This window comes from Saccoglossus kowalevskii, chromosome 5 (assembly GCF_978046115.1).
Source record: "Saccoglossus kowalevskii chromosome 5, keSacKowa6.1, whole genome shotgun sequence".
NCBI classification, from domain to species: domain Eukaryota; kingdom Metazoa; phylum Hemichordata; class Enteropneusta; family Harrimaniidae; genus Saccoglossus; species Saccoglossus kowalevskii.
Window position 1 is genome coordinate 30,715,828 of NC_140645.1, and position 71,810 is coordinate 30,787,637.

A 71,810-nucleotide genomic window follows, 5' to 3' on the forward strand; every position below is an offset into this window, starting at 1 on the left:
GGTCCTTTGATTGATGCACCTCCTTCCCACCCAGACACGATACTTACATCCCTGACATACATGGTGGGGTCGCTGGTCAACATATGAATGACGTATGTCCATCTCACTATGGACATGCAGCTGTTTGTTGTAACAAAGCAGGTATGCTGGAACCAGCCAGTGCAGTTCTATAATGTAATCGCTCATCCTGTTGGAATGCATATTATACAGTCATTCATCAACAGCATTGGAAAACTAATGCAAGGTTCAGCACTGGAAGTTTATGTGGCTGCAGCATATGGAGGGCTGACAGGCATATTTAATGGCAAATCCTGAGTGAAAGCAATGAGAGCCTTCCGTGGTGTATCAGCATCAATCTTGAAGCGTTTTCTATCAACTGGGCCAAAGACATTTGGACACATAGAGAGTACTTGGGCAATGCTCGCCTCCATCCCACTGGCTGGCACTGGGTAGACAACTTTATTCTTCCTACACTACTCATCCACCAGTTTGAACGTGCAGCGAGAGAAGGTAATATTTACTTGAAGCAGCAGTCCTTGGAGTGAATAATGAATTACTTCTTCCTTGCTGGCCATGTGCAATATGCTCGATATTTGACCCAGTACCTGCTGGAGATGCGCAGACATCATGCCAGACCTTGTCTGCCGGCACCATGATGGATATTGGAATGCTGTCTCTGCTGACCAGTTTGGTGAGCAGACTGCTATTAAGATGGGAAAAGGAGCTCTCAAGGGAATGACACTGTCTGCTGAGCTTGTGTGTGAGTGGATTGATGCATTCCCTATCACTGTACATCAGACTGTGTGGATCGTATGTACTCTGCTTCTACACCAGGAAAAAATGCACAGAGACAGCACAAAGAAGAGTTAAAGCATCAACGTGTCTTGGATGCAAAAGATAGAAGTCTCATTGATGCAGAGGTTGAGAAGTATCCTCACCCACTAGAAGATCATCGACCTTATCTGTGCAATCCAGTCACTGGCTAAATTGCCTCCTCTGTTGTGAATGTTGCTGACTCGACTGCGATTGCAGAAAAAATGGAGAGAAAATACATTGCCAGTCTTCCTAATGGTTTTTACAACCTTGAAAGCATTTTTCTTCGGCTATTGGTGATTGGTCAGCGAAGACAGATTAAGCTTGAGCCACTGTTTGCCCATGAACTGTGTGCTGTGCCTGCATCAATCATCAATGAGTATGGTTGTCTTCGCAAAGGTAGCAAGTCAGAGCTGGTTAAACGACTAGCTGTGCTTAAGGCTTTGCCAACATCAGCTGATTTTGTCATCGTGGATGTTTCACAGTTGTTCTACCATATTGTATGGCCACATAGGGGTAGTCCTTCAGATCTTATCACATCCATTCACAGACGTTTGAGTCATTACCCAGCTGCTACTGTGAAAATCATTGTCTTCGACAAGTACCAAGATGCCTCTGCAAAGGATCACGAGAGAATGCGTCGGGCTGGGGATATTATTACCGACTATGAACCTTCTATCACAAGTCCTTTACCCAAACGAGATGTCATTCTGAAAAGCAAAAACAACAAGCAGAGACTTGTGAGTATGTTGCACAGCTTCAGTGTTGACGACAATGTGACAATGGATAATCATATTGACAGTGCATTTGGTCATGATGAGGCAGATATAACTATGGTTTCCCATGTCCCCGTGGCAGCTAACTCTGGAAAGGCTGTGATACGTGTGCTTAGTGATGACACTGATGTGTTTGTTCTGTTAATGTATTGGTTGTATCGAATGGACCTACAGTGCAAAGTACAGATAGAGCGTTGGGATGGAACAGTCCCGAATATTAATGCAACCTGTGCTAACCTAGGCCCAAAATGTCTGCAACTCCTGGGAATGCATGCTATCAGTGGGTGCGACACGACCTCATATCTGTATGTCAAAGGCAAGATTGGTGCACTGAAAACTTTGCTAGCAGGGAACTTCCCAGGTTTAGCTGATGTGCTGGGTGAGGTGGCTGCCACAGATGATGATTTGCTAGAGGCAGTAAAACCCTTCCTTCTGGCTCTTTATGGCCAGCTGCCAGGAACTACGATGGAATCTGCCCGCTTTACATTGTTCACCAAAAAGAAGAAATATCCTAAAGTGATGGCCCTTCCTCCAACAACACCCAACCTCTTGCAGCATGTTTTAAGGGCTCATTTACAAGTGATGTTGTGGAAAGCAGCAGACGATCAAGTTTCACCTGTTGCGTCATCTGATATCACAAAATTTGGATGGGAGATCCAGGATAGTACCCCAGTTTCTGTCAGTGCTAAGGGTGACCCAGTACCGCCAGAACTAATTGATGTGATTCGGTGTCAATGCAAAGCACAAGGTAAAAAATGTATCACTGAGGCATGTGGCTACCACAAAGAACATCTTTCGTGCACGTCATACTGTAATTGCTCTGGTTAATATGGCTGCTGCAATCCATACACGAACAGACGAGATGTTGAAGTTACAGACGAAGTGGGCGAGGACATGGAGGATGCTGTGGAGACTTTTCAGGATAATGTAGACCAGGATGCTGAGGAAGATTTTGATGATGATGCGGAACAGGAAGATTTGGAGAGTAGTCTTTCTGACCCTGATAATGAGTGGGAACATACAGATATTTAATTTCAGATATAAAAGATTAAGAATATCTACTTATTGTATTATTTTACACTTATTATGAATACCATTTTTGTGTCATGTAATTACAGATTTCACAGAAAGAAAACATGAATAAAGTTAATTATGAGTGTTGATAAATTTGTTATTTTTATTTTGTATTCTAATCTAAGCTTCGCCCTGGGCTTTCACACATGAGATTAACCAGCAAAATAACACCAGGAATAAATTGTATACACAAAAAAAACCATTAAAAAGAGGTATTGCACATTATTCTAGGACAAATGGGTCAAAAGTTGGATTTTCCAGATGACGTTTGATGGCCATCTTGGATTATGCAAATTAGCAGAGTTGCCCAATGTTGCAATTTTGGAAACCAAGCAGAAATTGTTCTTTGGTTCCATATGAATGTAAATCAATAAAAAAACTTCATAGGAAACAACATTTCTTGGTTTAGTATTGGACAGATAGAAATGTCAAACCGACTACTACTCAACTTCCGAAACACTTCAGTAGACACAGTAAATAAATCGCCAGCACAACTACTGCAAAGTCGTAGATTAGCATCAAAACTGCCTGTCACTGAAGAGTTGCTCAAACCAAAAGCCGTTGAAAATGCACATGCAAAGCTCAGACAACGCCAGATGACTCAGAAGTATTATTACGATATGCGTGCAAGTACAACTAAACATGCATTCTAGCCAGGCCATAATGTGAGATTCTGTACATTGAAGGGAGAATGGAAGTACGGTAAAATCCAGAATAAATGTCAAAATGTACCACGCTGTTACATAATAGAAACCCCTGAGGGCAAATTATTCAGACGTAACCGTCGCTATGCATTCAACACCCGCGAAGCTACACCAACTACTTCACGTGATCAGAATACGCGCATTGATATTAACTCTAGTGACAATAATATGAGTGATCAAAGCAAACCTTATATTCATGTTGAGAATTCTTTTAGCACAAATATGAATGAAAATGTTCATGACACAAAATAGCCTGATAACTATGATAATTCAGAGTTGAATCCTAACCTATCGCTAACACAACGGAAACTAAACAAGTTTTCACTAGATCGGTAGACTCAGCAAACCACCTCGTAAGCTAGATTTGTAGAAATGGTACCAGTTGATTTGAGTTGTGTTGTTCGATATTTGATGCCGTCAAAATGTTGATATGATTACAGTTTTGTATATTGTTACTTAAATATTGTTTATAGTTTTGTTATTTAATAATGTTTTGTGAAACGATTTTGATAACTATGTTGACACTAAGAACTGAATGGAAATCATTTCTAAACAAAACTGTACTACTACTGTAATGAAAAAAAAACAAGCACAGAAGGGAAGGTGTAATGCATGTGTTCATGCTTGTACCGATGGTCATTTGTTAATCTATATTACGTCATTGATAAGTCTTGAATAAATAACATCAGTCTTCAACATGGCGTCATAGTAGTCACGACCAGTCAATTTTACACTATTCATGGCAGTTCATGGCAGTCGTGGCACACACTGGCACTGGCACATATCGTCCCACAGTTTGCGTATAGTTCACGACCCGGTCACTAAATTTTGTTCCTCGAGTCGTGTCAATGCGTGCCACAGAATCATGCAAGTGTCAGCCTAGCTTGAGATGAGAATGGTGGAATTACTTTCTATTGTATATTCAATAACACTGGCATTGTGACAAGTAACACATAACACGTACTAATAATTTATATATGGAATTTCGATAATATCGAATTGAGTATTTCATTGATAAACAGTGCTTATTATTACAACACGTTTAAAAGTGATTTTACTAGAGACTCATTTTGAAAAGTGCTTTTACGCAAAACATGAACTGAATATTGACAAGCGATTCTAACAGAGACACATTCCATTTAAGCATGATCAAGCACTTTGCATTATTGTACAGTAATCATATGGCATATACACCATAATCCCCATACGTTTCACTCAATTATGTTTAAACTGCTTGTATAAAGTTAATACATCTTAGATAGCTGTTTTTTTTCAATAAACATTCTTAATGACATATTAATGTCCCCGTAAAACACTCAGTGAGTCAGTGTTATATTTCGAAAAGTTGTATTTTTGTGTGTGATTACAATGTGCTGATTTTCATCAAAAGTGTTTTATTAACTCCCAAAAGCACTTTTCTAACAATTATATAACACAACTGTTTTGATAGAAAATACACTTGTTTTATAATATAATAAACATGATTTAATTGCAATAGCGTGCTTTTCATTAAAACGGTGTGTTTTAATGAAAAAAATGAAAGTACTCCTAAGATTCACAGTGCAATGATATTAACATGGGTACCTGATACTTTATTTCAAATAATAAATTATTTAAAAGAGAAATATCTGTTTTTATATAATTAAATCCTTTTGAGTATGTCCCACTTGTACAAGTACACCGGGGACATTGAACATGCAATTATGAATTATTGCTTTTTTGCATTTGTATTTTTGAGATATCGTTTGTAGACAATACCCGGTGAAAAGTGGGTCATTTATAGACAAAATCTGTTCAGACAGAAGTTTTAGTCAGGCAATTCAGTATGGGGCTATATGAGGAAAATGTTTTGTTTTTTTTATTCATAAATTAGGATAGAATAAGAAAGTCGTTTATCGTATGCTGACATATGCTGAACAGGACCGGAGACGGGTGGCTGTGTGTGCTACTCTGACCATGTCGGAAACTATTTTCGTGCTTAATGGTACTTTCGGATTCTGAACAGAAACAGTTATCCAATCGCAGACAGTTAATTTCGGCCTATCATGTAAATCCTTGTTATCATAACTGTCCTATCATGATAAGATTTTATCTACCAATCGCATTCTGGTAACATAAAACTTTCCCGCCTGAATTTGGGCTATTTAAGTGACTCTCATTAGCCTTGTACTAGATGTAGCAGTAAAGTGATGATGATCAGCCCAGTTGTTGTCTCCAGACTGTTTAGCCATATCGAATCTTAACCCCACATACCGTTATGTTAACTATGTTAGCGAGTTAGGGACGCATGTTTATGATCGAAAGTGCACTTTCTAATATAAATCATGTACTGTCGACAGTTGAAAAACACCTTCACCATCTTTATGTTGTTAAAACTGAGTAAAATTGATAAATTAACTTAAATTTATTTGCCCTACATATTCTTTATATTTTTCTACCACGTATGATATACCAGTGGTACATAAAGGCCATTCCATATTCTAATATTATACTGTCGTCTCTCAGACATAGCAAGTAATAACTATTTAGTATAAAAATCAATATTTGATACTGTAAATACTGTTTCAAACCCAGAAACAAATTCTGTATTTTTTGTGTGTAAATTTCAATGTTATAATTTAAATTCTGTGTTATAAACAGTTGAGGGCGCAGTATGATTTAAATGTTATTGTGAAGTAGGTTATTCAAAAAATATGTATATAAAGAAAGTATAATACCAATAAAACAGACGTGATTTTGTTTTACAGATCAATGATGTTTTCGATTAATATTCAATTCAGTCGTCACAGAAAATTTAGTATTGAGCCTAGCGCGAGTTTGACCTTTGTTGTAATCACGTGATGATTCGCACCCGGAAACTAGTTTTCCCAACAATGCCCGTTGTTAACGCAATCGTCGTTTTTCTGTGCCTACTGTCTGCGGTAAAACAAGGTAATGTGAAATTCATAAATTGTATTATATAACCATATTCAGGTTGTGACTCGATCTGTGTTTTGTTACCGATATTTGAACAAGAAGAATGCTTCGTCAATGTTACACGCGGTGGAAGTGAACCATTCTAAAGCAATCTCAATTGACCAGCATATCTTTCTGACATTATACATGTTTCATATTATTATAATATATACGTTTTTGACACACCTTGCAAACACATTAAGGTATATTTAACCGTACAAAAACAATAACAACAACCTATGATTAGAACAATTACCACCACTGCATGAAAATTCGAATTTCCGTCGTAGCCGCTTGCCGGATTAGCAACGTGTTTTGCAGTAAATCCGTTGTTTATATTTGGGTGCGTAAACGTTCGAATTTCCTTCGCGTAACCTTCGAAACTGAAACGACGTAAATGTAGAAATTGCGCGTTTGATACGCCCAATGTAAACAGCGGAAATTCCCAAATTTGCTGTCGTTTTACGCTGAACTTAAAGAACTGATATACTACGTTGCCCGTTGTATATTTTCAACGTAAATTGACGGGCAACTCTGAGTTTGTCGTTGTTTTACGTTCAACTTATTAAGCGGAAATCACGCAGCTTGAACTGCTGCACTACTGGCTTGACATGGTAGAAATCATTCACTTTTCATATAAACCTGCTTAGGTGGCCAGGTCTAAAGACTATAGAAATATATTTCTAACTAATCCGTTTATAATTTACTAATGTATCGTCAACTATATATTTTTTGTTTTACAATGGTATTGTTTGAACTAATACTCAATGATTCGATTGTGACGAAGTGCTTAACTAGCGACTGTAACTGTACATTACATAAATATGCTATTATAGCGACATATAATAATTTATTACATACGAATCCGCAGTGACTAATAATAATATTACTTCTGTTATTGCGCCCTCGCCGATCTCAAATCCAGTTGAACTTTACAATTCATGCGAAGCAAAATAGCTCCTCTACGAGCACGAAATGTGTTTTGAGGTTAACCTAAATTTGAGATTTACTGGATTCCGGCAGAGCAAGATCCCGGCGGACATTATCTCAGAAAACATGTGTTTAGATAATGTAATTTTTAAGTTACTGCCAACACATTACCGTGAATAGAACAGGGTCGACGATGAACGTTGATGTACTGTGAAATACTTTATTTTAGCTGGAATTATTGTTTGCTGAAAAGTGTTTTTGAGTGTTTTGCATGGATTTTTTTTACTGATTTCTGACGAGTTGAATGTGACATACAGGAAAAAGGTATATTCGCGAAAATAAAGTATTTCACAGTAGATCTAAAAGGTCACCAATTTCAATCTTTATTTTAAAATACAAATAGTCCTATTGTTGCTTTATAAATCATAATATATAATATACAGCTAAAAATAGGTGGTTTAACAATTAACGGATTATGGTACGCTCACATTAAATGCCATTGTCTCCATGCGATGTACTGTCTGGGAGTTTGTTCTATCCTGATTGTGTCTACAGGGAATGTTTTCTATATCATCACTTATATTACAATTTTTAAACAAAATTCTATATTACTATGTAGTGTATTCCAATACTTGATGACCATGTAATTTTCAGGGAAAATGTTATGATCTTTTTTTATGAAGATGATGTCTACTCATGAGTTACTGTAGCACAATAATCTCCAGGAGTGTTTTTTGTGAACGGCAGATCGGCCCTGGGATTCTGGTCCTGATTCACGCGACTAATTGACGTAATTTTAAAACATACGACAATTCGTTCCACGCAACCCACTCTGTAAAATAGCGTTATTTCAAACAACACCGCTTAGCATTAAGTAGTAATTAACGAGGCGTTATATTCGGACAACTTGAAGCGGGTGAGCCAACAACCAACAGCCAACACAGCGACAGGCGTATTTATAACTGTTGTGACGTTGCTTCTCTTTCAAGGGCTAAAAATCGTTCATGTCATCATTTTGCATTTAAAAATCCAAATTTGTTGCAAATGCTGCATCTAACTCGGTTTTTCCATGGCCTGGCATACGTACAGACGCGAATAGAGGAGAATATGGTTTGTGTGTTTTTCAGGGGATGGGTGGGTTTGTAAATGGGATTAATCATTCCACGCGACCGGTGTTCCTTCAATCAGCTCGTCGTATTAGAAGATGAGAGATGACAAGCGGTTTAATTGTGTATGGGTGTTTTTAATAACGTAACGTATTTGTATTTCATGACTTATCATTCGTTATTTTGAAGCTTGCTGTCTAGATGTTATTGGACCAACAAATGTAGGCATTTTAAATGGAGAAGATGCCACTCTGGAATGTGTGCTTACAAACTTTAACAGTGGTGAAAGTGGAAAGTGGTCTGTAGTTGATGATGCTGATAGTATTATGTCATTAACCTCATCAACATGGTTCTATGCCAATGGTTACAATGAAGCAAAGCATTTAGGATGGTACGTGGATAGGACTGAACCAAACCACTATGATCTAAATATACCTAGTGTTGATATCAATGATAAAGGATGTTATTTTTGTGGAATTACTACAGCAGGGACGACACAAATGGAAAATAATTGTGCAACACTGACAGTAATAGGTATGAATATAAAACAGTTGTGATATGATTAAATAAAAAGGCATAATACTTAAATACACATGATACACACATTTATTAACATTGTGTGATAACATAAAATATGAACTCGACATAATGTAGTCTGAGATTACTGTGGCTTCACTGATTGATTAGTTCAGATGTAACCGAAGTACGCCCACTGTGCCCTCCACCGTTGCTGCATGATCGTCAGCCATCCTATTCCAACCCTTTTTACTTGGACCGTTTCCGTTTTCACACTGATGTAGTTGTTCATGAAAAAAGTTGATACATTTTTCCCTCCGCTGTCGACTTTGCCAAGCGGAGCTTATTCAATTAGTTATTGTTCATCTTCATCATCTCAAGATCACATGTAATAATAACTGAATAATGTGAATATTGCTGCCACTGCCATCTGCACTTATCAATTACAGCAGAGCTTCACCGACCGCATGGTCACTTGGTAAAATATAAGGCAACATGATTGTCTTTTGTTTAAAATACTTTATCTATACGCATTGCAAAATTATTTTTATGTACAATGGGACCATATTATGTCTGAATTGTGGTAAAATGGTGTTTGATATTTCATCATATAGTACTAATACTTTGGTCTATATGTAAATGATAATACACAGTATCTCCAGCATTAGCCTTGAATAAGTGCTAATTATGTATATAATATTCCATAATGCAATATTTTCAGTTCCACTAGAAACTCAACCATCATTAACAGACTATGAAGATGGTGATACAGCTGAAGTAACTTCTAGTTTTACAACCCCATTTACCTGCACGGTGGTGAATACTAAGCCGGCAGCGACAATAGATTGGTCTATTGGGAGTATTCCGATACAAAGTGGTATAACTACGACATCAACACCACGTAATAATGGTTTATATGACACTACAAGTACATTACAGTACATACCAGTATGGAATAGTGACCAAGATAAAGATATTAAATGTGAAGCCTATGTATTTACCACACATACACACTACAGTACATATGTGACATTGGATGTAGTAGGTAAGTAATGGTTTATATGACACTGCAAGTACATTACAGTACATACCAGTATGGAATAATGACCAAGATAAAGATATTAAATGTGAAGCTAATAATAATAATAATAATAATAATAATAATAATAATAATAATAATAATAAAGCAATAAAGCAATAAGAAAAGTTAGTTGTAAATGGGATAAAGCAAGTGTTACATATCAAATGGCATTTTCATTTCTTGATTGAAATGAGTTATGAATATAGTTGCCAATCTTTTTTATTATTACATCATCTTTTGAAGTCATCAAGAAATTAAATTTCTGGAGATCATCCTGTGTTTCTTGTGGAATTGTAATGTCTTGTATGATTTGTTGGCGTATTACTTTATATTGTGGACATATCATAACAAAGTGCAGTTCATCTTCTATTTCATTCTGTGTACATTGTTTGCAAATTCTATTTTCAGTAGGTATTTTTGGTTGCACATGCTTCCTTTTTTGTCCCCGTTCGGACGAAGTCCGAAAACGGGGACTTATAATTCGGTCTCCGTCCGTGCGTCCGTGTGTCCGTATGGAGTCATATCTCGGAATCCCTTGGACCAATTCCGTTCATTCTTTGCATGTGCCTAGTACTTTATGTGAGACATATGCACATGCAGTGGTTTAGCGATGATTCGATTCAAAATTGCCGACTGGCAGCCATCTTGTTTTTTGAAAATGTTGTATTTTGGACATGCTTTGTCAGTTTTCATTCAAACTTGGTACATAGATTATACATGTTAGGATACATGTCCATGACGATTTATTTCGCAATTGGATCAAAGATGGTCGACTGGCAGGCATCTTGTTTTTTTATGCGGTATCTTGGACGTGCTCTGTCAGTTTTCATTCAAATTTGGCACATACATGTACTTTATACATGTTAAGATGCATGTCCATGACAATTTGTTTCAAAATCTGGTCAAGGATAGCCGATTGACAGCCATCTGACTTTTTGGTCTTACTACTATATTTCCACAATTTATGTACCATTTTTATTCGTATTTGGCACATACATCATGCATATCAGTGTGTTTCATAATCAGATCAAAGATGGCCGAATAACGGCTGTTTTTATTTTTGGCCATATTACTACTACACGGAACATGTGTTTTGATGTAAATAAACAATCTGTTGTATACGCCACTTGGAACTCAAGTTTCAAGGACACACTGGCGACAACCCCGAGCACAAAGAGAACTTTCAAAAATTCAACTGGGACTGTGTCATTTTCAATGACTTGTTCTATTGTTAAATTGTTTACTAGTCCGAAATTTTGTCATTGAAATTCTTTGTTTCAAATTCAACACATCCAAGTATTTTTCAAAATTATAATCATTCTGTTGTTCTCGTGAAAAATTCATGTTGTTCATTATTTTTTGTATTGAAGAGTACCATTGTAAATTGGATTTCTTTTGTTCAAGGTATGTTTGTTTTGTGATACTATTGCCTGGTAATTTATTGATACGAGTCCAGTATTTTATTAAATTGATCTGAATATCTACTAAGAGTGGGAATTCTCCTACTTCGGCTCTGCATGCAATGTTTGCCACACATTTGTTCAATCCTAGTAGTTGTTTGTAAAAATTCCAATTGTGTTCTTTCTGTTATTGTTTCGTCCCATTTGTTGTAATCTTGAATTTTATGTCCCCAGATTTCAGACCCATACAATAATATTGGTTGAATACACCTTTTAAAACGATGGGTTCTACAATTTGTTTCTGGTGATAGGAACTGTTTCAATGCATACATTGCTCGGGCTGCTTTATCCGCTAAATTTTGTTTGGCTTCAGTGTAGCAGCCATTTGACTTTATGTTTATACCCAGTTAGTTGTACATATTTACACATGTAATATTTTGTTCATTATAATAGAATTTTTCTGTCTTTTTCAGTGTTCCTCATTTGAAAATAACAACTTTGTTTTGCCTGTAGTTTCCATTTATGACAATAAACCTCTAAACTATTTAGTGCATTTTGTAGACCGTTTTTTGCTTCAGATATTAACACTAGATCATCTGCATAGAGTAGGGAACTAATTTTACAGTTATTCAATGTATTACACTGGATCTAATGATTCACCTTCTAGTGAATTATTTAAGTCATTAACAAACACATTAAAAAGCATTGGGCTAATGACACAACCCTGCCTAACACCCTTGGTCGTTTCAAATATGGGTGTAATTTTATTTTTGAAACGAATGCATGAGATCTGGATAAATACCTGAGTCCAGGATTATATTAAATAATTTATGTAGTGGCTGAATTAGGAAATCTGAACTGTATTTAAGCAATTCTGGGCAATAAACGTCATATCCTGATGATTTTTTTCTCTTTAGTTTTTTAATGGCTAGCCTAATTTCTTTTTCAGATATCTCATTATTTAAATTATAATTGTTAAAATGTTCTTTTACTTCCATAGCTGAGATGTTAGAGATAATCTGTTTTTGAAAAACAGTATTATTATTATCAGTAGCATTATTATTTAATTGTTCATATAATTCTTTCCATTTTCCTGGTGAAATTGAATTAGATTGATCATTTCTTGAGCCTTTTAGTTCATTGATTATTTTCCAAAATTGTTGGGGATTATTTTTTTTTTATGTCAGTTAATTTATTAACAATTTTATTTTGTTCTTCTTTTTGTTTTGATCTAATTAACTTTTTGTATTTCTTTTTCTTGGCAAAGAACACATTTCGTAAGTTCGCATCAAAAGGATGTTTGCTGATTATACGTGCAGTATTACGCAGATCTGTTTTAAGAATATTACATTCTTTGTCAAACCACATTTTCTTTGATTTACGTTTAACATTTCCACTATTACTTTTTCGTTTATGTTTAAAAATCTGACTGGCTGCATTATTAATAATTAAATTAAAATCTTCTACAGCAGTATTAATTCCTTTCTTATCTATGCTATAAATTTTATCAATAAATGACTTTACAATAGCTTGAACCCTCTCAGATGCTAGGTTATCCTGGTAATCGAAGACTGACAATTTATTCCAAACCCAACTCTTTGGTAAATTATTTAAAGTACCTGCGTTATTTATCGGTATATCAAGTGCAACATTCTGATCTAATCGTAGTAAGCATGATATCTGGCAGTGGTCTGATGTACATGTAAAATCATGAACTTTAAAATATTCAATGCTGTCAAATAGGCTTAGAGAGGTTATGGCATAATCAACAGTGCTTATTCCATTGTAATGGTAACATGTAAAATTGCCACTGGAATCTCCGGGCATTCTTCCATTTAGAATTCTGATGTTACAATTTTTACATAATTTTAATAATGCTTTGCCATGTATTTACCACACATACACACACTACAGTACAGATGTGACATTTATTTTGCAGTAACCCGACTTTTGTCGTAACTCGGCTTTTGCCATATATACATTTGCATAATTTATTTTATTGAAAAAACAAAAAATAAACAACATACTGTATGCAAGTCTAACTACAGTATATAGAATAGAATAGAATAATGCTTTATTACATCCTTAATGAAATCTGACATTTCAGTTTTGGTAATTGCTGTATTAAAGCTTTTTAAAAATAGACTACAATTAAACTACGCATACAATACAATAATATATTTCAAATAAACAACAACTAAATCACACTGAAAATATAGCACAACAATACATTAATTAATTTTCACTTTTTCTTTTCTTATTTTGTAGGCTTTCTGTGTGTAATTTAATAACCCGAGTAGACATTGTTTGTTAGTTGTGTTTAAAATGTGTATAAATTTATCTTTGTTGTTGTAATTTTTGAAATTTGGATTGGAGAATAGACTATATAAATCTTGTCTATTTTCTGTATAGAGATCACACTCAGTGATGAAATGGTTTTCATCCTCAATCACGATACATTTTTCAGATTTCCTGTCCTGAATTGTTTTTGGTTTTGTGTGTCCACTTTTGTGTACCCACTTCTATGTACAGTTGATGGCAGCTAATTCTAAATTTGCTCATTGTTTGAACCACTTGTCTATCACTTAACTGTTGTAAATAATATTCCTGTTTAATGTCTTTTTTGAATAAATTGTAAGTCCACAGTTTAGATTCTGTTCTTTGCATGTCTATGTTACATTTGTTAGTGCAGTACTTTGCTGACATTTTGTTGAAGTTTTGTTATGTAATATCCATATGGATTTGATATTCATTCACTTTTTTGTTGAGTCTTGTTAGCCAGTAATCATTTTCTTTGTTTGTTTCCATTTCCTTCATAGCATTGTAAGCTATGTTGTCTTTCTTCAATGTAATTAAATGTTTGTACATAGTTATTGCATTATAGTATAGGAAGTGTAACAATGGTATTCTACCAGTATCCATTCTTACTGCAATGTTGCTTGATCTGTTATTCACATTTAGAATTTGCCTACAGAATCTGAGGTGGACTTTTTCAGTTTTTGTCTTGTCCCAGTTTTTGTTCGTACATACTCCCCATATGTGGGGGTATAATATTGTTAAAGTTTCCATGTTGCTGATAACACTTAGTTTGTGTGGATTGTACAGGTTGGATTTGGTTATGCCAATAATTTTATTGCATGATAATCTTGAATTTGATGCCAAAGACTTATTTTTTCTAAAACAGATCTAAAAATTCAGTTGAAAAAAAATTGAAATTGTATGAGCTGTAATTAACTTGTGGGAAGCTTCACAATGTTTTCTCTGATTCTACAAATTTAATTTGTTATATAGCCTATATATAAAATATATTTTTGAAATGCAGTCCCTATATATAAAATTTGTTTTATACATTAAAAATGTTTAAATATTTTTTTTAATCAGTTCCACCATCATCGCCAGTAATAGATGGGTTTAACCATAATGACGATTTTACTGTAAATGCTGGACGATCTTCTCCCCTGACTTGTACAGCTACTGCAAAACCTGCACCTACTATAGAGTGGTATATTGGCAGTACACTACAGTCAACTATGATGACGTCACCTAGTCCTAATTTAGAAGACAGTGAATTATTTGATGTATCCAGTACATTCACATTTACACCACAGTGGAGTAACCATCTACAATACATCAAATGTAAAGCAGATAATAATGCTATTGGAAATGCTGTAATGACGAGGGTTAAACTTGACGTGAATGGTGAGTAGATTATTGATATGCTCCATCCTAATAACATGATGAAAATGTTACATAATGTCCAGTATTTGTAAACCATACCTCAACCATATTGTAATTGGATTCTGTATTGGTAGCTGATTAAAACAAGTTTAAACTAGGGCCAAAACATATTTTTCTTGTCAACAGGTGGGCTAGTTTAAAGGAATTGTTTGTGGTTTCTGCCCAAATATTGAAAAAATAAAAAAAGCACCTTACTGCACCATTTTTAACAACATCTCAGAACCAGAAACAAACTTTTTTCTTAGCCTAATATTATCATGTGCTAAGAACAGCCATGACTTAATGACAACCTTCAAGTCAGCAGGGCACTTTTCTCAAACTTGGGAGAACTCAATCATATTGACAGACAAATGTAGGTCTTAATCAGGAGAGAGTCACTCAATACAGTGACAAATTGTTGATATCCAGAGGTTGCACAATTTATGAAGACTGTGTGTATTATGGGTGCGTTACCAATGTTCTTCTTTGTTTTTGGCTTTCCCAGAAATGTTAATTAAGGGGGAAATGACTGCATGTCTCTAGTTTCAAGCAATTATTATCAAATCATCTTCAAACTTTGATAAATTAATCAGAATGAAGTTTTAAATTGTCAAAGTCTAAGTGTTATATGACCACTTGTTTATATTTACCGTATTCCCTCCCTTGTAAGCCTAGAGCCACATGTAAATTTGGGGAAAGTAAGAGATAGGTGGAATCACCTCAGAAAACTGAAATTTATTTTTTGTTCAACATAGTAACCACTTTCATAAAGTTATCCAAATTACATTTTTCAATCACCATGCTGGCTAGAGGGGACTATTACATCATTTTTGGGGAAAACAATGCAGAATAAGGTGTAAAAATGATTAGGGTCTGTGGGAAAACAGTCAAAGGCAAGATCTTTATCAAACACATCTTGATGATTTTCTGAAATAACTGGTACACAACAAAAACATTAAAATTTACCATGTTCAAAAAAATTATTTAAAATAACTATTGCCAAGTCATCAAATGAGCAATGTTTTGACATCTTTGTTGATAATGTCACAATTCTGATTTACATTCATCGACCAATCAAATCAGAAAATAGCACATTGAATATGGGGATGGGATATCTAAGTATGCAATAGGCCGTATCAAAATGAACAGGCATCATACTAGAAATAAAATTAAATAAGTGCCACTGTTACCACTGTTTGTTCTTGTTCTTGACCATATTTCACCAGAATGTCATTTTGTCTCCAGTGATAATTGTTGTTTCCATCCATCAACAATTAAATTTTGAAAACTACCAGCACAATTGCTTTGATACTTTGTATGTAGATATCTTGAATGGACCTCTGTCAGATTTGTTAAATTTGTGACTATATCTTCAAATCTCTATTTTTAGCAAATATTTTTGTCATTTTTGGTAAAAATACTATTCCAACTTCTTGAAAAATACTAGCTTAATTGCATTGATACTTTGTATGTAGGTACCATGGGTGAACCTCTGTCAGATTTGTTCATTTTGTGAAGACATCTTCAATTTTCTATTATGAACGAATAATGTCATTTTTGGTAAAAAAGGAACAAACTATTTTTGACTTCTTCTTGTAAAGTACCAGCTCAATTACTTTGATACTTGGGTTTACCTCCATGAAATTTCAACAAGATGATAACAATTATACTTACCATGGCAACAACAAAATAATGCACCATGGTTGTAGTATGGCAAGAGCATTGTGGGAACACTAATTACCATAACAAATAGTTAATATCTCAGTTTTCTTGTAGCAGCAGTAATACAATAACACATATTGGTTTAACATGTAGAAATTGATATAGGCAGGGGGTTTAACTCATCAACATGGCTTGTTTTAGAGAAACCATCACAATGACATTTCTTGACACCTAATTCCATAATTTTTTTTTGTCATCCGTTGTATTCCAGCAACATATATTGTTAGCCACACATGCATGAGATATGGGACTCATATGAACAAAGATCGTGAATTTGACTGTTGTGCAGACCAACAAGTACAAACTGAGACATTACCAAGTTGCTACTAGCTAATTTTTTTGGTGATTGTAATGTTTTGAAAGCGTCACCACCAGTAGTTACCGGGGTATACAGTGCAAGTGCAAACTTGTGTGATTTTCATTAGAACACATCGGATTGTGGGAAAATAAATTTTTATTAACACAAATGTCGCACATGCGTGGTGCAGTGCGGCAACCATACGGTAGTGTATAAACATCTCTTAGAATGTAATTCAATAACGGGCTGGATGCTTAATATAGTTCACATGGTGACGGTTAACTGCTAATTTAAAATAAATTATGAACACAAAAAATCATGAATTGTTTTCTAACAAATTTAATGAAAATATTCTTGCAATTTGCATTACTCTCATTTGTTTGAAAATTTGTTTACTACATATCTTTCAATTATATTATTTTTTCTACAGTTGCTGTCAATACAATTAGAATATCAGATGATGCTAATACTGGAGGATATACATCAGGTGATGACGTCATAGTTACAGATGGTCTATCACATACACTGACGTGTGAAACCATTGGATCCAAACCTGCAGCTCCTAATACAGACTGGGATACGGATAGTATACCAGTTGTACAGTCATCAAAGTCTGACAGTCCAAATAGTGGAGACAGTAGATTATTTGATACAACATCTACTATAGAATTTACACCATTGTGGTCATATCATAGTAAAACAATTACATGTGAAGGAAGTAATTCAGTAAATATGCATCCAGTTATCACAAATATTAAACTAGATGTACAAGGTAAGTAAACAATGATATAATATAGTGTAGATAATAGATTATTTGATACAACATCTACTATAGAATTTACACCATTGTAGTCATATCATAGTAAAACTATTACATGTGAAGGAAGTAATTCAGTAAATATGCATCCAGTTATCACAAATATTAAACTAGATGTACAAGGTAAGTAAACAACGATATAATATAGTGTAGATAATAGATTATTTGATACAACTAATGTAGAATTTACACCATTGTGGTCATATCATAGTAAAACTATTACATGTGAAGTAATTCAGCAAATATACAACCAGTCATCACAAATATTAAACTAGATATACAAGGTAAGTAAACAACGATATAATATAGTGTAGATAATAGATTATTTGATACAACATCTACTATAGAATTTACACAATTGTGGTCATATCATAGTAAAACTATTACATGTGAAGGAAGTAATTCAGCAAATATACAACCAGTCATCACAAATATTAAACTAGATGTACAAGGTAAATAAACAATGATATAATATAGTGTAGATAATAGATTATTTGATACAACATCTACTATAGAATTTACACCATTGTGGTCATATCATAGTAAAACTATTACATGTGAAGGAAGTAATTCAGCAAATATACAACCAGTCATCACAAATATTAAACTAGATATACAAGGTAAGTAAACAACGATATAATATAGTGTAGATAATAGATTATTTGATACAACATCTACTATAGAATTTACACAATTGTGGTCATATCATAGTAAAACTATTACATGTGAAGGAAGTAATTCAGCAAATATACAACCAGTCATCACAAATATTAAACTAGATGTACAAGGTAAATAAACAATGATATAATATAGTGTAGATAATAGATTATTTGATACAACATCTACTATAGAATTTACACAATTGTGGTCATATCATAGTAAAACTATTACATGTGAAGGAAGTAATTCAGTAAATGTACAACTAGTTGTCACAAATATTGAACTAGATGTACAAGGTAAGTAAACAATGATATAATATAGTGTAGATAATAGATTATTTGATACAACATCTACTATAGAATTTACACCATTGTGGTCATATAATAGTAAAACTATTACACGTGAAGGAAGTAATTCAGCAAATATGCATCCAGTTATCACAAATATTAAACTAGATGTACAAGGTAAGTAAATAACGATATAATATAGTGTAGATAATAGATTATTTGATACATCTAATATAGAATTTACACAATTGTGGTCATATCATAGTAAAACTATTACATGTGAAGGAAGTAATTCAGTAAATGTACAACCAGTTACCACAAATATTAAACTAGATGTACATGGTAAGTAAATAACGATATAATGTAGTGTAGATAATATATTATTTGATACATCTAATATAGAATTTACACCATTGTGGTCATATCATAGTAAAACTATTACATGTGAAAGAAGTAATTCAGTAAACGTACAACCAGTTATCACAAATATTAAACTATATGTACATGGTAAGTAAATAACGATATAATATAGTGTAGATAATAGATTATTTGATACATCTAATATAGAATTTACATCATTGTGGTCATATCATTGTAAAACTATTACATGTGAAGGAAGTAATTCAGCAAATATGCAACCAGTTATCACAAATATTAAACTAGATGTACAAGGTAAGTAAACAATGATATAATATAGTGTAGATAATAGATTATTTGATACATCTAATATAGAATTTACACCATTGTGGTCATATCATAGTAAAACTATTACATGTGAAGGAAGTAATTCAGCAAATATGCAACCAGTTATCACAAATATTAAACTAGATGTACATGGTAAGTAAATAATGATATAATATAGTGTAGATAATAGATTATTTGATACAACATCTACTATTGAATTCACACCATTGTGGACATATCATAGTAAAACTATTACATGTGAAGGAAGTAATTCAGCAAATATACAACCAGTTATCACAAATATTGAACTAGATGTGCAAGGTAAGTAAATAATGATATAATATAGTGTAGTTAATAGATTATTTGATATAACATCTACTATAGAATTTACACCATTGTGCTCATATCATAGTAAAACTATTACATGTGAAGGAAGTAATTCAGCAAATATACAACCAGTTATCACAAATATTAAACTAGATTACAGGGTAAGTAAATAATGATATAATATAGTGTAGATAATAGATTATTTTATACAACATCTACTATAGAATTTACACCATTGTGGTCGTATCATAGTAAAACTATTACATGTGAAGGAAGTAATTCAGTAAATGTACAAACATTTATCGCAAATATTGAACTAGATGTAGAAGGTAAGTAAATAATGATATAATATAGTGTAGAAAATAGATTATTTGATACAACATCTACTATAGAATTTATACCATTGTGGTCATATCATAGTATAACTATTACATGTGAAGGAAGTAATTCAGCAAATATATAACCAGTTACCACAAATATTGAACTAGATGTGCATGGTAAGTAAATAACGATATAATATAGTGTAGATAATAGATCATTTTATACAACATCTACTATAGAATTTACACCATTGTGGTCATATCATAGTAAAACTATTACATGTGAAGGAAGTAATTCAGTAAATGTACTACCAGTTATCACAAATATTGAACTAGATGTGCATGGTAAGTAAATAACGATATAATATAGTGTAGATAATAGATTATTTTATACAACATCTACTATAGAATTTACACCATTGTGGTCATATCATAGTAAAACTATTACATGTGAAGGAAGTAATTCAGTAAATGTACAACTAGTTGTCACAAATATTGAACTAGATGTACAAGGTAAGTAAACAATGATATAATATAGTGTAGATAATAGATTATTTGATACAACATCTACTATAGAATTTACACCATTGTGGTCATATAATAGTAAAACTATTACACGTGAAGGAAGTAATTCATCAAATATGCATCCAGTTATCACAAATATTAAACTAGATGTACAAGGTAAGTAAATAACGATATAATATAGTGTAGATAATAGATTATTTGATACATCTAATATAGAATTTACACCATTGTGGTCATATCATAGTAAAACTATTACATGTGAAGGAAGTAATTCAGTAAATGTACAAACAGTTACCACAAATATTAAACTAGATGTACATGGTAAGTAAATAACGATATAATGTAGTGTAGATAATATATTATTTGATACATCTACTATAGAATTTACACCATTGTGGTCATATCATAGTAAAACTATTACATGTGAAGGAAGTAATTCAGCAAATATACAACCAGTTATCACAAATATTGAACTAGATATACAAGGTAAGTAAATAATGATATAATATAGTTTAGATAATATATTATTTGATACAACATCTACTATAGAATTTACACCATTGTGGTCATATCATAGTAAAACTATTACATGTGAAGGAAGTAATTCAGCAAATATACAACCAGTTATAACAAATATTAAACTAGATATACAAGGTAAGTAAATAATGATATAATATAGTGTAGATAATAGATTATTTAATACAAAATCTACTATAGAATTCACACCATTGTGGTCACATCATAGTAAAACTATTGCATGTGAAGGAAGTAATTCAGCAAATATACAACCAGTTATCACAAATATTAAACTAGATATACAAGGTAAGTAAATAATCATATAATATAGTGTAGATAATAGATTATTTAATACAACATCTACTATAGAATTCACACCATTGTGGTCATATCATAGTAAAACTATTACATGTGAAGGAAGTAATTCAGCAAATATACAACTAGTTATCACAAATATTGAACTAGATATACAAGGTAAGTAAATAATGATATAATATAGTGTAGATAATAGATTATTTGATATAACTACTACTACTATAGAATTTACACAATTGTGGTCATATCATAGTAAAACTATTACATGTGAAGGAAGTAATTCAGCAATTATACAACCAGTTACCACAAATATTAAACTAGATGTACAAGGTAAGTAAATAATGATATAATATAGTGTAGATAATAGATTATTTTATACAACATCTACTATAGAATTTACACCATTGTGGTCGTATCATAGTAAAACTATTACATGTGAAGGAAGTAATTCAGTAAATGTACAAACATTTATCACAAATATTGAACTAGATGTAGAAGGTAAGTAAATAATGATATAATATAGTGTAGATAATAGATTATTTGATACAACATCTACTATTGAATTCACACAATTGTGGTCATATCATAGTAAAACTATTACATGTGAAGGAAGTAATTCAGCAAATATACAATCAGTTATCACAAATATTGAACTAGATGTACAAGGTAAGTTAATAATGATATATTATAGTGTAGATAATAGATTATTTGATACAACATCTACTATAGAATTTACACCATTGTGGTCATATCATAGTAAAACTATTACATGTGAAGGAAGTAATTCAGCAAATATACAACCAGTTATCACAAATATAGAACTAGATGTACAAGGTAAGTAAATAATGGTATAATATAGTGTAGAAAATAGATTATTTGATACAACATCTACTATAGAATTTATACCATTGTGGTCATATCATAGTATAACTATTACATGTGAAGGAAGTAATTCAGCAAATATATAACCAGTTACCACAAATATTGAACTAGATGTGCATGGTAAGTAAATAACGATATAATATAGTGTAGATAATAGATCATTTTATACAACATCTACTATAAAATTTACACCATTGTGGTCATATCATAGTAAAACTATTACATGTGAAGGAAGTAATTCAGTAAATGTACTACCAGTTATCACAAATATTGAACTATATGTGCATGGTAAGTAAATAACGATATAATATAGTGTAGATAATAGATTATTTTATACAACATCTACTATAGAATTTACACCATTGTGGTCATATCATAGTAAAACTATTACATGTGAAGGAAGTAATTCAGTAAATGTACAACTAGTTGTCACAAATATTGAACTAGATGTACAAGGTAAGTAAACAATGATATAATATAGTGTAGATAATAGATTATTTGATACAACATCTACTATAGAATTTACACCATTGTGGTCATATAATAGTAAAACTATTACACGTGAAGGAAGTAATTCAGCAAATATGCATCCAGTTATCACAAATATTAAACTAGATGTACAAGGTAAGTAAATAACGATATAATATAGTGTAGATAATAGATTATTTGATACATCTAATATAGAATTTACACCATTGTGGTCATATCATAGTAAAACTATTACATGTGAAGGAAGTAATTCAGTAAATGTACTACCAGTTATCACAAATATTGAACTAGATGTGCATGGTAAGTAAATAACGATATAATATAGTGTAGATAATAGATTATTTTATACAACATCTACTATAGAATTTACACCATTGTGGTCATATCATAGTAAAACTATTACATGTGAAGGAAGTAATTCAGTAAATGTACAACTAGTTGTCACAAATATTGAACTAGATGTACAAGGTAAGTAAACAATGATATAATATAGTGTAGATAATAGATTATTTGATACAACATCTACTATAGAATTTACACCATTGTGGTCATATAATAGTAAAACTATTACACGTGAAGGAAGTAATTCATCAAATATGCATCCAGTTATCACAAATATTAAACTAGATGTACAAGGTAAGTAAATAACGATATAATATAGTGTAGATAATAGATTATTTGATACATCTAATATAGAATTTACACCATTGTGGTCATATCATAGTAAAACTATTACATGTGAAGGAAGTAATTCAGTAAATGTACAAACAGTTACCACAAATATTAAACTAGATGTACATGGTAAGTAAATAACGATATAATGTAGTGTAGATAATATATTATTTGATACATCTACTATAGAATTTACACCATTGTGGTCATATCATAGTAAAACTATTACATGTGAAGGAAGTAATTCAGCAAATATACAACCAGTTATCACAAATATTGAACTAGATATACAAGGTAAGTAAATAATGATATAATATAGTTTAGATAATATATTATTTGATACAACATCTACTATAGAATTTACACCATTGTGGTCATATCATAGTAAAACTATTACATGTGAAGGAAGTAATTCAGCAAATATACAACCAGTTATAACAAATATTAAACTAGATATACAAGGTAAGTAAATAATGATATAATATAGTGTAGATAATAGATTATTTAATACAAAATCTACTATAGAATTCACACCATTGTGGTCACATCATAGTAAAACTATTGCATGTGAAGGAAGTAATTCAGCAAATATACAACCAGTTACCACAAATATTAAACTAGATGTACAGTGTAAGTAAATAATGATATAATATTGTGTAGATAATAGCTTATTTAATACAACATCTACCATAGAATTCACACCATTGTTGGTCATATCATAGTAAAACTATTACATGTGAAGGAAGTAATTTAGCAAATATACAACCAGTTATCACAAATATTAAACTAGATATACAAGGTAAGTAAATAATCATATAATATAGTGTAGATAATAGATTATTTAATACAACATCTACTATAGAATTCACACCATTGTGGTCATATCATAGTAAAACTATTACATGTGAAGGAAGTAATTCAGCAAATATACAACTAGTTATCACAAATATTGAACTAGATATACAAGGTAAGTAAATAATGATATAATATAGTGTAGATAATAGATTATTTGATATAACTACTACTACTATAGAATTTACACAATTGTGGTCATATCATAGTAAAACTATTACATGTGAAGGAAGTAATTCAGCAATTATACAACCAGTTACCACAAATATTAAACTAGATGTACAAGGTAAGTAAATAATGATATAATATAGTGTAGATAATAGATTATTTTATACAACATCTACTATAGAATTTACACCATTGTGGTCGTATCATAGTAAAACTATTACATGTGAAGGAAGTAATTCAGTAAATGTACAAACATTTATCACAAATATTGAACTAGATGTAGAAGGTAAGTAAATAATGATATAATATAGTGTAGATAATAGATTATTTGATACAACATCTACTATTGAATTCACACAATTGTGGTCATATCATAGTAAAACTATTACATGTGAAGGAAGTAATTCAGCAAATATACAATCAGTTATCACAAATATTGAACTAGATGTACAAGGTAAGTTAATAATGATATATTATAGTGTAGATAATAGATTATTTGATACAACATCTACTATAGAATTTACACCATTGTGGTCATATCATAGTAAAACTATTACATGTGAAGGAAGTAATTCAGCAAATATACAACCAGTTATCACAAATATAGAACTAGATGTACAAGGTAAGTAAATAATGGTATAATATAGTGTAGAAAATAGATTATTTGATGCAACATCTACTATAGAATTTATACCATTGTGGTCATATCATAGTATAACTATTACATGTGAAGGAAGTAATTCAGCAAATATATAACCAGTTACCACAAATATTGAACTAGATGTGCATGGTAAGTAAATAACGATATAATATAGTGTAGATAATAGATCATTTTATACAACATCTACTATAAAATTTACACCATTGTGGTCATATCATAGTAAAACTATTACATGTGAAGGAAGTAATTCAGTAAATGTACTACCAGTTATCACAAATATTGAACTATATGTGCATGGTAAGTAAATAACGATATAATATAGTGTAGATAATAGATTATTTGATACATCTAATATAGAATTTACACCATTGTGGTCATATCATAGTAAAACTATTACATGTGAAGGAAGTAATTCAGTAAATGTACAACCAGTTACCACAAATATTAAACTAGATGTACATGGTAAGTAAATAACGATATAATGTAGTGTAGATAATATATTATTTGATACATCTACTATAGAATTTACACCATTGTGGTCATATCATAGTAAAACTATTACATGTGAAGGAAGTAATTCAGCAAATATACAACCAGTTATCACAAATATTGAACTAGATATACAAGGTAAGTAAATAATGATATAATATAGTTTAGATAATAGATTATTTGATACAACATCTACTATAGAATTTACACCATTGTGGTCATATCATAGTAAAACTATTACATGTGAAGGAAGTAATTCAGCAAATATACAACCAGTTATAACAAATATTAAACTAGATATACAAGGTAAGTAAATAATGATATAATATAGTGTAGATAATAGATTATTTAATACAACATCTTCTATAGAATTCACACCATTGTGGTCATATCATAGTAAAACTATTACATGTGAAGGAAGTAATTCAGCAAATATACAACCAGTTATAACAACTATTAAAATAGATGTACAAGGTAAGTTAATAATGATATAATATAGTGTAGATAATAGATTATTTGATATAACAACTACTATAGAATTTACACCATTGTCGTCATATCATAGTAAAACTATTACATGTGAAGGAAGTAATTCAGCAAATATACAACCAGTTACCACAAATATTAAACTAGATGTACAATGTAAGTAAATAATGATATAATATTGTGTAGATAATAGCTTATTTAATACAACATCTACCATAGAATTCACACCATTGTTGGTCATATCATAGTAAAACTATTACATGTGAAGGAAGTAATTTAGCAAATATACAACCAGTTAACACAAATATTAAACTAGATATACAAGGTAAGTAAATAATGATATAATATAGTGTAGATAATAGATTATTTAATACAACATCTACTATAGAATTCACACCATTGTGGTCATATCATAGTAAAACTATTACATGTGAAGGAAGTAATTCAGCAATTATACAACCAGTTACCACAAATATTAAACTAGATGTACAAGGTAAGTACATAATGATATAATATAGTGTAGATAATAGATTACTTGATATAACAACTACTATAGAATTTACACCATTGTGGTCATATCATAGTATAACTATTACATGTGAAGGAAGTAATTAATTAAATATACAACCAGTTATCAGAAATATTGAACTAGATGTACAAGGTAAGTAAATGAAGATATAATATAGTGTAGATAATAGATTATTTTATATAATATCTACTATAGAATTTACACCATTGTGGTCGTATCATAGTAAAACTATTACATGTGAAGGAAGTAATTCAGTAAATGTACAAACATTTATCGCAAATATTGAACTAGATGTAGAAGGTAAGTAAATAATGATATAATATAGTGTAGATAATAGATTATTTGATACAACATCTGCTATAGAATTTTCACCATTGTGGTCATATCATAGTAAGACTATTACATGTGAAGGAAGTAATTCAGCAAATATACAACCAGTTATCACATATATTGAACCAGGTGTACAAGGTAAGTAAATAATGATATAATATAGTGTAGATAATAGATTATTTGATACAACATCTACTATAAAAATTACACCATTGCGGTCGTATCGTATAATTATTACATTAAATATTTTTTGTTATTTCTATTTCAGTATCTCCTATTAGTGTCATCATTTCAGAAGAGTCATCTGGCTTTGTCATAGTTACTTTTGGTCACATGACTACATTAACTTGTGTTGCTATGGCAGCACGTCCCGCATCTGACATACAGTGGACTGTTGATAATAATAATCCAAATGACGATGAGATAATATCAGATAATACACAAGATAGTGATCTGAAAGATACAACAAGTACCATGACATTCACACCAACTTATCTAGACCACCAGAATACAACGTTGACATGTAAAGCTACAAATGATGCAACTATTGCTAAAGGACAACCTGTTATTAAAGAACTTACACTTGATGTGTGGGGTAAGCAAACCTATAACACATACATATTTAAAAGTGCACGCAGTTATATCTATGCCTGACATACACATGTATGTAACTAGGTCACGGGGTCGCGTCAAAAGTCACTGCGCCTATACTGTCAGCATCAAATTATTAAACCCCAATAATAATCGAGAATTCAGTCACCATGTGTAATACATTGATAATTTGACTAACAGGCTCCAATGTGACACAATATAATATATACAAAGACAAATAAGGACAGGTAAGCAAACCGCGTTATCTTGCACATACAATACCACACATTATATACTTGAAACCATAGTTTATTGTATGCAACGAGAATTATGTTTGGTCACCACCTGTAATATCGTCTGCGCCTGCATTAGGTCTGTGCTAAACACGACCACCAACGCAGAAACACAATTAGTAAGTATATGCACTACACATTCCACTGCACATCACAGAAATAAAACTGAACAGATAAATAATAGTTTCTATGTGTATAATTGCTGACAGCCCAGAACTAACTGTGGATACATACGCTTTTAGCTAATCGAAGTGTGGAACAGGAATCTCGAGTATCAGCAATGTCGTCACAGTTTTTTGGCTTATTCATTGACCTTGAAGTCCAGTATGTCATTATGGGTGACATCTAAAATGACATCGAGGACATTTAGTTTATACATGTATGAGTAACAATTTGTGAATTCTGATCATGAACTTTCTTTCAAATTTAGTATATGTTATGCGAAATGCGGCTAACTTTGAGCTACTAATCCCATCTTCCAGAATGGGCTTCTATCAATTGAAATGAACTAAATTGCCACTAAAAAATGGCACTGAGGCTAAAATATGAACTTAAAATGTTTCTAAATGAATATTGTCTATTTGTACATTTTTTCATACAACATTTGTAACATGCCAAAGTCTACACATGACAACACTGAACTACATTAACAAGTATGATGTATCAACAAACCTGTATAATTTCATAATTTTCATAATGGATGTCAATGTAAAACATTGAAAAGTTATCATGTGTCTACATTTCTGATTAGCGACTTCCGTATGTAACTGAAATTTGCGTTATTACTGTGAAGTAAATTATGGATGAAAATGGCTCGTCCTTAAGTGTAAATGTGTTTACATATAGCGGTATATAATGATAATAATAACCTTATTACATCTCTAGAAATAATACATTCTATTAGTAGTTAATATTAACAGTATACCCTATATTTTCCCTGACTGGGCATATAGAAAATGCAGTGAAACCTCATTTACAAGAAAGACGTATAGAGTATAAATTGTTCAGTTTATATATTAGTTGATCGGTGTGTAGTTTTATTTGTTATTTATAGCAACTATAACTATTCCATAAATAAATGCATTGAATGTGATGAATGCATACGTGACACGATCTCTATATGCCTTACAGTATCTCCAGACAGTTTATATTTTGATGGTTACCCTGACAACAGTAATGCTACCATGGCATCTGGAGAATCATTTCACATCACATGTATAACTACTAAAGCCCATCCTGCCGCCAGTATACTATGGTATATAGATGATGATATAATTACCAGCAATGTCAACAGTAGAATATTATGGGATAGCGATGGTAGAAAAGACACAGTCAGTGAATTATCAATGATTCCAAATAGAAATGACTTTGGAAAGAAATTAAAATGTGCAAGTAACCATGATGTCCAGAATAATCCACAAACAATTTTTGTCAATATGATTGTACAATGTGAGTATTTATAACTCAACTTAAGAAATTATATATTGTAGTCGTGCCACATTTACTAATGTTATGGACATATTAACCCTAAAATAATGATAATATTGATAGATAAACCATAATTATGATTATGTTCACAATACTAGAATAACAAAGACCAATACCATTCATTTTGCACACGGTTCACTATTAATATTTGTAATATTTGGCAGATTTACCAACTGCTGTTAGTGACAATGTACATTATTGCAAAGCTGGTGACTCAGTGTCCATGGTCCTATCTGTGGATGCATATCCTCTACCAGTAACATTTGGTGCATGGATGAAAGGTGACCTGGTACTAGACAAAAATGAAAATACACCATCAACAAGTACAGTCACGATTACTTTAGTAAATCACAATCATTTTGGTATATATAATGTAAGAGCAACTAATAATGTAGGATGGGTTATACTCCACGTTGAGCTGCTACAGTCAGGTGAGCACAATATATATATCCGAAAATATAAATACAACCCAGATATAATATACATTACTTACATTTAGTTAATTTGATATCGTATATTTCATATACATTAGACACACCGGCAGCACCTGTTGGTATAAACATTATAGATCGTTATTATGATTCATTGACACTACAAATACTACCCGGAAGTCATGGTGGAGATCCAGAAAACGTTCTGTACTTTGTAGAATATCGTTCACCACTGGATATCGTGTTTGTGCCATGGCCGTCAGATGGAATGGGAACACGCAACATGACTGTATATTTACTGCAGTTAGTACCATCCACAGCGTACGAAATCAGGGCAAAGGCAAAAAACAACAATGGAATGGGAGAGTTTTCAAGTATACAATTGTTTAATACATATTGTAAGTTAAGTTATGCATATTTATATCTAATCGTTCTTATTCGCCATTTTCCGTATGTTTTAGACGCAAACTCTACGTTCAATGTCACACATACTTATATTTACTTATACATATTTATCCCCCACATCAATTGTAATTATATAGTTAAACCAACTGTTACAATGAATGCAGGGACTAATACACTTGCCTGGTCACGACATGAAAATATTAAATACCAATGTGTGAAGATTGAAAAGAAAGACGCATATGGAAGACTGGTTGTTGTACAGGAATGCATTGATAGAGATATATTAATGTATAAAGTAGATGATACAAGCGTTACGTACATTGTGACATATTGTGAAATTGATGGTAAATGTGAAAAGCGTGGGTTTGAAGCTAGTTACGCATTATCTCAAGGTATATATTCAATTCTGTCTTTTTCGCATTGCACTATCACCAACGCCACTATACTACTTCCAAATCGATTATGTATGTCTTCTTACCAGTTTCTCTCACATTTACTGTCGCGCGGAAAGCAAAATTGGCGACAACGTTTTTGAATTGCATATGTACATTGTCGTATGCTTATTTCATTCAGAACCTGTTTGTGGTACATGTAATGTTGGTATTATTAGTGGAATACTGGTTACCATGTTGATATGTTCTGGAGTTGTCATTGGTGTTTTACTTGTTTTATACAGACGTGCAAAGAATTACAGAACAAAACAGGTAAATCAATTTTGATCAGTTTATCTGTGTTTTTTATCTATGTTTTATCTATATTTATTTTTAATTAATTTTCTTTAATTTCATTTCAAGCATTCTGAAGATGCTCGAATCTATACAACAGTTTCCCCCCTGACAGGAAATGTCGAACACACATACGAAACACCAATGGCAATGCAAATTAAGGTAAATAATTGTTAAATTGTAAATGAACTTTTATTTCTTAAACGAAATTTTAATACTAAGACAAATCTGTGAATCAGCATCTTAATCTGTGTCAATCTACAATACAATAATAACATGTTTAACATTTCTTTAATTGTATCGAATGAAGGACTATAATGCAAGCCTTATAACGTCATATTTAATGTTAGCAGCCATAATGCAAATCAAAAAAGACACAACCACGATTTCGGCAAAACATAACATTGTAATAATCCTTGTAAATTAAATTATAACGCTAATTGCATATAATGTCTCGCTTTGACTACTTTGCGCGTTTGTTACATAAGTAAATACACGTGGTTAATTAATGTTTTGGTTGACTTAATAATATTTATAAAATTCAAATATTTTGATCTATTTTATTTCGATATTGAATCTATAGTTAGAAATATAATAAATGAATAAAGATAAGGAAACTCTTTTGTTATTTGTATCCACAATCATTCAAATAATATTGTATTTGAATATTCGTGTTAGAAAAAAAATGTATTTAAACTTATTACTCAGTCTTTATTATTTCAGGCGCATGGAGAAGATAATAATTACATGTCACTCTCTCCAGATACCCGGGAGCTTGAATCAACATATCAAATGCCAAGTACAGTTGGGGTCAAGGTAAAATGACAATTTGAGGAAAACGCTTCCAGAAAATATATTTACCAATTCACGAATGTACTAAATCATCAACCACGAATTACTGCATTATCTAAATCACCAAAAGACAACATAATAAGTACTCATAGTAAGTACATAATAAGTAGTAATTGACATGTATTACAGGCAATGTAAGCATGTTAAAAGAATTGATAGCGATTGCAATATTACGTAGCAATGTGTAACATATGTTTGGCTAATAAGTCACTAATTAGGTGTCACTTATGATAGGTCATAATAGTACAGTCATAAATACATTCTGAATATAAACTATTTTTTTTTCATAAAGGAAGACTTCAATTTAGATTAACTTAGTGCCACCAAATCAATGTAGTTTACTAAATTAGCAATTATTAGAAAATATATCGCAACAGAAATAACAACCCGATTAATAGAATATTTATCATTGGTGTATTACTTCATTTTTGTATAACCGAGCACAATATATTTTAAAATGTGAATTCACTATCTTAACTTTAAACAGTATAGCAACACTTTATTTTTTTCAAAATGGAATTATTTTGTCCATGTTTATTTCATTTTTGCACTAAATGTGTGATAATGTAGTATTGTGATGATAATATAGCAGGAAAACGTGCTATGTTATCGTAGGATATACATAGGTGTAAAGTGTTTAGCATATTTTTAGCAACACATCATATTTGTTATACGTGGGAAACAAAGACAATTTTTCACATTTTTGTTTATGATTGACATCAACCAAAGAGCAATGACAACTCATGTGCATTGCATGGCAGGGGATTCTAATTTTTTTCAAGAAATGTATTCATTTGCAGAAACAATATTTAACGTGATATGTGCAAGACCATAATCATTTTATAGAAACACCATGTTATGATTAACGACAGTTTTTCTTTACTAATGTAAATTGCTTGTTATTACATTTTTCAAAGTCAAAATTGTTATCTGGCCTTTATATATGCCCTTGAGATCATGTGTAAAGTTATGTTGTACTGCCTGGGATGATTAATTTGAGTAGTTTCTTTAATATTTTTTTCTGTGACTGAATTTTCACTGTCAATCATGTGAACGCAAGGTAAATACATGAGAGATTGTTGTGCGGTATCCGGTTCATATGCAATCATTGTAGAACGCTACTTTGAGTGTACTTAATGTTACACTTGTCTATACGATACGATATCAGTCGTGCAAATACTAATGATATATATGTAAGATTACTTTAGCAACTGTTTTTTTTATTTCACTTCACAATTATGAGCAATACAGTGGGTAAATACCACCACTGATGAATCGAGTTCAATCAGTTAGGTTTTAGAAACACCAACTTTTTTCAACTGAGATTCGACTACTGTTGACAGACATGATTGTATGTTTCTCTAATTGCATATGCACAATTAGTTGATATATAATTGAAGAAAAAAACGTTTGTTTTAAATGTTAGTTTTAACTGTAATTATTTGTGCGAATATAACATATTATCTTCCATTGCAACATTCGACGCTTCGAGTTTTTTTTCGAACGCAACTATGACATTTTTCATATTTTCATTTTGTTAAAATCTACACACGTTGACATTGATATATATTGCACAAATAAATACTTAATAACTATGCGTAAATTCATTTCAGCAAAATGTCGAACAGTACAAATCAATCATTTCTATTATTAATCTTGTATTTTATTCTGTATCAATTATGAAGTATTACTACATATTTACTTTACACGTATAATTAGAGAGCATCATCCACAACTATTTTTTAGCCAATTACTGGGATAATTAAATGTTATTTCTGTATATGATCCAGTCATTATTCTTTAACATTTTGTGCTGTGCCAATATTCGTTACATATTGTCTCCCATTGCAACATTTGGCGCTTCGAGTTTTGTTGTTGTCGTGGGCAAGCATGACATTTTTCATATTTTCATTTTGTTAAAATCTACACACATTCACATTGACGGTAATGTATATTGGACTAATAAATACTTGATTACTATGCGTAAATTAATTTCAATCATTGCTATTATTATTAAGCTTAAGAAAAACAATGGAATCCTATATTGTATTGTGTATCAATTTTGCAGTATTACTACATATTTTACCAAATCATTTGTTACAATTTACTATCTAAAAATTCTCATTGAGAATATTATCTTTAATCAATTTCGTGAATAATAAAATGTTATTTCTATGTTTTATCTAGTCATTATTCTACAATATTATGTGGTTTTATAACTGATAGTTATACTATCCCTCCTCGTAGATTAACGGGAAATAGCGGTTCCTTTTGGAGCCTCGGTCTGGTAAAAGTCCGAGGCGCGCAAAATCAGTGAGAAAGATGTTCTCACTGATGTGCATTGAGGCGAAATGTTACATTAACAATAATAGGTCGCACAACCAACTAGGTAACATTCTGCACAAATATACACCAAACCACTACTGATCTTCATTGCAATATAACACAATTTTCCTTATTTTTACTTCACTTTTTTTTCCAAGGTACTAAATATATCAAAACATTGTACTATTTTGCTTATATGAATCTTCCCTTTCTTGTCACCAAGATTTCGGGTCATTCACCTGCCATAAAAAATTTAGTATCTCAATAATATTAGTAGTATGGATACGTGCAAATGACGAACATTCTAATTCTCGACCACACACAATACGCCTTGCCGATGTAAGGCTTAGGTACACCTAAGTTCGCCCTATTTGGTAATACAAATAAGTCGGCTTCAAACAGCATCTAAATAACGCTTATCCCCATAACACGTTCCAGTCCATTGTGCATTATCGTCTTACTTGTCACTGCAAACCTCCAGTAGTAAACTCTAGCCCACACATGCACACCGTAAATAGCTATTTGTCTATTATCCCATGTTGAACTGGTTGGACGACATTGACGCATATATTATGCACTCCCCATTTGCCTCGTTTCTTAATGTAGCATGTTGACGCTTCCGAGTACTCAGGGCACTTCTGTGAAACCACTCTTGCGTTTTCGGCCCATGCTTCCAGCGAACTGATACATTTACAAAGTGACTTTTAAAGACGTATTGTAGTGTCAAGTTTTTTGGATACATAATTAATTTAAATTGTTGCATAACTGTATGACCAGAAAGTTGCTTATTTAAGTTTTGTGCAAAATCAATTTGTTACTTTGTATTTTGTTCATCATTACACTGCCAATGAAAGCGGTGTACGCTTCATCGGGTAACAGTTTTCTGTGAGGGCGCCCTCTAAGGTGGTACTTAATTACAACGCATCGACCGGGTCTTCCCAATGTACGATGTACTTGGACGTTAATTACCGTATTTTGTTAACAACCTTATTATTATTGTACATCCTGTTTAACAGACGTTGGTAAGAGCAGTCATGTCAAACTATCGCTTTAGGCTTTCACCAGTCGCTGTCGGTGACGTTTTTCGAAATAGGCTTATCAATAATAAAACACGCCATAGGAACGCACTCCATTGAGCGTTCGTTTCGTATTCGATTTGATTCTGATTTGAACGACTGTCTGGCATATGTATCTGGATCGCCAGCCGTATTTTATTACCGTGTGATATTGTGTAACGTGTATATGATATATTGTATGTAATTATATACATTTACTTACATTATTTCGTTATATGGGCCGCAAAAGAAGGTCATTGAATTATCACGTATCATTTCATTATGATGAGCTGCACACTTTTTATTAGAATATTTTTCTTTCATCAGAAAAAAAACATTTTATTAACAGCTGAACGTCTGTTTTGAAGAGCAACGATGGAGTACATAAACACAATTATACAATACAGCATTTCTCGTTTTACAAATAGTTGTATAGCTTTGAACAATATGACCTTTCAATAGATCACGTGATTTCAAAAGGTCGGACAAAAAGGACCTCTATATCGGCAATATGTTGACTGAAAATCGAGTGTTGGTAAATGGTTATTGTGCTTTGATTATTGGAGCTACAATCTGTGAGTATAATATACACATGTCATAATGAATCGTATATCAAACGAACTCGATTATTGAGGGAACCCAAATGTTACCCGCGCAACTGTACAAGGAAGTAAGCCAAGTCACATTTAGGATAGCTGACATTCTACAATTATATTTAATACTAAACATAGCTAAATCAATTAATAATAGTATTTGTTTATTGCTTGTCTCTTTTGAACAAGTAAAATTATCAACGTTTTCGCTTTCAGTGGCGAACCGAAGATACTCGAGTTGTCATACATAATAAATAAGCCTATCAGCAAAGTGTCAAAAATCTAATACTGTGTGTTATACACACAATGAAAGCAAGAATATTAATTTACTCCTTGATTTGCATGTACAGCTGATAGACTCATAAAGGGGATATAAACCGGAAACACTAATATTCATCGTGATATTTCAATTGCGTTCGGTTCACCTTCTTCATTTAACGTTCCATTCAATATAATGGCATCTTAGTATTCAATATCGTTTGTGCAAAAACTGTACATGGACGAATTGCAGCCTCCCTTGATCACAAAAATGAATGTTGTTTTTTCAAGGAATGTGTAGGTCATGTCATGACAGAAAACCCACGTATTGAGGTAGTCATCGGAAAACATCCATATAAAATAATTTGTGCCGTCTAGATTCGTAAAAGATTATTAAATATTACAAATATATTTATTCACAAACAATCGAGGGAGTTGTTTCGTTCGTTTCTGGACGATCCGGACCGAGCTCGACACTTCGTCCTTAACTATATAAACACACAACTTTGCATACAATGATCAATCTGATCTCAAGTGTCTTATAAGTTATCGGGTGTGACGTATGGAAAATATTTATCGGGTTGTATCACATGTAAGATACATGCTAGATTGAAAAACATGATGACAACAAATAAACACACATGAATATCACAATTAGTAAAAAGACTTCACATTTATTTTAATTTTAATTTAAGCTTAATGCTAATCATTGTAATTCCTCAGTAAAAATAGCTTACACACTCTCATATTGTAATTGATATGGCCCGTATAATTACAAACCAATGGCGTGTCAAGTCCAATAGTTAAACTTAATCTGCTTGACCCAAATATTTACATTTCAAGGCGTAGTAAAATTGTTAGGATCCTCTTCTATTTTGCTTAGGTTACAGTTTTGATGTTGTTGGACCATTGGATGTTGATATTCTACAAGGAGAAGATGCTACTCTACAATGTGTTATCACAGACTTTTCTGGTAGTATAGGAAAGTGGTCTAAAGTTGATGAGGCTGATGAGATATTCAATTTACTCAGTTCCGGTGCATATATAGGCACTGGTCACGATTCTACAAAACACTTTGACTGGAGTGTGGATACTACTGGCACACACCACTATGATTTAAATATACCCAATATAGATATCAACGATGAAGGATGTTATTTTTGTGGGATTGGAACTGGAGACTCCGACAGTATGTCAAACACATGTGGAAATCTCAGAATAATAGGTGAATAATTCCTTGTTATCAACTTTATATATTATTTTAATGCCCTGTTTACACTGTGCATTTAAATACATTGTCAACTACTGGGAACACTACGTCGCAGCATTATTTTAAGGTAGCGAGAAGGTTTTGTGATTGCGAGAGCACACTGCGGAATTTCCTGGTGAAATTTAAGTTATGCATTGTCCGTAATCAAGTCCATTGAAATGCGTCTCCGATAATCAAAAGACCTATTATTCCGATTTCTATGCAGGTTTGTTTTTTTGTCCCCAAATTATTTCATACTTGGCACCTTTAACAGACTATTATTCTGTGACAAAGCATTTTCTTTAAAAACCCAGACATATTTCGCAACATCATCATCTTTTGAACGATAACTGCGAGTTTGAATGTCCTAGTCCGAACGCACTTGATTTGGCGGCGGTCCCAATGAGTCGTTCTCGATCAAAACTTCAACTCGAGAAAAACGCGAAAAACAGTTTTGGTTAATAAAACACTGTAGATTTGCTGCATTATTATAAATATACACTAAAAATGGCCAAACATATTAACCACTGATATCATAGGACTCATAAAGAGTGTCAGATAATGAATAATTTCAAGCTCGAGCGTGAAAAATTAAGAAAACTGCTGGCATTTGAGTCCGTACTCCAGGAACGTTCGGGTTTTCCATTGTTATGCAAACGAACAACGAGGGATAATCCTCTGACAAACATTACTGTCCCACTGTACACGCTGACAGTTTACAAACAAGCTAATCCTTCAAGTGTCTCAGATAAGACATCTAATAAAACGGTTTTCATGGTGAAACAAAATGGCCGATGTTTGAAAAAAAATTGCTGTGTCAGAGTGCGACACTGAGTGGCAGATGTTTCTTTGCCTTGTCTGTCAACACTTTCTTTCTTTTCTTCGCCATTGCGTTAGAAAAAAAATGTATTAGTAAAATAGAATATTGACTTGGAAAATAAAACGATTTAAAAGAAAGTTGCGCAAAGTTACAGTACTCCTTTCGCACAACCTCCCGCCCGCTTTCGCTTTCCAATCACCTTTTTCTCTCGCTTTTGCGACAGCTTGTTGAATTCGACCGGACAATTACCGCTTTATTTTCGACCGCGCAAACCCCGAAATATCACCGCCCACCTGCTCGCTCGCGCGCATTTAAAATTCGGACTAACAGAATAATTTCCGAGGTTCACATTGTCTTATAATTGTCTTTCTGGTTTTTATAGATGTTGAACAGCTGACAAAAGTTCAAATACTTTTTGTTTTAACTATATATAATTATATGCACGCAACCTGACCCTTTGACCTCGATTTGGCTTGGACTGAATATTTTATTTTAAACAATATTCTGACGTGAAATACAAAATGTATTTCAACACAAGTACGACAGGGTTGTCTGGGGTTTCTTTCCTGATTGTTGAGTCTTCGCAATGTGTTTTGTATAATTATTGTTGTTTTCCTCCGATGCTGAAGGACCGTAAAGCTAAATGGCAGTTACATGCATGGGCTGAGTGAAAGAAAATATTTCTAAGCCTAAAATAAAACCTAATATTACACCTCTTTGTGTATTTGTTAATTTTACATATGTTTGTCATGACAGTATGTTTGTAAATATCTAGAAAAATCTCGTCTTTCGTTGATAATTTCGATTGTTTGTTTGGAATGTCGATCCCCGTTGGTTTCTCCATACTGAGTTTATGAAGGGCGTCGATCAACACCGTGACAATCAGCCGAGAGAAGACAAACATTGACCGTAATTCATGGAGATCATGTCCGTAATTTGTGGGCTGAAACCCCAAATAATTAATCAAGTATTATTATTTTAATATATATTTTATTTTACATCGCAAAACTAAACCATGCCCAAAACAGAGCTAGAGTTGTTCGCGGTGAAACAACCGCATTGAAGACGATGCAACTTCAGCTAGCCATTTCTTACCTTGAAATAAAAAAAATAAAAATTCGAAGAGCATCGAGGAAAATATTAATAATCATCCTTATCAATCGCTTGCTTTATTTTATTCGAATCCATGAAATTCACGATTTTTTTTACATTTGTTGGCAACTTCCGCGCTAAAAATGATTGAAAATGTGGGTGTGGTTATTTTGCAAAGTCCTGTTGATAATACGGACAAATATGGTTCTGTGACCCAGTTCGTGCTCCGATCAGGTGACTCTCAGCCAATCAATGATGTTGTAACAAAGCATATTTGACGCTAATTGAAGGGTCGTCGTACAATCCAATCACGGGCGTCGATTCACATAGTTGTTTGTGCTGTGACAGGCTTCAAAATTATTCGCTGAAAAACATATATTTTGACAAACTGATGGAATTTGACCTTAGTTCAAAAAGAAAATACTAGGCTAAGATACATTAGAGCTCACGCGAATCAGTTTTCTCTGCAAGTTGTGAAATAAAGTAAACCAGAGTAGCGTCGATGATTTTCAGCCCTGAAGGACTTTGAATTGTTCAGCGACTGGCCACCAAATAGTTATGGCTATAACTAAATTTGACACGTTTTTCATTTAAGCCCAATAAATTATTCATACATGTCAAGCTCTGTTCGATTTTTTCAGGGCATGTGGCCGTTTTTAGTAGAAAATATTTTGTGTGGGAACACTTTTGCGGTACGTATACGGTATAGACCGAGCTCATTCAATGATCGTGACTTAATTTTAAAAATTGAATGTCAAATTTTACCAGACGTGGACCGATCTGGATTCGATATCGTTATTTTTGGAATTAATCACTAACATTTCCTCGTTTCTCTGCTCTGTCAAAAGGAGTTACCAAGGCTTTTTTCACGTAACTGTCTCATTAAAATAAAAATAAAAATATTACATCTAGAACAAGCACCCAAAACACGTAACAAGAAGTCCCAGTTCAGTTGCTTTCACGATACAAGTGTAATACAGCTATTAGATTTGAAGTGTCGTTCAGAATGTAATAATAGTTAATACTAGTTGTATGTTCACACTTTACTATCAAAACCACCATTTCGACCACCCATGTGCCAGTTTTCAGTGTTTGGGCGAGCGGTCAATGTTTTCAATGAGCGAGCGAGCGAAAAAAAAAACGCGATTAAAATGCGGTCGGTTTCCGGTCGGACAAGACCGCGTGGTCGGAAATTAAGCGATAAGCGGTCGATGTAAAAGCGGAAGGTTGGGCGAAATGAGTACTGTATGACCATGTTTCTCCGACGAAGTCTCGACTGACAATAATGGTGACTATGGACGTTAGATAAACATGCATTGTTTGCGACTGGAAGCTTATCACCCGTTATATCAAAATCGACAACAACAGAGTATACAGATAAGATGTTATCATTTAATTACTTCCAAAGATAAACACTATGCAAATATCCACGAAACGGCAGTTGTAGTCTTTTCTGCTAGTGTTTTAAAACACTAATTTGAGCAACGTTATTTCGTAATTTCGATCTTTTGTAAACCTGGGGTGATGTATCAAGGTCTAAAGTAACCGTTTTATCAATTTTTGAAAAATCAAGAAAAAAGTGAAAATTTCCCTTCTCGCTACCTTAAATACATAATGTAATCGTTGAAAAAAAAATCTTAAAATATTAATGCGAGATAACAGGGATCGGACGTAGATGTTCATTTTAATAATTGCCTGGATTGAGTCCCGTCTATTATTGCCCACGTTCCTGTTTTACCCTGTTCTTTATTTCCTAAATCAAATAACAACGTAAGCTGAAAATACTATATTACATTATTTGGGAATGTATGTATGCTTTGAGTTTTTCCCAAATTAAAACGTTTATCTTGGAGGAATGTACCTTGCTGAGAGAATAAGGAGCATGCCACTAACATGTCGTGTCAGTAAAAACATGTCGCTGATACCAGTGACCAAACAATTTATGATATGTAGGTGTTTATAATGTACTTTTATTTATTTGTTGTCAAATTATAGGCTATATTAGAAACATTGACTAATCCTGTAAAGTCGAGTCACGTCACAAAAAGTGACTTACTTGAGTAAGAATTAGATGAATGCTACTGTACGTGTGTTCTTCTTAGTCGATAACAGTGACATAATACAATTAGGCAACCCACTTTTTTAGTGCAAATAATTAAAGTTTAGTAATATGTGACATACAAAGTGAGAGCGACAGGATTGTATGAATGTGAAGCTGCTGTATATCTTGCCTCACGATGTTATAATATAATGAATTTTCGAGCCATAAGAGCCACCAGCGTTGCACATACCGTAAAGTAAATGTAGTGGCATTCAATTTATATCCATGTTAAAAACGTACTAATAGTCCTATAGCCCCCATACATGTTACGAGACCATGGGGCGAATTACGCTGCTGTATTGAAGGTCTACCGTAACGAAATTCACATCTATTCACATTTTATATTATTGTTTTGTTTGGGAACATTTATGAAGTTTATGTTTCATACAGTAAACATGCTGAAATATTATTATGTTATTTATAGACTATATTAAACGTTCATATATGGACACTATATGAACAAGGGTAAAGCTTAGGTAAGTAATGGTTTATATGACACTAGAAGTACATTACGGTACATACCAATATGGAATAGTGACCACGATAAAGATATTAAATGTGAAGCCTATGTATTTACTACACATAAACATTACAGTACATATGTGACTTTGGATGTATTAGGGAAGTAATGGTTTATACGACACTACAAGTACATTACAGTACATACCAGTATGGAATAGTGACCAAGATACAGATATTAAATGTGAAGCCTATGTATTTACTACACATAAACACTACAGTACATATGTGACTTTGGATGTATTGGGTAAGTAATGAATCATATGACACTACAAGTACATTACAGTACATACCAATATGGAATTGTGACCACGATACAGATATTAAATGTGAAGCCTATGTATTTACTACACATACACACTACAGTAAATATGTGACATTGGATGTATTAGGTAAATAATGGTTTATATGACACTACACGTACATTACAGTACATACCAGTATAGAATAGAGACCAAGATTAAGATATTAAATGTGAAGCCTATGTATTTACCATACATACACACTACAGAACATATGTGACATTGGATGTGTTAGGTAAGTAATGGTTTGTATGACACTTCAAGTACATTACAGTACACATCAGTATGAAATAGTGACCAAGATAAAGATATTAAATGTGAAGCCTATGCTTTAACTACACACACACATTACAGTACATCTGTGATATTGAATGTATTAAGTAAGTAATGGTTCATATGACACTACAAGTTCATTGCAGTACAAACCAGTATGGAATAGTTACCAAGATAAAGATACTAAATGTGAAGCCTATGTATTTACTACACATACACACAACAGTACATATGTGTTTTTAGATGTATTAGGTATGTAATGGTTTATATGACACTACAAGTACATTACGGTACACACCAGTATGGAATAGTGACCAAGATAACGATATTAAATGTGAAGCCTATGCTTTTGCTACACACACATATTACAGTACATATGTGACATTGAATGTATTAGGGAAGTAATGGTTTATATGACACTTCAAGTGCGTTACAATATATACCAGTATTGGATAGTGACAAAGATAAAGATATTAAATTTGAAGCCTATGTATTTACCACACATACACACTACAGTACATATGTGACATTGGATGTATCAGGTAAGTAATGGTTTATATGACACTACAAGTACATTACAGTATATACCAGTGTGGAAAAGTGACCAAGATAAATATATTAAATGTGAAGCATATGTATTTACCACACATACACACTACAGTACATATGTGACATTGGATGTATTAGGTAAGTAATGGTTTATATTACACTACAAGTACACTACGGTACATACCAGTATGGAAAAGTGACCAAGATAAGGATATTAAATGTGAAGCCTTTGTATTTACTACACATACACACCACAGTACAGATTTGACATTGGATGTATTAGGTAAGTAATGGTTTATATGACACTACAAGTACATTACAGTACATACCAGTATGGAATAGTGACCAAGATAAAGATATTAAATGTGAAACCTATGTATTTACTACACATACACACTACAGTACATATGTGACATTGAATGCATTAGGTAAGTAACGGTTTATATGACACTACATGTACATTACAGTACATACCAGTATAGAATAGTGACCAAGATAAAGATATTAAATGTGAAGCATATGTATTTACTACAAATACAAACTACAGTACATATGTGACATTGAATGTATTAGGTAAATAATGATTTATATGACACTACAAGTACATTACAGTACATACTAGTGTGGAATAGTAATTGTAGCTGGTCTGGACATATTTTTGCTCTGGTTGAACAAATCACTTCTTAAAATTGTTTTATTCAGTTCCGCCATTATCTCCAGTGATAGATGGGTATAACAATAATGACGATTTTACTGTAAATGCTGGTAAGTCTTCTACCCTGACTTGTACAGCTACTGCAAAACCTGCACCTACTCTAGAGTGGTATATTGGTAATACACTACAGTCAACTACAATGACGTCACCTACTCCTAATTCAGAAGACAGTGAATTATTTGATGTATCCAGTACATTTACATTTACTCCACAGTGGAGTAATCATCTACAATACGTCAAATGTGAAGCCGATAATGATGCTATTGGAAATGCTGTAGTGACGAGGGTTAAACTTGACGTGAATGGTGAGTAGATTATTTATTTGCCGTGTCCAGATTACAAAATAATAATATGAGGTTATTACGAAGTTACCTAAAAGTATGCATAGTATAATAATGTTAAATAATATCCGGTATGTTCTAATTTGTTTTGTGATTGGTCACTGTTTGGGTTGAAAAAAAATTATTCAGAAAGTACGAAAGCGTTCTCTCATAAGCTTTCGAATCGAGTCTATTGTTCACATGGCAAAGTATCAGATATCATCACCAATCACTAGTACGAGTTATTTGACTATTTCGGTTATGTTTCCTTTATTTCTGGGCGTTGTTTCATGTCTTATTGTATTCACACTCAGTGCATTTAAGATTTCCTCAGTCCAGCGCTGTTTACATACCAAAAAGATTGTGATCGGCGGCCGATCGGTCGTTGCACTAACGGTCTTGCTTATGCCTGGTTCCTCCACTATAATTTCAAACTACGCCACGTTGGTTAAAATGTTTGCTTGTCAGTTTTTGCTTCAGTTAAATTCATTTTGATCTGTATCCTGTATATGTTTGTCGGTGAAGAACGCTGAACTTTGCCATGAAAGTGCTGTCTGTCTAGTCTGCCATCGTCGCCATTAACATGTTTCGACTTAAATATGATTGGACCATATTGTCACTCAATCATGTTCCACTATCGATTATCGAATATGTTTTAAACTTTGTAAAGTCATATGCACTGGAAAATCGTTCTTTGAATTGGTCTCACGACTTGTTTGTTGCGCTTCACAAGCCATGTACCCACATAAATATATCATAAACACCAATCATGACAAAATCACTATAATGTTGTGTCAAATTAAAAAAACAACAACAACAAATGGTTTGGTCTTCTTATCACATTCATGAAAATTTGATTATATTATATCTCGCAATTCTATTATATTTCTCTACAGTTGCTGTCAATACAATTATAATATCAGATGATGCTAATACTGGTGGATATACATCAGGTGATGACGTCATTGTTACAGATGGTCTATCACATATACTGACGTGTGAAACCATTGGATCAAAACCTGCAGCTTCCAATATGGACTGGGATACAGATGGTACAACAGTTGTACAGTCATCTATGTCTGACAGTCCAAACAGTGGAGACAGTAGATTATTTGATACAACATCTACTATAGAATTTACACCATTTTGGTCATATCATAGTAAAACTATTACATGTGAAGGACGTAATTCTGTAAATATGCAACCAGTTATCACAAATATTAAACTAGATGTACAAGGTAAGTAAGCAATGATATAATATAGTGTAGATAATAGATTATTTGATACAACATCTACTATAAAATTTACACCATTGTGGTCATATCATAGTAAAACTGTTACATGTGAATGATGTAATTCAGTAAATATACAACCAGTTATCACAAATATTAAACTAGATGCACAAGGTAAGTAAACAATGATATAATATAGTGTAGATAATAGATTATTTGATACAACATCTACTATAGAATTTACACCATTGTGGTCATATCATAGTAATAGTATATTATAATATTGTGTGCACAACTATGTTGAACTTCATGGAGGAATTAAAATAGTTGCATAACAATAAGAAAAAATAATCAAGTAAAAAAATCCACAAAATTTCACACCCAACTAAAAACAGACGAGAAATAACAAAGATCACGCAATGGAATACTACTTGCAAAACATTTTTTTTAACTGTTCAATAATACAACAATTCTAGAAGGACATATGATAAAAAATGGTTTTAATGTTCAACCTCATTCATATTACACAGCTCCCGCAATCTATTATCTATATGTGTAGATAACAGATTATCCGATACAATTTCTACAATGGATTTTCGCCATTGTGGACATGTCACAGTAAAAAATATTACATTAAATATTGATGTTATTTTGATTTCAGTATCCCCTAACAGCGTTACCATTTCCGAAGAGTCATCTGGTGTTGTCATAGTTACTTCTGGTCGCATGACTACATTAACTTGTGTTGCTATGGAAGCACGTCCTGCATCTGACATACAGTGGACTGTTGATAATGATAATCTAGATGACGATGAGATAATATCAGACAATACACAAGATAGTGATCTGAAAGATACAACAAGTACCATGACATTCAAACCAACTTATCTAGACCATCAGAATACAACGTTAATATGTAAAGCTACAAATGATGCAACTATTGCTAAAGATCAACCTGTTACTAAAGAAATTACACTTGATGTGTGGGGTAAGGAAATATATTATTTTTTTCACAGGTAATTAAAGGTGTACTATAATAAAATTGTATTAAATGTAAATGTGTTATAATAAGTGACGTATTTTAATATTAACAATTTAGCAAAATCAAATAAATTTGTCATTCGAGAACATTGTACATACAATAACCCAATCACACAGCGTTACGTACACCCAGTGTAATTCGCGTGACTGGAAGTGCTGATTACTGTTTTGATATGTTTTGCTCCATCTTAGCAAATATATGTTATAATATATCAGCCCTTCCATTGAAGAGTCATCATGTGTCTAAGTTACTGTATAGCAATTTGCAGATGAATCTTGAATGTGCATTATTGTTTTTGGCATGTTTTTAGAGTTATACTGCGTATTATGCTCAACAGAAGGTAATTTGGGAATATGCTTAGACCTCTTGAAAGAAATGCTTTGTTCATTATTTTCAAATTACAATATATTTGCAAATAATTATGATAATTACCACAAGATAACGTTTTTTAAAATGCGGAGGTCGCCTAAACACTCGCTGGACTCCGTTCTTGTACTGCTGCTGAATTTCCTGATTTTTCACTGGAGTCTGAAAGTACTGATGTCATTACTTAGGTGGTTTTGAGTCGACACTGGAATTGTAATCACATGTAAACTCCAACCACTTCGATCTGAATCAATGTACGAAATACCATCGATTCACGTTCCGACTTAAAAAAACGGGATAATGTATCGTGCAATTTGGATCCCAAGCGCTACGTCCGACAAACAAGCCCTATCTATAGTACTCGCATCTACTGATTACGATAATGCGATAATTAGGTAAATACATTCTGATCAAACATAGATCAAAAAATAAAACATGAACACAAATACCTTACAGCGGGAGTTGTCTGAAAATAGGTATTATTATCACTGTGTTGCTCTGTTTCTTTAGAACACTGTCAGTACAAAGAGTACATCGATTCAAAATTAAAAGTACAAGAGTAACCTTGACAGGCGTAACGAAACGCATTAGTATACTGCACATGAACGCATGCGAAGTAGTGTTTTGACGTTTTATTTTTACACACATTTTTGTTCGTTCAGCTATGTTTGTGTAAAACTTCCATTCATTGGTGAACCGATACGTTCTGAGATTAAACAACTCCGCGACTCATTCCGCGTATTTGAAGTGCGTACTATCGTATTTCAGAAATACCCTTGCACAATCCTGTTTTTATTATAATTATTATTTTACTCCACAGTATAGTTTGCGTAAATAAATACATCGCTCACATTCACAAACTAGTTACCGTATGTATATTCACAATTGCCACATATGTGCTGTTTTGTGAGTTATTAGTAAATAAATATTACTAGTAATTATTGTTAAATGTGTATTTACTAATAACTCGTTTGTTGCAAGCACGGCGTAATTTTTGTTATCACTGATGTTAAACATTACAAGTACAGTTTAATTATATTCACTTAAAAGATAATAGACGGCCTATTATTTTGTAGCGTTGTTAGTACCAGTGAATTTGTTGCCATCATAAAGCAGAAAACTTGTAGTAAAATTCACAGTGAACGAAAATGTGTCATAGTCACTGGCCCATGAATCTGCTTGATTTAAAATGTCATTTATGAAATTCGATTTTACAGTGTGTAATGAGAAGAGTAAAATGAGCACGAAACTAGTTTTAAATCCATCAATTATTATTGTAATTTAAATACTTTGAGTGAACGATTGACTTACGTGGAGTAGCATTGTAGTGATCGCCCGTGGAGGCATCATCAGGTATCCACCTATGGCCAGGCACCACGCTACGCCGCGACATACCGGTGGTTCGTATTGAACATGGGCGGAAAGCCTAGGGTTAAATCTCAAAATCAAAAGTGTGAAACGGCGAACTGTGTTAAATAAAAGCAATCATCGTTATTATAAAATCACACTATAAGCCATATACTGCCAACCCAATGTAGTTTTAAATTGAATTTACCAGATATGAGTTAATAGAATAGCAGGGAAATATTTCAGTACAAGAAATATTCGTTCTGTCTCTCGAACGGAATGTCCGATAGCAATCGGTTATGACTGCATTACAACTTACTAATTTTGTGACGTTTCTTACGGCATCCGGAGGAGACATCTCTGGAGAAAATATAATGTTATGTATCAGTAACGACAGAATACTAATTTGTTTGTCGATTCATAAAACATGAGATGACATTATCTTTATATACTTTACAGTATCTCCAGACAGTTTATATTTTAATGGTTACCCTGACAGCAGTGATGTTACTATGATATCTGGAGAATCATTTAACATCATGTGTAGAACTACTAAAGCCCATCCTGCTGCCAGTATAAAGTGGTATATAGATGATGATATAATTACCAGCAATGTCAACCATAGAATATTATGGGATATCAGTGGTAGAAAAGACACAGTTAGTGAATTATCAATGATACCAAATAGGGAAGACTTTGGAAAGAAATTAAAATGTAAAAGTAATCATGATGTCCAGAATAATCCAAAAACTATATTTGTCAATATAATTGTACAATGTAAGTGTAAAAGAACAATAATTTTCATGTGTTCTTTAGAATATGTTTTACCCTATAAAATCCTACTTGACAGAGCATACATATATTTGTTGCATATATTCTAAATTAGTGTCAGGAACCAAACATATTTCATATTTATTTAAAATACTTAATGAACTTATTTATTTCCATTTTGTCAAACATATTTATTTCCATTTTCCTCGGGCTCCACTTTTTAGTTTCCTGGTGAATCATTTCTTTATTATTCCTGGTAATAAATCTCTTGATATGACCGCCAAAATATTTGGCTGCATAGAATAGACAAGATAACAACATGTGTTTGAATCTATATATCATGCAAAGATATATACATTTATGTATATTCCTTAATCACAGATTCTGCTGTAATTTTCAATGACACTTTGGAAGAAAGTTCAGCAGATCAAGGTCAGAATGCTACCATTGTGTGTACATCTATAGGATATCCATTACCGGTGATAGAGTGGTATAAATGAACTGATGGTAGTAGAGCGGCACTTATGAGTGATACCAGCAGAGTTGTGATAAAACATGAATCATACACAATGAATAGAACTACACAAAGCACACTGTATATACTGAATGCGAGACCTGGAGTAGACCATGGTGTATATACCTGTTATGCTAGTAATATTATTGGTAGTGATTACTTGAATATTACACTGGCTGGTAAAAGTAAGTAGTGTTATTAAATACTCCATGTCATTCTGAACATATTCACATTAGTGATTCATACATACATACCAATATCAGGCTGTTGAATTCAATACAATTGTTTCCATTGTGTTCATCTATATATGTGTTTACAGGAGAGCCAGATTCACCCACCAATGTGAGAACCACGGGTATATCATGGGACTCTGTCAATATTACATGGGATATAGGATATAACGGTGGATCATCACAATGGTTTTATGTGTCATACAGGCAGTTATATGTCAATGATTTCATCAGATCAAATAAAGTTGAGATGCCACTTTATCACAGGGATGGATTGAATGCATCCACTGAATATGAAATATATGTAACAGCTGAAAATGTGATTTCCGTTAGTGAACCAAGCGAAACGATCACATTTACAACTACAGGTAAGAAAAGTTAATTTCCAACCTGTTTAGCAAGTATATATTAGTGACAGACAAACATACATTATCAAAATGTACAATCCAGGATTCAATTGTGTGACAAACAAACTATATGACAAAAGAAATTACTTTGATTTTACTATCACCAGTTTTCGCATCATTATACTAATACTCCTCATTCTACTGCATATGGAGTATACATTTCCCCTGAATATAGTTATTACGTGAAACGTGTAATAGTAGTTTTGCCCAAATTGTATTGTTCTGTGTTAAAAATCTTTTTTGAAAGTCATGTATGAATATAGTTTTTCGACCAATGCATGAGTATGCCAGTATTGCAAATGGTATTGCCAATATTCGATAGTTCGTATCTGGAAAAAAATGTTGGAAATAAATAATATCATACACAGAGTGTACAATACTATGACGTATGTAATCAATACAACGTCCAGGGACACATGTGATGACCCGCACTCATTCATTCTTTTATACTGCTACTGCTAGATACCCAAATTATAAAAGCATTGTTTATTATAAGTGGCAATAATCTTAGGTAAATTAATATCGTTCCTGTTATTCTTCCAATAGCAGCACCAATCAGTAATAAGTACTCGCCTGGAAATATTCCAACCAATCCCGGCGTTTACATTGGTCCTTTGGTTGTAATAGTTGCAATAATTGCAGTGGCCTCTGCAACGGGTTTAATATTCATGAAACGAAGGGGTAAACGAAACAAAGGTAACACATTACAATAAAAATTAAATATATTCATATATACATTCCTGCAATTTGTAATACTAAGCAATAACACAGCGATATATTAGAATTATATAATATTGAAATGTATAGAATACGTTTGACAATAAACGCTCCTTGTCATTAATCACGTGTTCCACGCACATGTTTTAGATATGTTGTAGATAAAAAAAAAACATTTAGCAAACTATCATGTACACTTTGTTAACATCATCACTGTACTATTTGTCAGACACGACATTAGAAGAACGACAGGACCATGAATTGCCAGAGAGAACATCAACAGGTAAATTAGAAATCAAGAGATTACATGACTATCTGCATTAATATCTGCATTAATATGGTCAAACAATCTATAAGTAGTGTTGGATATATACAGAGGATAATGCTGCTGATTTTGTTAAACTAGTTGTCCCACGAGGTGTGTGCAGTGAACGACACACGTGTTTATGTTCAAAGTTCATAGAACACTTAATGGTTGACGAGGCTGTGATATTGCATTGTGATACTATCAATGTGAAACTAACGGTCAATCTTTTTTTCAATATTACTGCCTATCCTAGTCAATCATTTTTAATGTATGAACGAATTTAGATTGCCCTATATATGTCAGAAACAAATCGCAACTTGATTTATGGTTTTGATTTACCTGTCTGATTAATTGAATGGTTGGACACAGTGTTGAAATATATGTTCCGAATATGTTTGCGCAGTTCAATTACCAACCTCAAAAAACTTCCATGTTTCAGCTACTTACGAGAATGTTAGGCCAGAATTATCAAAAAAGGTACAATTAATATTATTTTTCGTTTATTTATTTATTCAATCTTACTATAGATAATTTTACCAGCAAACCAGTCATAGATCAATGTGTTGTATCACCAACATGGATTGTATTAAATATTATTGTTTACGTTTGTATTAGCCTACTAACGATGACAATGTGTACGCCTCCCTTAACCACGACGGAAAAGAAAATATTTACATGAAAGCAGGACAAAAAATATTAGAATTTCCGAGACATGATATAAGCATGAAATGTATAGTATCTGCTGGTCGATTCTATGAATTGGCAAAATGTGTTGCTTGGAGTGGAACAGGTGGTCAGTCAGATGTTGTGATTAAGAAAAATACCGGTGAGTAATATTATGTCTCTCATGAATACATGTTCGATAGTTTATGCTATATGTGGCTCTATTTGTATGACGACACCTCTATATGGGTCTTATTTAACCATCGTATATTGCAATTATCGTGTTTGACTATTATGTCATGTGAATTATAAAATACAGTGTGATTTGCAGGTTTTAAAGTTCATGTAATATGTTCTGTGTTGTAGATCCTTCGAACAATCAAATTGAGAAAGAGGTCTCCAAAGAAATTGGAATAATGCAGTATATATCAAATCATACTAATATTGTAAAATTACTTGGATGCTGCACAGACAAAGGTGAGTGGGCGACACATCATCGTGTCAGGGAAATAAAATAAGGTGAATCACAGTAATTGTTTATTAATATCTTGTTTATACACAGTTCCAAAATATATAATAATGGAGTTACAGTCGTCAGATCTGAAATGCTATCTTCATTCTAAACGTAACGAGTCTGGATTAAAGGATATTACTCAAAGTAGACTGTTATCGTGTATGGCTGACATTGCAAATGGAATGGAGCATCTGTCTAAATTAAAGGTTGGTTTCCCATGATATTTATAATTCCAAGTTCATTACATGCTATTTATATTTCCAGGTTTATTACATGCTATTTATATTTCCAAGTTTATTATATGCTATTTATATTTCCAAGTACATTACATGCTATTTATATTTCCAGGTTCAATTCATGCTATTTATATTTTCGAGTTCATTACATGCTATTTATATTTCCAAGTTCATAACATGCTAATTATATTTCCAAGTTCATTACATGCTAATTATAGTTCCAAGTTTATTACATGCTATTTATATTTCCAGGTTTATTACATGCTATTTATATTTCCAAGTTTATTACTTGCTATTTATATTTCCAACTTTATTACATGCTATTTATATTTCCAAGTTTATTATATGCTATTTATATTTCCAAGTACATTACATGCTATTTATATTTCCAGGTTCAATTCATGCTATTTATATTTCCAAGTTCATTACATGCTATCTATATTTCCAAGTTCATTACATGCTAATTATATTTCCAGGTTTATTACATGCTATTTATATTTCCAAGTTTATTACTTGCTATTTATATTTCCAACTTTATTACATGCTATTTATATTTCCAAGTTTATTACTTGCTATTTATATTTCCAACTTTATTACATGCTATTTATATTTCCAAGTTTATTATATGCTATTTATATTTCCAAGTACATTACATGCTATTTATATTTCCAGGTTCAATTCATGCTATTTATATTTCCAAGTTCATTACATGCTATCTATATTTCCAAGTTCATTACATGCTAATTATAGTTCCAAGTTCATTACATGCTATTTATATTTCCAGGTTTATTACATGCTATTTATATTTCCAAGTTTATTACTTGCTATTTATATTTCCAACTTTATTACATGCTATTTATATTTCCAAGTTTATTATATGCTATTTATATTTCCAAGTACATTACATGCTATTTATATTTCCAGGTTCAATTCATGCTATTTATATTTTCGAGTTCATTACATGCTATTTATATTTCCAAGTTCATAACATGCTATTTATATTTCCAAGTTCAATTCATGATATTTATATTTTCAAGTTCATTACATGCTATTTATATTCCCAAGTTCATTACATGCTATTTATATTTTCAAGTTCATTACATGCTATTTATATTTCCAAGTTCATTACATGCTATATATATTTCCAAGTTCATAACATGCTATTTATATTTCCAAGTTCAATTCATGATATTTATATTTTCAAGTTTAATTCATGCTATTTATATTTTCAAGTTCATTACATGCTATTTATATTTTCAAGTTCGTTACATGCTATCTGTATTTCCAAGTTCATTACATGCTATCTATATTTCCAAGTTCATTACATGCTATTTATATTTCCAAGTTCATTACATGCTATTTATATTTCCAAGTTCAATTCATGCTATTTATATTTCCAAATTTATTTATATGCTATTTATAATTCCAAGTTCATTACATGCTATCTATATTTCCAAGTTCATTACATTATATTTTTATTTCCAAGGTCATTACATGCTATCCATATTTCAAAGTTCATTACATGCTATCTATATTTCCATGTTCATTACATTCTATTTATATTTCCAATGTTGTACACATGCCACATCCGAAAAATTGCGTGAGTGCATGCTGTTTAAAAAAAACTTTGTCATTTATTCTTATTTCAGATTATTCACAGATATTTGACCACTGAGCATATCTTATTGAATGGCCATAGACAATGTAAAATATCCAATTTTAGCTACGCTAGTGACGTCATCGACGACTTACGTTTCTTTGAAAAAACTCAGGTATATAAATATTCTAGTATGTGTTTTATATTTTTCTATCAGCTATGTCTAATCCTACGTGATAGATGTTGTGGAGACATACACGGTACCGTAAACGAAAGAATTAATTAAGTATAGCTAAGTGTATTCTTAATTAATTTATTAAATTGACTTCATTTCATCTATGTATACCCTTAATGGACAGGATTCACCATTAATGAGACATCATGCATTATTTTCTAGAACAACTATCCATACCAATGGATGTCTGCTGAAACATTGTTGAACAGAAGATTTACATTGAAGAGTGATACCTGGTCTTTTGGTGTCGTCATGTGGGAAATTGTGAATCTCGGTAAATATATGTATTGATTTACATAATATTTTATATTTAAAACTGCGACAAGTCAAGTGGGAGAAATAGTGTATGATAATTTCATACCCACCTGTGTTATTCTGTTTAACACCAGGTGCAGTGCCATACCAAGGGGCGTCTGAGCAAGCAGTGACAAGCATGATACGAGAAGGAAATCGAATGCCAAAACCAGCACATTGTGGAAATCATATGTAATTATAATTTCTGATATTGTCAATGCTTTCAATACAGACAATATCCCACCAATGAGAAATTTACCTTGACACAATACATATTTCTATTTAGATTCCAATTACTTACTTCGTGTTGGAGACGTCATCCAATAGACCGACCATCTTTTACTCAACTAAGAAATTCTATTAGCCAGATAATTCAAGACAAACACGTAAGTAACTGATTATGAATATATTCGTCATTTTGAAACCGTAGTGCAATTCCTGTTGATTGACAAACTTTTATTATTTTTGTTACACAGGTTCATATTAACGTTCCATTACTTGAGTCGCCATATGCAAATGTTTGAATACGAAATGTCAATGACCACAAAAGTATCATGCTGGAATGTGTCTGAATTAAAATGTAACAGGTACTTCCTCGTGGCGTAGTTTTATGTTTTTTAATAACTTGTGTAATGTAAGTGTTGTGTAAGACTTTGTTGCATTATTCATATTTGTATTGTTGTAAAACATTATAATTATGATTCACTGTAGGTTTCTACTTGGGATTGTAATCTGTTTTTTTTAGTTTACTATTTATGTTATTTTGTAATTATGGACTGTGAAAAATAACCTCTCGTAGGATGAGTTTTGACCTCGAGCCTCACAAATATAATATTACTGCAAATAATGTATTGATTTTAATGTGAATGTCAATTCCTAAACATATTTGTATATAAAATGAGTTGTCGTGTCTCTGATATGCATTAAAATGTTGTGAGTGTTTAATGTATATTATACGCATCTCGGTCGTAACTGACGTGACCATGTGATTGTAAGTATGGTAACATGCCTATTAATTGTTGTTACTGTTGTTTATCATAATGTAAATGAAGCACCTAATTTATACTAATTTGTATTAAACCTAATGTTTATGTACTATTTCTTATTATTGCTATGCTATACTAAATGAAGTATTGAAGTCTTTGTCGATTTATGAACAATTTTACATAATCAAACTGTGATTTTATATGGGACGACCATACGAGAACATAGCATATCCGTTGGCTTTGATCGAAGTTCGTAAACATAGCCACACAACTTTAAATTTCTGCACTAATTTGAATTCACGGTAAAAAGTCAGTGAACACATTTTTATACCCGGAATGCAGCAATAGAATGTTGTCTATATAGTGAGTAAATACATTGTAGTGATGTCGATTTGTCATTTTCATTTCAAGTCTCACGCTTAAAAGGTTCCCGCTATGTTAAGTGTTTAATAAAGATAAGATTAATAGGGTGATAGTGTGTATTGTTTATATACAGTATATATATTAATATATTGTATATTGTATTTGCAATATCATTTGTTGTTGCATGTTTGTATTACACAAGTCTCTGAGGGAAACCACTTGTCTTCTATGTGGATAGAATTATTATTACCTGCGACACCATGGCAATGCTCACTTGATTAATTATGTATAACGAGTATCTGTGTCACACTGCTCATTTTGTTGCGTCAACGCATTGACTGGGGTGACATAAACAAAACACAGACTTTATGTGATTTCAAAGCAAACTTGTCTTACTTTAAGCTATGCATCTCTAACAAGGGTCGCCCATGAAACAGATCACATGAAGTGAGTTTATAACGAGATATTGCTTTATATTTTGTGTAAAACAATAACGCTCTGGATATTTATACATATGACAATGCTTTCATATGTGCTAAACCTGTTCTAAATCAGTTCATACACGCATTTGTCAGACTTAATACTTCCGGGTTTACATGTATTACCTTAACAAGGCATGGATAGTGAACGTAATATTCCGTCTAAATATTTTTTTCACATAACACATTAGTAAATGTGAAATTAGGCACTTAATTGTTTGCTCAATTAAAATAAATTATATCAGTGAGAAATATCAGCTAATAACATTCATTTGGATGGGTTCTAAAAAAATAGTAGTAGTTTTGTTCGGAAAATAGTTACTACAATTTTGTAAACACATAAGAACCGGTTCACTACTGTGAAATAAAACAAATACGCTAGGTTTATATAATGTTTTACTAATAGTAGAATATGTTACAAGTTTTAAATAAAAGTTCATTCTTCTACATTAGAAAATCATAATTTTGTTGTAAATTCACTGATTTTGTCTTTGTGACCCAAATCAAAAGGGAAGTAACCAAAGTGTTTATTACCCCGTGGTTTGACCATAAATTGAGGATGTTGATCAGTGAAGTACGTATAAATATGTCAGGACTGAATCTAAGGAGCTTGTGAGACTATAGGTTTCAAGACTTCAAACCTTATTTGCAACACATCATTGTGTTCCAATGAGCGAGTGTATTACATTTATGAGTGTCGCCGCCATGTTGGATTCATACTGACTGTTAGTGGTGTGAATTGTTGAAGAGCAACAACTTTCAGATCTAAAGCAGTCATATACACCAGCAGCTAAAACAGGTGTTATGAATTGGGGTCAAAGAGCACAACACAACTCGTGCACACTATGGTAGCAGCGATTTTACTTACACAGTGTCTGAATTGTAATAGTCTAATCTACATATCAAAAGTAATGAGGACATGGACCTAAAATACCAGTAGTTACATCAGACACATATGACATTTGTGTTGACCTGCATTGTATACTGCACACATTGTTATTCAAAAAGCGTAAGCGTAAGCTATATGGTATTATTTATGTTCAAAAGCTTGACCTGTAGACGTAAAACAGTCTTTATTGTGTAATAGTGGAACATGTGAATAATAGCCAAGATTTTTAAACATGGCTGACGTGACACACAACACCTGTGCGCAAATATATGTTAATATTACAAAAATGTTTTGTTTTGCTTCATGGGGATGTATGGTAGATAGTTGACATGAATTGCAAAAGATGAAGCAGTGTTCTAACAACTGCTATCATAATGCCTAATTATTCATTGAAAATATTCGGAAAATTAGTAATTGTGTTCAGGTCAATATTGATAGATAGATTGTACGAATATTATTGCTCAAAGCGTAAGGTGTTAAGGAAATAAATAAAAGTATCTACATTTAACTTAATTGATAAATGACCTTTGTATTATGAACCACATTCCATGGTTTGTAATGGCAGTTGTGAGTTTACTATGAGGTGTATATTAGCACTTGCATTCAATACATATTATACACAATGAAATATTCATTCTGTAAAGTTCCCAGATAAATTAAATGCCAGTACACAATTATATATGTTTTTAATTTGTGTAACAGTCGTGGTACAATATTACATACGACAGGGAAGTACGTGAATGTAATATGTAAACAAAAAGTAATATAAACAATTTGCTTCCGTCGAACAGGACCAACATGCTCCATTCTGCGATTGACTATAGCATATCGATCACAAGTATTTTTCCCAATATTGAGTATGTACCTAAGGAATTGGTTGATCTGTTTTTAAAACCCATTACAATTATGGGAGATTACTGTACATATCATGGTGGTCTGTATTTCAAAACACAAAAGACACTAAAGCATTGACTCTTCAAAGTAGACAGAATTGTGTATGCAAGATATAAACCAGGTGTGCCGCCATGTTGGATTTATAGTTTATTAGCAGTGCGAATAGTGGGAAATTACTCTGTGATCTATAACAGCCGTAAATACCAGCAACATTGGAGACTGTTGTGAATTAAGGTCAAAGTACAACCATTGAAAGTAGTTTCTTTGGTAACAAGGTGTATGTGGAAAAGGGAAACAAAGTGCGAGTTGTTGAAATGAATTTGCATATCAAAGTGGACAGTCTCTACTTCATGCATACATGGCCTTTGTGACCAGTATCTAAGCAATAACGCCCCCGCCCCCATCCGTCAAAGGAGGGTATACCACGATAAATTGCGCAATTCACGACATATATGCATTATTCGCAGGCGTGTGGCGGGGTTATTGCTATTATACCAATATATTGACAATTTGATAAATCGAGTAAAAAAAAAACGTTTATTTGCATCTACTATAAGATCTTGATTATGACCCTTGAACATGAATATTTATGAAAACAGAATGTAGTTGTACACTTATTGCACACAAAAATACACACGCAACACACTTCATTCAATACAACTTTAAATGATACTCCACTGTGACAGTGAATAGAAAGGCGTAAAACCAAAAAAATAGCATAACAAAAGATGACCTTCCCGACCTTTTACTGACTATGTCAACGCCATTTGAAATACAGGGTCGGATACTATTTGGATCAATAACACAACAGATTTTCCACGTTTTTATTCTGGTTTTTGTACAATTTGGACTGTAATTGGTCCATTAACAGTTCAGCTGTGAAATAAAACGGATGTCTGACTTATCATACTGCTTGTAGCTGTGGGTATTTGACGTTCAGCGAAACATGGCGGGACGTGGTGGTGTACCATGACCGGCACGGCGGTCTCAGACCCAACATCTGACCTGAATACATCTTTGGTATAACCAAAATGTTGTGACTGTATACCTGTTTGTCGTTCTTCTGAGGTAAGTTTGTTGGTATAAGATCTGATGCTCGCCTCGTTTTCGTGACACGACACGTACAAATATGCATTGTCTCAACTCCGGACTAATTAGGTTTGTGCATGCCGCCGCTGTAAAACAGTGGTTGGTGTACACGCGGGACAAATCTTCATCTCCCCTAATTTATTGGGGAATTACAATACCATTATATATTGTCATCGAATTCTCTGCTTTATCTGGTAGTCTTCGAAACAGATGACAATTAGCCTGGTGAAAATGTTGACAGGTAGAAATCAAATACTACCGGATGTATGTATTTCCACACTAAGCCTGTAGTCAATTCATGTTCCAGAGCAACTTTTTTAGCGTAACTGTGCATTATTAGGCAATCATATATTATTTTCAAAATAATAACGTTAAGAAAAAGGTGATATCATTCAGAAAAATACCTCAAACATTTCTGCACACAATGTTGGGTATACACTTTTAGGGCCATTGCGTAGCGCTAATGTGAACGGTTATTTTTACCCCGCATATGTATCGCACACTAATACTGTTAACCATGGGTATATACTTTGTTATTGTTCAGTCGGCTCAAAACTTAATCGTGGTGTACATACGTGGTGCGGATAGAACATCATCACAGAAATACATGTACCTCACGGGAAAATTTAGGTTACAATAGTTTTATTTTCCGAGTGAAGTGGTTTTGTTGTTATCAGGAACGTCGACTATATATATAATTTTGTTAATCCTGAAAGCGATTTTATAAGACGATTTTAAAATTGAATATATGGCAATGCTTCTTAACGATCGGATACCAAAAATTCATGAACTGTTTCAAACGAGCAGGAAGCTGGAATAAATGATTAAATATTCAAATTTGTGGAGAAATACCCATAAAGATCACAAACGGGACTCATATGGTGTGGTATTTGGTGTCGAAAATTGTTTCAAAGACAACGAACCTTCCAACAATAACTTATATAATGTGTTAGATGTAAGAACGAGTTAAGTATTGTTTGGGTAATAAGTTAATTTGTAAGCAAATATGCAATGTTAGTCAATACTTTATACAATAACAATGAACAATGAAGTCATAGATGCTGTAACATTCCACCTAACTCGAATCACTCTGACATCTAAACCAATGACATACCATAAAAATATTAAGTTTGTTATATGGGGCACCACCCAGACATAATACATGTACCTCACGGGAAATTCACAGTACTGGGCAATATATGAGTAGAATTGTGCAGCAAGTGCCAGTTAGGTCAGATCATATACATGTACATGACTACAGTCACATTCCATGGACCCAGGGGAATTCGAAAGCTATCAATAAAGATATACAGGTTTGAGGCTACACCAACACACACACTCGCTCGCAGGCATAAACACATTCACTTCAGCCTTATGAGGATAGTGACAATCGTGGTTAATACAATGGAGACGACGCCAATTTCATCACTCGATAATATCCGTGATTTCTTGACATGGGAATCAATAACCCATGCAGTCCTAGGGTGGAGTCAATGTAAAGCATAGCAGGAATTAGTTAAGATTTGTAAACAGTCACATTAAAATTTGTTGTCTCCAAACACAGTACGCAAATAATGGATACGATACACTGCAAATAATATTTATATTATTGTAAAGGAACTGTATATTTGATAAAAGTTGTGGACTCAATATTTTTGTGCCAAAAAACACATAGAGGATGAGGTAAAAAATTGTTGATGATGAATGTGATTATGATTGTAAAATGAAAAATATTTAGGATAATTAAAATAGAAAATTATTCAATTGTTATAATAACATTTGTAAATTAATTCTAGTTATGAACTTTAAATTCAATTGATTAAAATTTAGGAATAGGGTTTTCAATTTTTAGAAAACTATATTTGTTTAAATGAAATAGTGTTTCACACGTAAGAGTGAAACTTACACGTAATTATGTATGTAAGTCAAAACTGGGAAGCCGCCATGTTTGAATAATACAATTTTAGTCAGAAATGCCAGTAGCTGAAGACGCTAAGCTTGAATGAAGATCAGAGCGCAAAAAAACATGCACTCAAGCACACTGTTGTGGCAGTAGTGACGATTTTTCTCACACAGTGTACGAATTGTGGACATCTAATCTGCATATCAAAGGTATTGAGGACATGAACCTAAGTTGCCAGTCTTTACTTCAAACACAAATGACCCCCGTGTTGACCTGTGTTGTGTACCACATTCCGTGGTATTCAACAGTCGTTGAGCGATTAGTGTAAGGTTCACACTAGTGTTTCCATTTAATAGTATGACACATTGACACAAACATCATCAATATTTAATGATCAATAATAAAATAAATATGTACGCCCATTTATATGTCATGATTATGTGTAACAAATCTTTATTTACCATAAAGTAGTGCCTATATAGAAGAGTTTCTCTAATTGTAGTCATAAATAAAATATAAATTAGTGCATGTGTAAATAAAATCTACACTAATAAATTGTGTCATCGTAATTTTACAACGACTTCCGCAGTCATGCACATTTTAAATAATATTATGCATTTCTATAATAGTGAAAGTTATATATATATATTATAATTTAATCTGTTTGGCTTCGCCATTTCCCTTTTAATGCTTGACATGTATTATTTTGACATAACGGTATTAAATTCGTTTGCACTGTACCTCGAAAACCTGAATTTATTGGCGGCGTCTTTTACTATCCCTCCAGGTGACACACTTTACAAAAACTTTTACCAGTATTATTAACTACGCTTACTATTGTTTGAGTCAAGGGTATAGGCGAATAATATCTTGTTTGTGTACACTATAATAATAGAATGTTCTCTATAAATGACATAATAAAATAACACGATCATATAACCTCACGTGTATAACTTTTGCATTTTCAGTAATTCATGATTAGTTCAGCCACACACGCACAAAACGGCCATGTGATGAAATCTTTGTTCTGAACGACCAAACACAGTAAAACCAGGAAGCTCTGTATTTCACTGTTCACCGTTTGCCGCTCATTTGTTTCAAAACGTTGGTAATGAAATTGATATAATCTTGTAGATTAACGTATGGTTTCATCCACTGTCAACTGTTCATGATAACTGCAATAATAACAAACAATATTTTTCACTTCATATGTAATTCTTTTCTCTATATTCCATAATTGTATACTGCATTGTTGTTACAGTTTACATGACACTGTTATTATATTCTGAGACTTACACGACTTGGACTAATGCTACAAATTTACAGCTGATTCACGTGGACAATACATAAGGCAAGTGCATTTGTTTAAATACTAATTCTTTTGAAGTGGGATTAAATAGGAAACAAACATACACAAAACAAACATTATATTGCATTATGTATATCGATAAAAGTGGGAGTTACAGATAATATTATTCTTATTTTCAGCGTAGTGCACGTAACGTTGTTTTTTGTCACCCAGATCCACTGTTAATGATAATTTTCATTTAAAGACTGAAGGCAGCTCATTAGAAAAAGTTGACCGTCGCCACCACAAAGTTTAGTGTGTGGAGAGGTCAAAGTGTACGAACCCGGAAACACAGCTAGTGAAATAACGTTAACTATTTCTACAGTCGGAGTAGCTTTCGCCATTGCTGTCTCCGGTAAGTTGGTGTGATTTTATCCATATGTAAATTATTTCTATGTTAGTTTTTGCTAATCTCGTCGACATCAAGAGCATTTAAATACGTCTGAAAAAAATGCCCTTCACATGGGTGGTATGTAAATAAAAACGTGAATCAAAGTTTATATATTTAAATCTGTGCAATATTAATTTGCCTAGCGTATTTGCTCACTTCAGTGAAGGCGTCGGCTCGATTTAGTTTTCCCTGTCACCGAGACACTTGGTATTTGTTTTGGAAGATGAGTTTTACCCAAATACATGATACATTGCTGTCAAATTCAAACTTCATAGTGTGGGGTGTCAGCTGTCGATGTGCTATCGGTGGCCAAATGGCGATATTTACATATCAAGTACGTTGAAGTCATCAACCGAGGTTGCCAGTACTTACTTCATCCATAAGTGACATTGATGTTGACCTGATTCATGAATCGCATTACAGGCTGTCCAATAGGTGCGAGGCGATGAGCATGTGAAATTGTCACTCCTGTAAATGAAGGTATGCCCTTGCACGTCGGAAAAGCACATATTTCAACATCTTATTTTTCCTGGAAAAAATTCCAGGAGTAATTACATTTTGTAGTCTGTGATGCGATATCAAAATAGACTGCAAAATGTCCATTTAAGTTTGTTTCTGTGGTAACGCTTCGATAATACATAATATTTATATTTAGTAAGTATTGTGAAAATAAATATTAAAAACTATACAGTCAGATAAAAGCGCTCTACCTCTGTGGTATTTTACATTGATCAATACCTTTCCCGAATATTAGCGACTAAGTCGTGTTCTGACTATGAAATCACCATTCAATTGAGCGATAAACAATCGAGATGTTAAACAAATATTACATGTACATTCTAGAGAAATATATATGCTACTTTCATGGAATTGGTCCACTTCACTGTATTCATGTCAAAGTTCATTTGTTTGCAGAAACATGTTGACAACCATTGTCTTTCTAACTACACTTGCAAGTAAGTATATGTACTTACGATTTAAGAGTCAGTTTCAAATACGAACTTAAAGGTGCACACGAAAATGTCTTATAAGAGAAAACTCGGTAGAGATCATGTATATGATGAAAACATCATTTCATATTAATACCATGAGTGTGTCTACATGTCAGGAGTATACGACATAAAGTCAATTCAATGCACCACCCTGGGATCAAAAATATTCGGTCCATAATACATACTAGTCGATTTAACCTCTATTATACATATAATTGTTAAGTACAGTTTTTTCGTCAATTCATCCACGATAACCACTACTACGATGTACGAGATTTATACAATTTTTGGAGCACCTAATATGAAAACTTTGTCTATAGATCTTATAATTAATCAACAGATACAAAGTAGAATTGTTGTATATGATTCAATTGTTTGATTGTATACATGTATATACTCGAAACAATTGTATTCTTATTGTACATTCGTAGTTGCAGCAGCGATCACTGTTACTGTACCTGGATCACCTGTCACTTCAATTGAGACCACATCAACATTATTGGAATGTACATTTACTACAACTAGCAGTAATCCACTGATTTCATGGTATAAAGGGAGTAGTACAAGTACAGGTTCTCTGATTATACAAAAAGACAATTCCGGGGTTTTCCCTCAGCCTGGAATCACAAGACATGACATTCAAAACCAAGCTAGTCTACTTATAACGGATACACAGTTAAGTGATGCTGACAAGTATTGGTGTCAAGTAGAAGGTTTAGGTGATCCCAGAGATGAAAAATCAATTACACTCACAGTAACACGTAAGTATCCTTTTTTAAAATAACCTAACATTCATTTACGCATTGTATTGTCTGAGTCAGGGGTCTGGTGCATTTTAGCCCACCTGGTTAATTTACTTCTCAATATAGTTGCATAATAGAAATGACCAGGTTCCGAACCTAATGGCTATTGACATATGGTACATGCGAGGTAGTGCTGGCTAGACACAATACTATTGCCCTTGATCTGATTCGAGATGACCATTTACTTTGCACTGTAACACAGTCACTTGGGGGCTGAAAATCAATAAATACTAATTTTTTGAAAAAAAATCCTCCGCTATACGTATATAAATAAGCAAGTTGTGAAACATTGCACCTAGTAAATCTACACCCTGTCGGTTTCAAATTTCGATTTCTTACCTTAAAATGTGAAACAAACATTTTAGAGGGGATCAGGTGTTACGTTAATACCCACTGTTTATAATCGCTAACTTGGTTTTATTCAAAACTGCATAAATCCCGCGTTTTCTGGTGATATCCGACGATTTTATAAACAAAAATGGCCAGCAGCCAGAATCAAGGTGGATTTGCACAGAGTTCTGGGTAAATCAAGTGCGCATACTCATTTTCAGCCAATCAGGCATGCCGTAACAGCGAGTATTTCCTTGATTTACCCAGAACTCTGTGCGAATCCCCCTCAAATGTTATCTAACTACCTCAAATATTGGCTAACTATCTCAAATGTTTGCTAACTACCTGAAATGTTGGCTAACTATCTCAAATATTGGCTAACTATCTCAAATATTAGCTAACTATTTCAAATCTTAGCTAACTACCTCAAATGTTTGCTAACTATCTCAAATGATATTGGCTAACTATTTGAAATGATGTTGGCTAACTATCTCAAATGTTAGCTAACTCTCCCTTATGTTAGCTAACTATCTCAAATGTTATCTAACTATCTCAAATATTTGCTAACTATCTGAAATGTTAGCTAATTATCTCTAATGTTAGCTAACTATCTCAAATAATAACTATTAAAAATAGCTAGACGTTTCGAGCAATGGCTCTTTATCGATAGCATAGAAGAAAGTGTTATAACGTACAGGTAGAACATAGGAACGTAAGAACGCGCATGAACTATAAGTTAGAATCACAAAAAATTCCACAATAGAACAAATAACGCGCCTTAGAACTACGATTACCAAATATTATCTTCTATATATCATATTTATCAGTCCGAGCAGCGTTTATTTATTTATAAACTACTATCTCAAATAATGTTGGCTAACTATTTCAAATGATGTTGGCTAACTATCTCAAATGTTAGCTAACTCTCCTTTATGTTAGCTAACTATCTCAAATGTTATCTAACTATCTCAAATATTAGCTAACTATCTCAAATATTGGCTAACTATCTCAAATGATGTTAGCTAACTACCTCAAATATTGGCTAACTATCTCAAGTGATGTTGGCTAACTTTCTCAAATGTTAGCTAACTCTCCCTTATGTTAGCTAACTATCTCAAATGTTAGCTAACTATCCCTTGGCTAATTATCTGAAATGCTGGCTAACTATCTCAAATATTGGCTAACTATCTCAAATATTAGCTAACTATTTCAAATCTTAGCTAACTACCTCAAATGTTTACTAACTATCTGAAATGATATTGGCTAACTATTTCAAATGATGTTGGCTAACTATCTCAAATGTTAGCTAACTCTCCCTTATGTTAGCTAACTATCTCAAATGTTATCTAACGACCTCAAATATTGGCTAACGATCTCAAATATAGGCTAACTATCTCTAATGTTAACTAACTATCTCAAATAATGTTGGCTGACTATTTCAAATGATGTTGGCTAACTATCTCAAATGTTAGTTAGCTAACATAAGGGAGAGTTAGCTATCTCAAATGTTAGCTAACTATCTTGTCACACGCAACGTAATATTACCGTAATTGGTATAGTACAGGTGTGATGGTTCAAATACCAAAATGGCAACAGTAACATAAAGACTTCCCTGGCGGCGATGATAACATACGAACACGGAGCCAACAGATGAGGTTTCAACTGGTACTGGTATTATTATACTCTGCAAACATCAAGTAATATAACGCGGTAAAACTCCAAACCTCCAACAACTAGATACTTAAACTCCAACACAATTCAACGAGATCTCCGATCTGATCTCAGTGCTGAACAACTCCCCTATATATACCCACACTGCCTATAAATAGACCATTACATCAGCATACATAATGAGTCTGGAACTTACTACAAATTCCTAGAATGTTCCATTACCTTCTATTGCTTCCTACAGTGTCCTATTACCTATTCAACCAACTTCTAAAAATTCCACCCAGACACAATACGGTTCTAGAACATTCTCAGTCACACGGAAGTGGTAAACAAGTCGTATGCGACATATCTCAAATATTGGCTAACTATCTCAAATGATGTTAGCTAACTATCTCAAATATTGGCTAACTATCTCAAATATTGGCTAACTATCTCAAATGATGTTGGCTAACTATTTCAAATGATGTTGGCTAACTATCTCAAATGTTAGCTAACTCTCCCTTGGCTAATTATCTCAAATGTTGGCTAACTACCTGCATTGTTGGCTGACTATTTCAAATATTGGCTAACTATCTATATGTTAGCTAACAATCTCAAATGTTATCTAACTACCTCAAATATTGGCTAACTATCTCAAAAGTTGGCTAACTACCTGAAATGTTGGCTGACTATTTCAAATATTTGCCAACTATCCCAAATGTTATCTATCTCAAATATTAGCTAACTATCTCAAATGTTGCCTAATTACCTAAAATGTTAGCTAACTAACTACCTAAAAAGTTAGCTAACTAACTACCTCAAATGATGGCTAACTATCTCAAATTATGTTAGCTAACTACCTCAAATATTGGCTAACTATGTCAAATGTTGGCTAACTACCTGAAATGTTGGCTAACTATCTCAAATATAGGCTAACTATCTCAAATATAGGCTAACTATCTCAAATATTAGCTAACTATTTCAAATCTTAGCTAACTACCTCAAATGTTAGCTAACTATCTCAAATATTGGCTAACTGTCTCAAATGATGTTGGCTAACTATTTCAAATGTTAGCCAACTCTCCCTTATGTTAGCTAACTACCGTTAAAGTCCTATTATAAACCGCGGTTTATATTACAATGTATCAATTTAAAAATTGGGATCAAAAGCTCAAGTTCGGGGTGCGGTTTCTATTACGTACATATTGCAATCACTAAATGGGCGTGGTCATTTTTTGTCCACAACACATGCACAAAACAAACAATACACCGTACAATCTCTTGAATAGGCGTCGGGGAAGAGTGAAAGGCCTTATTTTGGTTCTAAAATAGGCGTTACGAAATGTTGAAAAATTACAATAAAAAAAAATTCTACATGATACAAAAAATACTCAGTATTTTTAATGTAATATGCATTTATTTTTTTTAATTTTCTTGGTAACGAAAAGTATATTCTAACAGAAGTTTCAAATAAAAACACGAATGCACTGCTTAGTAGCAAATGATCACATCGTTAACGGTAGCTCGATCCGGCCATGCTGCTGGTCTCAAGTGAATAACTTACTTGTTTTCGAAGTGTTGATATTGGTGATTATTATTTAGTAGTGATTACAATAACGCACGAAAAATAAATTCGTTGAATTGTTATAAAATGCAAGTAAAATTCAACTTAGTTTCCCCGTAAGCGAATGATTTCAGTCACATGTAAACAGCCGATACGATATCCGCCATGCTTTTGAATGCTCACGTGACGTATTATTGACCGGATAGGTCAAGTCGCTAATTAACCAATCAAAATGCTGGATGGTGCCCACGTGTCTAAATTACATAGCTCATTTAAATATGTTAATGACAGTTCAGCGACCTCATGGTGAACGCAACACGGAAGAGATTTACTGATAATGTAGTGCGATCTTTTTCCTTTGATTTCCATGGGAAAACGGCATGATTTTTTTTTTAAATCAAGAAATTATTTGTTTTCGAAAGATAAATTATTCTTCAATGCTCAGTTTAACACTTTTACGGTGATAAAAGCTCATTGTCTAAAACTTACGAAACACAGACGTATTCAGAAAGAGTATTGACAGAGGTCGCCGCCAGAACAAAAGCAGTTTCATTGCCTGTCTGACATCTTATCACCGCTGAACAATAAATAGGTGTGAATATTTTTAGGCATGTTGTCGAAACAAAGAATAGGATTAGGAACAATGCCGTTTTGGAACAGCTGGTTGAAACAATGAAGACAGTCACGGTCTTGTTGAATTGGGGGTGCGGTTAGTAATAGGTACTTTTCAAGTTTTCATTTTTTGTTAAGAACTCTTCAACCCCGAAGCCGGAATTGGGGGTGCGGTTACTATTACGTATGCGGTTTATATTAGGACTTTAACGGTATCTCAAATGTTATCTAACTATCTCAATTTTTTGCCAACTACCTCAAATATTAGCTAACTATCTCAAATATTGCCTAACTATCTCAAATATTGCCTATCTCAAATATTGCCTAACTATCTCAAATATTGCCTGACTATCTCAAATATTGCCTAATTATCTCAAATGTTTGCTAACTACCTCAAATATTGGCTAACTATCTCAAATGTTTGTCACCTTTCCCAAAATAAAATTTTATTTTAACTTTTTTTAATAATTTTGATGGAAAATTATGTTCATTTAGTCCAATATTAATGTGAAAATCATTGAAAAATCATAAAATTATTGCCATGAAAAAAAGTTTCAGAAAAACAAACTGGTTTTCATAACCCCAACATTTGTTTTCACCTAAAAATGCTTTTGAATAGTTCTTTAGATGAAAAATTGGCTAAAGCAGTGGGGTAAACATAAAGATGCATGAGAAATGTGAGATCTTTATGATCTTTATGTTTATGTATGTACAACATTTTGCAATTTTTTTTAATGAAAATCGTACTATTTTGGGGGTGGGAGTGGATAGTGGAATGGGCATTAGTGTCACTTCCAGCCTCTAGATAAATCCAGCATGTGCTTAAGTGTAATACTACTGCAGTGTTCTCATCAGACTTCAGACATGAATCATTTGCTTTATGGTTTAATTTTTTGTCTCAGATTTTTACTCTCATTGACAAATTGTCTGACAGTTTATAAGTGTAGTATAAAATTCAAACATAATAAACATTTGAGTCTCCACTATAAGGGAAACAAAATACTTCATTTCTATCTCTAGTTCCACATGGATTGATAATTGTCTCATATACTTTCTGATGAAACAATTCCACTCCTCAGACATGTATTTAATTCCTTGTGAGCACACTGAATATGTTATCCTAAGAATGAACAAAATGTGTTTTTAGTCCAATGGACTTTTCTTTATTCTTGAATAAATATATTGTTACAACTCTTGATTATAAAATTCTTTGATTAATAATTACTTATTGTAATAAATTGTTGTCTGTGGTGAAAAAAGCACCAAGCCAACTTGACAAAATTGCATCAAATAGTGATTCTGATTGAAATCGCTGCAATTTTCAAGAAAGTAGCTTAAGTTACTGGTATTACAATATCTGTAACTTAACAGACTCTGACATTCTATACAGGAACACAACTCTTGAATATAAACTTGTATTCATTCAGTTATCTAATATACATTACTTCATCTACTGTAAAATACTTTATTTTGGCTGGAATTAATTTTCGCTGAAAAGACCATTTGGGTGTTTTATGTGGAATTTATTTTCACTGATTTCTGGCAAGTTGAATGTAAAATATAGGAAAAAGATTATTTTTGCTTGATTATGTTTTCACTGAATCATACCTTCAGTGAAAATAGTGAAAATTAATTCCAAGCAAAAATAAAGTATTTTACAGTGTTATTAGAAGTACAGGTTTACATAATGTTACAAAATACACTGTATTAATAGTTTTGTAAAAAATTTGTCAGTTTGGTTCAGTGTTACATATAGATTGAAAAATACAAAAAAGTCGCAAAAAATTCCCTTCAGTGAGATATAATAAACAATAAAAACATAACATCAAAAACCATTATGATGATGGAACATTACGATGGTCGTTGCAGTATATCTGCATGTGAAAGACTTTCGTTGATAAACATTAGTTTGACTGTGCACTAAATATAGACTTTGGGAATATTTATAATACATTCCAAGCATTCCAGAGATTTCCTAGTTGAACTTTGTTATTATCTATTTTTTGTACTCCTGACGTCAATTTGTGCAACAAGTCAGCATCTTTATTGGTATGATACCCATACCTTGCACATGCATGATGCAATTAACACAACCCTTTAAGAAGTTGCAGGTGCTTCAAAAGAGAGATTAATTTCTTCTGCTAGTAGTGGATAGTGATACTTATCATCTAAAAACTAGACTGTCCAGGAGTTCTAGTTAACCTTATCTTGTCACAGTTCCATTCCTTCACTATATAGAGAAAATCAAATTAATTGGCACAAAAAAGGAGATTCTCTGATTGGCTAGTTAAATTTTAAGCTGGTATAATTATTTTGTTATATTACTGCCTTCCACAGGCATTTCAGAAAGAGCATATCAACATACTATTTTCAAAATGTAGATTATATGCAACTTTTCACCTAAAACAGACATCTTGTCAATCTATTTACACAGTGAAGATCTGTGTTTCTCTCTGTCACATTTATTGATTGTCAGTTCATGTGTATGTATTAGTGTGACTAATTGAGTTCTTGTTTAGTGATCAATTCAATTTACTGAATTTACTGAGAACTAAAATCATAAAATTAAACAATTTCAAAATGTTCTGTTATAGCCTGGTGTAACATAGTAATTCAAACTCATCGCAATGTTTCATACTCTACTTTATACAGTTGTATATTAAAAATTAAACATGAACTACCAGTAGTGCCTCCAGCTATAACCATTGCTTTCCTAAATAATGGCAACATAGAATATGGAGCTAAATTACATCGTAATTGTGTTGTATTTTACAATAATTTAAACCCTTTAAAAATAATGTGAATTACTTTCCCTATATATTATGTATGATTTATTGTAATATCCCCTCTCATCAGTCTTTTAGCCAGCCACCTGTCAGCACTCCACATTTTAGATAGGTACAAACTTTCTATAAACCTGTAAACCTGTTTAATTTTGATTGAAAATTACCACTAAATTACAAAATAACTATAAATAATCAACAACAA

The 71,810-nt window shown here is 32.7% G+C and overlaps 4 protein-coding genes across 5 annotated transcripts; all 4 read left to right on the forward strand.

The window, feature by feature from the left end:
* The first annotated feature begins 6,224 nt into the window (after nt 1–6,224).
* LOC146746034 (uncharacterized) lies at nt 6,225–8,915 on the forward strand. The gene is made up of 2 exons (XM_085498908.1): nt 6,225–6,298; nt 8,548–8,915. Exons 1-2 carry the CDS (start codon nt 6,241–6,243, stop codon nt 8,913–8,915), a joined length of 426 nt encoding a protein of 141 aa, XP_085355034.1. The 5' UTR covers nt 6,225–6,240.
* Nucleotides 8,916–27,387: 18,472 nt separating this feature from the next.
* LOC146746035 (neural cell adhesion molecule 2-like) lies at nt 27,388–34,065 on the forward strand. Of its 2 annotated transcripts, none has more exons than XM_085499665.1 (8): nt 27,388–27,696; nt 29,117–29,434; nt 29,638–29,904; nt 30,006–30,302; nt 30,447–30,701; nt 30,883–31,013; nt 31,104–31,196; nt 31,758–34,065. In XM_085499665.1, the coding sequence occupies exons 1-8, from the start codon at nt 27,435–27,437 to the stop codon at nt 31,857–31,859; spliced, it is 1,725 nt and encodes a 574-aa protein (XP_085355791.1). In that variant the 5' UTR covers nt 27,388–27,434; the 3' UTR covers nt 31,860–34,065. The 2 variants fall into 2 exon arrangements, with proteins under 2 accessions (XP_085355791.1, XP_085355792.1); XM_085499666.1 differs by having other exon boundaries at nt 31,798–34,065.
* Nucleotides 34,066–35,759: 1,694 nt separating this feature from the next.
* LOC146746036 (uncharacterized) lies at nt 35,760–37,373 on the forward strand. The gene is made up of 2 exons (XM_085499667.1): nt 35,760–35,841; nt 37,001–37,373. The coding sequence occupies exons 1-2, from the start codon at nt 35,778–35,780 to the stop codon at nt 37,348–37,350; spliced, it is 414 nt and encodes a 137-aa protein (XP_085355793.1). The 5' UTR covers nt 35,760–35,777; the 3' UTR covers nt 37,351–37,373.
* Nucleotides 37,374–48,748: 11,375 nt separating this feature from the next.
* On the forward strand, nt 48,749–55,988 carry LOC146746037 (tyrosine kinase receptor Cad96Ca-like). Its single transcript, XM_085499668.1, has 14 exons — nt 48,749–48,821; nt 49,197–49,514; nt 49,649–49,927; nt 50,513–50,662; nt 50,913–50,966; nt 51,430–51,467; nt 51,606–51,816; nt 52,020–52,130; nt 52,216–52,373; nt 54,053–54,175; nt 54,398–54,509; nt 54,625–54,721; nt 54,816–54,915; nt 55,006–55,988. Exons 2-14 carry the CDS (start codon nt 49,340–49,342, stop codon nt 55,051–55,053), a joined length of 1,656 nt encoding a protein of 551 aa, XP_085355794.1. The 5' UTR covers nt 48,749–48,821; nt 49,197–49,339; the 3' UTR covers nt 55,054–55,988.
* Nucleotides 55,989–71,810: the final 15,822 nt, after the last annotated feature.

What these genes read in the sequence shown, in the direction of transcription:
- LOC146746034 (XM_085498908.1), top strand. Translation starts at nt 6,241, where the DNA reads ATGCCCGTTGTTAACGCAATCGTCGTTTTTCTGTGCCTACTGTCTGCG. An exon ending in ACTGTCTGCGGTAAAACAAG is followed by an intron (nt 6,299 to 8,547) that starts GTAATGTGAAAT and finishes GTTATTTTGAAG; the next exon opens with CTTGCTGTCTAGATGTTATT.
- LOC146746036 (XM_085499667.1), top strand. Translation starts at nt 35,778, where the DNA reads ATGTTGACTGAAAATCGAGTGTTGGTAAATGGTTATTGTGCTTTGATT. An exon ending in GATTATTGGAGCTACAATCT is followed by an intron (nt 35,842 to 37,000) that starts GTGAGTATAATA and finishes TATTTTGCTTAG; the next exon opens with GTTACAGTTTTGATGTTGTT.
- LOC146746037 (XM_085499668.1), top strand. Translation starts at nt 49,340, where the DNA reads ATGAGTGATACCAGCAGAGTTGTGATAAAACATGAATCATACACAATG. An exon ending in TGTGATTAAGAAAAATACCG is followed by an intron (nt 51,817 to 52,019) that starts GTGAGTAATATT and finishes TCTGTGTTGTAG; the next exon opens with ATCCTTCGAACAATCAAATT. An exon ending in GTTTCTTTGAAAAAACTCAG is followed by an intron (nt 54,176 to 54,397) that starts GTATATAAATAT and finishes ATTATTTTCTAG; the next exon opens with AACAACTATCCATACCAATG.
- LOC146746035 (XM_085499665.1), top strand. Translation starts at nt 27,435, where the DNA reads ATGACTACATTAACTTGTGTTGCTATGGCAGCACGTCCCGCATCTGAC. An exon ending in ACTTACACTTGATGTGTGGG is followed by an intron (nt 27,697 to 29,116) that starts GTAAGCAAACCT and finishes TATGCCTTACAG; the next exon opens with TATCTCCAGACAGTTTATAT. An exon ending in ACAATTGTTTAATACATATT is followed by an intron (nt 30,303 to 30,446) that starts GTAAGTTAAGTT and finishes GTAATTATATAG; the next exon opens with TTAAACCAACTGTTACAATG.